Source organism: Oryza brachyantha, chromosome 2, assembly GCF_000231095.2.
Source record: "Oryza brachyantha chromosome 2, ObraRS2, whole genome shotgun sequence".
Classification (NCBI taxonomy): domain Eukaryota; kingdom Viridiplantae; phylum Streptophyta; class Magnoliopsida; order Poales; family Poaceae; genus Oryza; species Oryza brachyantha.
The window spans coordinates 5,907,121-5,978,476 of record NC_023164.2 but is presented as its reverse complement, the minus strand read 5'-3'; the positions used below and the strand labels follow the sequence as shown (position 1 = coordinate 5,978,476).

At 41.1% G+C, this 71,356-nt stretch overlaps 8 protein-coding genes across 9 annotated transcripts in view; 4 read left to right on the top strand and 4 right to left on the bottom strand.

Annotated features, from left to right (window-relative positions):
* Positions 1–993, bottom strand: part of LOC102718523 (hydroquinone glucosyltransferase-like) — a 1,657-nt gene extending 664 nt beyond the window's left edge. Inside the window, exon 1 of the mRNA XM_006648432.3 lies at positions 1–993. This exon is cut by the window's left edge and continues 664 nt beyond it. Within this exon, the coding sequence (XP_006648495.2) occupies positions 1–953 (953 nt within the window). The 5' untranslated portion in view covers positions 954–993.
* A 7,083-nt stretch (positions 994–8,076) lies between these two features.
* Positions 8,077–9,549, top strand: LOC102718243 (hydroquinone glucosyltransferase-like). Its single transcript, XM_040520390.1, has one exon. The coding sequence runs from the start codon at positions 8,077–8,079 to the stop codon at positions 9,547–9,549; it is 1,473 nt and encodes a 490-aa protein (XP_040376324.1).
* Positions 9,550–19,447: 9,898 nt separating this feature from the next.
* On the top strand, positions 19,448–20,905 carry LOC102717961 (hydroquinone glucosyltransferase-like). Its single transcript, XM_040520389.1, has one exon. It carries the CDS (start codon positions 19,448–19,450, stop codon positions 20,903–20,905), a length of 1,458 nt encoding a protein of 485 aa, XP_040376323.1.
* A 2,138-nt stretch (positions 20,906–23,043) lies between these two features.
* LOC102717684 (hydroquinone glucosyltransferase-like) lies at positions 23,044–24,802 on the top strand. Its single transcript, XM_040521127.1, has one exon. It carries the CDS (start codon positions 23,120–23,122, stop codon positions 24,581–24,583), a length of 1,464 nt encoding a protein of 487 aa, XP_040377061.1. The 5' UTR covers positions 23,044–23,119; the 3' UTR covers positions 24,584–24,802.
* Positions 24,803–25,162: 360 nt separating this feature from the next.
* On the bottom strand, positions 25,163–39,189 carry LOC102706911 (serine/threonine-protein kinase EDR1-like). Of its 2 annotated transcripts, XM_040520478.1 has the most exons (17): positions 38,984–39,188; positions 35,049–35,350; positions 34,753–34,956; positions 34,216–34,407; positions 33,871–34,109; positions 32,516–32,602; positions 32,308–32,400; positions 30,576–30,656; positions 29,638–29,724; positions 29,128–29,224; positions 28,623–28,917; positions 28,266–28,389; positions 28,172–28,191; positions 27,860–28,016; positions 27,446–27,734; positions 27,294–27,366; positions 25,163–25,426 (listed from the first exon to the last, which is right to left on the bottom strand). In XM_040520478.1, the coding sequence occupies exons 2-17, from the start codon at positions 35,292–35,294 to the stop codon at positions 25,344–25,346; spliced, it is 2,367 nt and encodes a 788-aa protein (XP_040376412.1). In that variant the 5' UTR covers positions 35,295–35,350; positions 38,984–39,188; the 3' UTR covers positions 25,163–25,343. The 2 variants fall into 2 exon arrangements, with proteins under 2 accessions (XP_040376412.1, XP_040376413.1); XM_040520479.1 differs by lacking the exons at positions 25,163–25,426; positions 27,294–27,366 and having other exon boundaries at positions 27,627–27,734; positions 27,864–28,016; positions 38,984–39,189.
* Positions 39,190–44,690: 5,501 nt separating this feature from the next.
* Positions 44,691–47,874, bottom strand: LOC102717409. The gene is made up of 6 exons (XM_006648429.3): positions 47,047–47,874; positions 46,747–46,823; positions 46,484–46,544; positions 46,142–46,394; positions 45,602–46,052; positions 44,691–45,413 (listed from the first exon to the last, which is right to left on the bottom strand). Exons 1-6 carry the CDS (start codon positions 47,498–47,500, stop codon positions 45,000–45,002), a joined length of 1,710 nt encoding a protein of 569 aa, XP_006648492.2. The 5' UTR covers positions 47,501–47,874; the 3' UTR covers positions 44,691–44,999.
* Positions 47,875–57,006: 9,132 nt separating this feature from the next.
* Positions 57,007–59,750, top strand: LOC102717132 (calmodulin-binding receptor kinase CaMRLK-like). The gene is made up of 2 exons (XM_015833517.2): positions 57,007–58,467; positions 58,892–59,750. The coding sequence occupies exons 1-2, from the start codon at positions 57,018–57,020 to the stop codon at positions 59,593–59,595; spliced, it is 2,154 nt and encodes a 717-aa protein (XP_015689003.2). The 5' UTR covers positions 57,007–57,017; the 3' UTR covers positions 59,596–59,750.
* Positions 59,751–69,909: 10,159 nt separating this feature from the next.
* LOC102706629 (peroxidase P7-like) overlaps positions 69,910–71,356 on the bottom strand; it is a 2,046-nt gene continuing 599 nt past the window's right edge. Inside the window, exons 2-3 of the mRNA XM_040520689.1 lie at positions 70,915–71,112; positions 69,910–70,805 (exon numbers count right to left, since the gene is read on the bottom strand). Coding sequence (XP_040376623.1) covers positions 70,251–70,805; positions 70,915–71,112 — 753 coding nt within the window. The 3' untranslated portion in view covers positions 69,910–70,250. The remainder of the gene's footprint in view (positions 70,806–70,914; positions 71,113–71,356) is intronic.

Genomic DNA, 71,356 nt, shown 5'->3' with positions numbered 1-71,356 from the left:
CCGTTGAGGCTTGGCATGCGCACGATCCAGAGGAATCTGTGCCCGCTCATCTCCAGCCCGGCGGCGAGCTCGCGAGTCTGTTCCACTGACAGCATGCCAGCGCTCCCGAAGGAGACGTACACCACCGACAATGGCGGCTGGAGATCCAGCCACTCCAAGCATGCCGACTCGCTGGCCTCGTCGGAGCTTGACCGGACGAACGGCCCCACAGGGTAAGCCGGTGGGAACGATCCCTTCTCTGCCACCTTCTTGGAGTCCTCCGCGGCGGCCGGCTCCAGCTCGGTGAAGGTGTTCACCAAGATGCCAGCAGCACGGCGGTACTGCCGACCGGTCTCGACGAGGTGCCCGTACACCGGCAAAGTGCTGTCCCTGAAGGCGTCGGGCACCTCCGCGTTGCGCAGGGACACGCCGCCGGGGAGCTCGAGAGGGTCCGGGAGGGCGCGGTACTCGCCGGTGGCAGCACCGTCGTGCAGCTCCACGGTGCGGCTCATGACGGACATCGCGGCGAGGCTGCTAGGGAAGAAGATGTACCCCGGGACTCCCAGCTCGTCGGCGACGGACAGCGCCGCCGAGCAGAAGAAGTCCGGGACCAGCGCGGCGAGCAGGCGGATGGATCGGAGCATCTCGCGGAGGTGCGGGAGGCAGCGGTGGACGAGCTCGATCAGCAACGTCTCCAGGGGCGTGTCGGCGGGGAGGTCGTCGAGGGGCAACGCCGGCAGCACGGCGGTCGCCACGGAGGCCGGGAGCGAGGACAGCACGGCGGAGCGCGCGTCCGGGGCGTCGAGATCGGCAAAGGTGACGAGCGTGGCCGCGACGCCGTGGTGCTTGACGAGCCGCCGCGCCAGCTCGGCCAGCGGGATGAGGTGGCCGGCGCCAGGGCTAGCCAGCAGCACGACGTGCGGCCGCGGCGCCGGCGCGTCCGGCCGCGCTGGGGTGGGGGCGAATGGCTCCATCGATCGTGGCGTGGTGATGCCGCAGGCGCCGTGGCGTCGTTTTTCTATTCCACGGTAGGTAGACGAGATGTGTTACGCCATTAATACGAACGAACAGTATTAGGAGGAGGACTGATCAGTCAGCGAGAAGATTTGATCAAACGTTTAAACACTGACATGAGCAACATCTCAAATTGCAGGTTTGCTAGTATTGCCAATCGCTCGAAAATTCTTTATCTATTAGATTCACTCGGAGATTCGTGCCTGCTGTTCATATGCTATGCTAATTTGTTTGGTTCTTTTCTTACCATTCGATTTTAATCCAACGGCCTTACGAAATCAATTGATCAATTCAATTGTTTTTAACTGATTGACTAATAGGTGACCTCCTCAAATTGACTGTTTTAAAAAGTTGGTATATATAAATAAATCAATTTCTACGGTTCATTTTATTTTTAAAATAAATCAACGCGTACACTCTTACCATCAATCCATAAATTTACAATTTTGTTGAATATATTTATCTCCAGTACCAATACTACTCCATCCGTTTTATAATATAAAATGTTTGATTTTTTTTCTTACGTTATTTAACTCTTTGTTTTATTAAAAAAATATGAAAATATCATTTATTTTGCTTGTGACTTACTTTATTATCAAAAAACTTATTATTTTTTATATTTGTATTAATTTTTGAATAAGACGAATGGTCAAATGTTAAAGAAAAATAAAGTTAAACATATTATATTATGAACGGAGATAGTACTTTACATTTATTAACGAATGATACTATGATCTTTTATGGTCTTCACTAATATTGCACTAAATTTTTTTTTACAGATAGAGTATCTGCCTTGAACTTAGAAGTATATTTGTTTAAAATTAATATATACAATCAAGTTTAAATGCTCTAGTGCATTGAGAATATTTGCCCTAGAATTAGGCCTTGTTTAGTTCCCAAATTTTTTTTAAAAAAACATCCCATTGAATTTTTGGACACCTAAATAAAGCATTAAATATAGATGAACCAAAAAACTAATTGCACAGTTACGGAAGAAATCTTGAGACGAATCTTTTGAGCATAATTAGTCCATGATTAGCTATAAGTGCTATAGTAACCAATATGTGCTAATGACGGATTAATTAGGCTCAAAAGATTCGTCTCGCGGTTTCCAATCTAGCCGTGAAATTCGTTTTTACATTCGTGTATGAAAATCTCTTCCAACATCCGATCAAATATTTGACATGATACTTCTATCAAAAGTTTTATCAATCTAAACACCCCTAAACTAAATTCTAGGGTTATATATAACACATCATTTCGGCAACAACGCCGACCAGCGGGACGTTGTCCTGGCGGATGTACTGCCGCGGGGCCGGTTTCTTGCTGAACACATTCTGTAGTACGAACTGGAGCCGACGAACTTTTTCTTAAGTACGTCGTATCAGATGTTTAAACACTAATTAAAAATATTAAATAAAAATGGTTAATAAAACTTATCTCATACTCTACAATATTTCATGAGACGAATCTATTGAGCCTAATTAGTTCATAATTATCGAATGTAATGCTACAGTAAATATTTGCTAATTGTAAATTAATTAGGCTTAAAAAATTGTCTAATCAAATAGTTTTTATTGATGCAATTAGTTTTGTTATCACTTTATATTTAATACTCCTAATTAACGACCAAACATCCGATATGATAAAAGATTAAAAAAAAGTCTTTGGAAACAAACAACCACTTAGGGCACTTTCACCCCTACCCGTTAGTTAACTTGTCGCTCTCGTTTTTCGTACGCACGCTTTTCGAACTACTGAACAAAGTATTTCTTGCAAAAAATTTCTACAGGAAAGTTGTTTTAAAAATATCATATTAATCTATTTATATTTTTTTAATAATTAATAATTAATTAATCATGTACTAATCTATTGTTACGTTTTTCACGCTGGATAAACTAACTTACCGACCCCCTCACCGAACGCGTCCTTAGGCCCAGTTCCTTTTCTTCGTAACCCAGATTCCCTTATTTTTCACGCACACGTATCTGAATTGTTAAACGGTGTGTTTTTACGAAAATTTTCTATATAAAATTGCTTTAAAATTTTGGATTAATATATTTTTCTTTTATATTGAATAATTAATTAATCATGTACTAATCTATCGCCCATGTTTTCCGGCTGGTTAACAACCAAGTTACATTCTGCAGGTTGATTGTTAACCCCGCAGAGAAAATACGGTAAGATTAACTAATTATTAGCTAAAAATAGAAAAATAGCTTAATATAAATTTTAAAACAACTTTGGGATATAACTTTTTTAGAAAAAAATATACAATTTAGTAGTTTGGAAAATGTGCACGGTGCACAAGGAAAAAGGGGGCATATGGGTTAGCAGTAAACTACTACCCCTGGCTGAACGCGGCGGCGTTAGACGAGTCCAAGAAGACGACGGAGAAAGGGACGTCTCTAGTGAAAATGAGCATATTTCGCCCTGCGTGGTGATCATGAGCGTCGTGAGCTACGTGGTACATGGAGAAAAATAAAAATTAATTACACAGCTATGGGAGAAATTGTGAGACGAATCTTTTGAGCCTAACTAGCTATGATTAGCCATAAGTGCTACAGTAACCTGCATATGCTAATGTCGGATTGATTAGGCTCAAAAAATTCGTCCCACAATTTTCTGATGGAATTTGTAATTTGTTTTATAATTAAACTACGTTTAATACTTTAAATATGTGTCTGTAAATCTGATGTGATGTTTTTGCAAAACAATTTTAGAACTAAACAATGCCTAAGCCGAAGTGTTCGCAGCAATAGACGCACAAACTTTACGATGTACCTCACATTGATGGTACACTGAAACCAACGAAGATACGCCACGGTGGACGAACATCGAGCAATCAGTCGTAGCGTTTTTCAAAAATCTTATTTACTCTCTCGGCACAGGATGTCAAAGGTGATGATTTCGGAGACCTACTCTATTAATCTGCCAGTGCACAACAACGAGCGGGACAGAGCTATAGAGGAGATGGTAAATACTAGTTTTCATATCTGTTGTGTGGAGCCGAAAAGGACACGTGCGTTATCTCCACAACACGTAACTAAGACCCTGTTTGTTTCCCTTAAATTTTTCTAGTCCCTGTCACATTGAATATTTGGACAATAATTAAAGTATTAAATATAGACTATTAATAAAATTCACTCCATACTTTGAACTATTTAGCGAGACCAATCTATTGAGCCTAATTAGTCCATGATTAGCGAATATGATGCTACAGTAAATATTTGCTAATCGTGAATTAATTAGGCTTTAAAATTTTGTCTAATGAAACAGTCTTTATTTATGCAATTAGTTTTATTATCGGTCTATATTTAATACTTCTAACTAACGTCCACACATCCGATGTGACAAAGACTAATAAAAAAAATATCCAAACAGCTAAAGTCACGCGTGGAGCAAACTTGGGCGGAGCTAAGGGGTTTTGATGGTGTCAAATGATACCAATGGAATCTTAGAAATATCATTATAAATTAAGATATCATATTATTTTTATATACATTATTTCTAACCAGCAATAGAGATGACACCAATGACTTTTTAGTCTAGCTCCGCCCCTGGGAGCAGAAGATGAACGCTGTCGTCTTGGAAGAGTCTGCTAGGGCAGCACCGTGGCCGCATTCACGGGAGGTGGAGGTCCTAGAGGACGACGTTGGCGGGGACATAGCGGTGACTGACATGTGGTACGCACGCGGGCTCTTTCTCACGCCGCCACCGCCGCTGCCTACGGGTATGTGCGTGCAGTTCCTGTTATCTCTGGGACGGCTTCCGCGCCTCCCGCTGCGGCCTGGAATGGGATCCTCTTACTTTAAGTCAGAGGACTGACATGTAGGCCCGTGGACGGTGGCGCCCACATGCCAGGGACCCGCGTCCCTGCGGCGTCGCCTCGTCCTCTTCGTCCAGAACGCCGCGCTGCAGGTGCTCGGCGTCCAGCACTTCGACCTGCCCCTGCCCGACAACGTGTACATGAAGCCTGCGCGCGCGTGTAATACGGAGTACAGTATATGTTCTTTTGTAGAGTATACGCTCGATTGATCGATCGACGTGTTGTGTTGTTGATGATTTGTTTCGTTGAAGAGGCTAGAGAGTGATGATGGGTTGGAGAGGCATCACATATGGGGGTGTTGCAGATGTTGTAGTGTTTTCTCTCTCTCTTCTTTCATGATGGATATGAACGCTCTGTATGCGTAGTTGTTGTTGGGAGCGGAGCTGAGGCTGCTCGGTTCCTCAGGTTTTAATTACTACTTTGCCGTTGATCCATTGTTCGTTTCTCTCTAGGGGGAGGGGGCCCTGAGGTTTTACTACTCTGCCGTTGATCCACTGTTCGTTTTTCTGTGGAGCCGGCGGCGCGCAAGGAGAGTGGCACAGGCGGCAGAGTGTTCGACTGTTCTGCCACGCGCATGAGGGAAGATTTATCCAACGTTTTATTTTGACAGTTGAATTATCCCAAACCATTAGAGATTAAAAATTTTTTTGCCATAATATTTGGAGAGTTGCCAAATTTTGGAAAACAAAAAAAAAATCACAAACTATTGTTGGTCTTACATGTCGATCCAACTACTCTACTGAGGCAATGTTCAGAAAGTTCTTGAAACTTCTACGTTATATTAGACTAAAATTGATCCCTAAAACAAAAATTTAAGAATTGAGAAAATAATATATCTTCAACAGGTTTCAAAAACATTCCTAATATTTACGCTTGCCTAAAATTAACTTACATGTGTCCTAAATTTACGACAAGAATAGTTATTTCTAATACAAATTATTTATTTTTGGATTTATGTTACAGAAGGGCATAATTTTTATGCCTAATATTTTTTGATGAACCCAATAAATTTTTTCGAAATCAAAATATTAGCATTCTCTTATAGATACTCTTAGAATAAGTATCAAATCTACTAATAGAACTATTATCGCTAGTCAACTGTATTTATTGTATAATTGCACAATAAAGTACTCCCTTCTTCCCATCCCAATGTAACTTTCAGGATCATCTTCTAACAACATATTTACAAACAAAAAATAATTTGTTAATAAAAAAGTTATATATATGTTTTAGAAATTTAGAAGCAAAGACTAAAAACAAATTATGACACTCAAAATCAATAAAATTTTAAATTTCAGGCTATAAGTATAATAAAAATGGAAAATCGAGGCCCTTTATTTTTCCACCTATTTCAGGCACACCAGTACAACACAAAAAAATTACAATATTCTCTAGTCTATCAAATCTCAATGCAGTTATTATACACTTCATCTATTTTCAATATATATATGACCCATACTTTCGTAAACTCCGATGCACTAATTGCTTAAAGACAAAATTAATCAAGAAAACAAAATAAAAATGGTATTATTTTAGAACGGAGAAAGTATATTTAATTACGTTGTGGTTTCTTATATACTTGTACATAACCACCAAAAATGTGTGAATTTTTTTAGTTTATATTTGCACAAATCTTAGTCGAACTGACCGTACGAAGACTAAACGTTATTAGTATATATAGTTATAGTATAATTACACTGATTTAATTGTAGCTACTTTCGACTTTTTTAGCGTAGGTACTTTTCAAAGCCTAGATAACATTTTTTATTTCTATAGTTATTAACACTTAAAGCATTAGAGCAATACAGTAGCTGACAATAAACCAACTATAAACATATTTTATAAACATATTTTAAGAAGATAAAAAAGGATACAGAAGAGCAGTGAGTTATAGATTTGTAGCCAGTTACAGCACGGACTGTAAGACACAGTGTATATGACATATGAGACATGGTAATATATATTTTGTAGATAGCTATGGTATAAATTAGTTATTAGATTGACTATAGATCAACTGAAGCTAGTAGTTGTCTATACTATTCAACTTGCTCTATTTATAACGGAAATCCAAAACTGATAGTAGTTTGACGGAAATCCAAAACTAATATTTATAACCAGATATACTCTATTCATTTCATATGGCAAGATATTTTATCGTTGTCGATCAATGTGTATATATTTATTACTGTACGTATAAATGTTGCCACCATTAAAAGATCTTAGTATCTCCGTTTTACGATATAAGACTTTCTAGTCTAGATGAATACTAATAAATCTAGATATATATATAAATTATATACATTCATTGATTGATTAATTTACACGAGACTAGAAAGTCTTAAAATAAAAAACGAAGATAGTACCCCCTAAAACAACCCTGATTAAAAAGTTTTACCTAGTAAAACAGAGTTAGTAAAGTTTTTATCCCCGTTTCTTGACTCATGGGCCCCTACGCTAGCTGCTGCGCTGTGCTTGCTCGTGAATCGTGATTAAAAGTCCCCCAAAAGAGTTGAGCTAGATATCAAGCTGGGATATTGATAAGATTAAATGATTGAAAAATTATCTAATTTTTAACGGTTCTTAGGGTATAAACGGTTGAACACTACTATCAAATTAAATCCTATTTTCAAAATATCATATAAGATACTTTCACATATTTATATGGAACAGGTCGTGTAGACAACTTGAAAAGCGTAATAAGGAAAATCCAAACTCCAAGATAAGATCAGAACGCAGCCATAGCCCAAGATCCAAATTAGAAACTACATCCGGTCCACAATTTAAGATTTTATAGTACTCCTACCATTTCATAATATAAGACTTTCTAAGCTTATCTAGATTCATATGAATGCTAATGAATCTAGAAATATATATATATAAATTATATACCTTCATCGATTGATGAATTTAGACAAGATTAGAAAGTCTTATAATATAAAATAGAGATAGTATTTATTATATTCACATAATATTATTGAATCTAAATATATATAATATAATACTATTAAATCTAAATATATATATATATAAACAATATGAATTGATTAATCGATGAATACAACCATGACCAAAACATCTTGCGGTTTAAAACTGTGGGAGTACGTCTTATCCTGGTGGCCTGGGGATGGCTCACAAATCTTCTCGCTGACGTAATCAGTGGAGACGTGGGGTTAAATATGAGCGTGCGTGGTCTATATAATGTCGTCTAGCTAGCGTCCAAACAGAAGCTGACACCACAGCACCGGGAATACAGGATGGAGCCGTTGACCGCCGCCGACGGCGCAGGAGCGGCGCCACACGTCGTCCTGCTTGCGAGCCCCGGCGCCGGCCACCTCATCCCGCTGGCCGAGCTGGCGAGGCGGCTCGTCGAGCACCACGGCGTCGCGGCCACGCTCGTCACCTTCGCCGACCTCGCCACCCCGGACGCGCGCTCCGCCGTGCTGTCCTCGCTCCCGGCCTCCGTGGCGACGGCCACGCTGCCGCCGGTGTCGCTCGACGACCTCCCCGCCGACGCCCGCGTGGAGACCGTGCTGTTCGAGGTGATGCGCCGCTCCCTCCCGAGCCTCCGCGTGCTGCTCCGGTCCACCGGCGCGCTCGCCGCGCTGGTTCCTGACTTCTTCTGCCCCGCGGCGCTGTGCGTCGCGGAGGAGATGGGGGTGCCGGGGTACGTCTTCTTTCCCACCAACGTCGCGGCGCTCTCCGTCATGAGCCGCACCGTGCAGCTGCACGATGGCGCTGCCGCCGGCGAGCAGCGCGCCCTCCCGGACCCTCTGGAGCTCCCCGGCGGCGTGTCGCTTAGCAACGCGGAGTTGCCGGACGGGTTCAGGAACAGCACTACGCCGGTGTACGGCCAGCTCATCGAGGCGGGCCGGCAGTACCGCCTTGCTGCTGGCTTCTTGGTGAACACCTTCTACGAGCTGGAGCCGGCCGCCTTGGAGGAGTCCAAGAAGGTGGCGGAGAAGGGAGCGTTCCCGCCGGCTTACCCTGTGGGGCCGTTCGTCCGATCAAGCTCCGACGAGGCCGGCGAGTCGGCATGCTTGGAGTGGCTGGATCTCCAGCCGGCAGGGTCGGTCGTGTTCGTGTCCTTCGCGAGCGCCGGCATGCTGTCCGTGGAACAGACGCACGAGCTCGCCGCCGGGCTGGAGATGAGCGGGCAGAGGTTCCTCTGGATCGTCCGCATGCCAGGCCTCAACGGCGAGTCCTTCGCCTTCCGCAACGGCGAAAACGATCGCCGCGGCTACGACGACCCACTGGCGTGGCTCCCCGACGGGTTCTTGGAGAGGACGAAGGACCGAGGCCTCGCCGTCGCGGCGTGGGCGCGGCAGGTGCGGGTGCTGTCACACCGGGCCACGGCGGCCTTCGTGTCGCACTGCGGGTGGAACTCGACGCTGGAGAGCGTGGCCGCCGGCGTGCCGATGGTCACGTGGCCGCTGCACGCGGAGCAGAAGATGAACGCCGTCGTCCTGGTGGAGTCCGTGGGGCTGGCCCTGCGGCCGCGCCCACGGGACGGCGACGCCGGCGGGGCCGCGGCGGTGTCACGCCAGGAGGTCGCGGCAGCATTGAACGAGCTGATGCAAGGGGAGAAGGGGCGCGGCGTGCGGCGCCGGGCGACGGAGCTCCAGCGGGCGGCCGCTCGGGTCTGGTCGCCGGAGGAGGGGTCGTCGCGCCGGGCGCTGGAGGAGCTCACCGCCAAATGGAAGGAGGCGGCGGCGGCGGCGCGCAAGTAAACAGACGTAGATGCAGGGGACTGTGTTGCCAGCGTCGGTCGTTTGCGTGACGTTTTCTGAGTATAAATAAGGTACTGTTTAATCAAAAACTTTTTTAAAAAACATAACATCAACATCGTATCTTTGGATATTTAAATAGTATTTATACAAAAACAAAAACTAAGGGGCTGTTTGGATCCAGAGAATTTTTTTATCCCTTATCACATCGGATGTTTGGACGTTAATTAGAAGTATTAAATATAGACTGATAACAAAACTAATTGCATAAATAAAGACTATTTCATTAGACAATTTTTTTAAGCCTAATTAAACCGCGATTAGCAAATGTTTACTGTAGCATCATATTCGCTAATCATGGACTAATTAGCCTTAATAGATTCGTCTCTAATTAAGCTGCGATTAGCAAATGTTTATTGTAGCATCACATTCGCTAATCATGGACTAATTAGCCTTAATAGATTCGTCTCGAAAAATAGTCCAGAGTATGAGGTGGGTTTTATTAATAGTCTATATTTAATATTTCTAATTAGTGTCCAAACATTCGATGTGACAGGGACTAAAAAAACCCTAGGTATCCAAACAGGGTCTAACAGTACAGTTATGGGGAAAATCGTGAGACAAATCTTTTGAACTAATTAGTGTATGATTAGTCATAAGTGTTACAGTAACTAACATGTGCTAATGATAGATTAATTAGTTTTAAAAGATTCGTCTCGCGGTTTCCAGACGAGCTATGAAATTTATTTTTTTATTCTTGTCTAAAACCTGTTTCGACATCTGATCAAACGTTCGACGTCACACTTTTACCAAAAATTTTCGCCAACTGAACAAAGACTAAAGCAAGCTTTGTTTCGTCGGTTTGCCAGCAGCGCGCAAGGCAGTAAAAACGATCGACTCGTGCACATACGTGAAGAATCCTCCGCGTGACCGTCGCAGCAAGCATCATGGGTCAACATGTGCCGGAATCGGTGAGATCAGAAATGGTTTTGATATAGTACTGCCGACTGCATCGTCGGATTAACCGGTTCGTAGGATTTGAGTAAAACAAAAGGCATACAAAATTTCCGTTTAAGTTTTGATTGCTGAAGAATTTCACAGGAAGATTTGCATTCACTTAGAGTTATTTCCCTATCAGATATCAAAACATAATTGCTAATCAAAATATAAGCATAAGCATTTCTAGATTGTTTAACGGAGATTATATTAAAATGCAAAGACTATAATGCTCTTTAATAATGAGAAATAGATGGATGCGATAAGGCAGGTGGGGATAAATTAGAGAGAATATTGATTTAGAAGTGATTAATGTGTCAAATAATATTGTTAATAATACTATAAATGTTTATATGTTAGGACAAACTTCAAATGCTAAAAATATTTATATATCGGATGAAAGGAGTAGTCTTTTGATGTGGTTTTCATTCAATTGTTTTGCACATGCATCCATATACTATTGTTGTGTTTTCCTGCTCCCGTGATAAATTCACCGAGCACAACCTTGATCCAATGATTTTTATACGTAAGTGATGAATTATATCCATAGAAGATACTCCCTCCACTTTTTATTATTTGATACCGTTGAATTTTGAATATATGTTTAACCATTTGTTCTATTAAAATATATATTTTAATTATCTTTTATGATTTGATGTATTACCCAAGAAATTTTAAAAATGACTTATAATTTGCATATTTGATGTAGCACCAAGATCCTGAGTTCAAATCTTGACAGGAGCATAAATTTTAGATTTAGCTATTTGAGGGACTAAATCCCCTACTTGGTTTGAGGGGCTAAGTTCATGAATTAAAAAAAATTGTTACATATATCCGACTGAATATATACACCGGGTAAAAATAGCATTCCCTAAATAAATAATGTCTGCGTGTCCTCAGCTTAAAATTTTGGGCATGCTTTGTAAGATTGTCAATCTGATGGCTGTCCCGATTTGTGCCACGTGTCTCTCTGTAATTGCTCAGTGCACGGGCTCTCGTGTCACTTTTCATACACATATTGGCGGCCTAGTCCCATGTTGCAGCCCAGGTCCATATCATATCTAATATGTAAGAGTATTCTCAATAGCTTATATAAATTTGGTCATCTATATCTTTATTTGGATGATCATCTAAAACACTTTCATCCTTCATATCTCTTTGTACTCTAGCAGATCATCTATATATGGCATCCTCTATATCTATTTAGAGCATTGGAGAAAGAATATCTGAATATATAGTTTCTCTCTCATAATATGGATGACATCTAAAAATAAATGATGAGATAGATGTTCTGCTGGAGCTTAACTTTTACTCTTTATTCTCTATTTCTAAGATAGAAGATGGGATAAATGAGCTGTTAGGAATGCTCACTTAACTCTAATCCTACTTTGCAGCCCAAGCCTGTCTAATACTCCTATCCTATTCAGTTCAGAATTCAGTTTAGAGCCCAGACAGAGATGGCCACAGGGTGACAGGGACAGATAATGCTACCTTGATGTCTTAAGAAAATTTCACAGGACTTCAGTTCTTTATTGGAAGGAAGGACTTCGTTTTTCATGCGACATGTGTCTTGTACCAATCTTAAAGCAAAATTCACTAATTCTCACTTAGGTCTCGTTTAGTTTGCAAAATCTTTTTACAAAATTATCACATCAAACTTTTGAATACACATTTGAAGTATTAAACATAGTCTAATTATAAAACAAATTTCAGATTTCGCCCAGAAACCGCGAGACGAATCTTTGAGTCTAATTAATCCATCATTAGCATATGTTGGTTATTGTAGCATTTATGGCTAATCACGTTCTAATCTGGCTTAAAAGATTCGTCTCACGATTTTCTCCATAACTGTGTAATTAGTTATAATGTTCATGTATATTTAATACTTCCTTTAGGTGTACAAAGATTTGATGTGATATTTTTGGAAAAAAATTTTAAAACTAAACATGGCCTTACCAGCAAACATTTACTCACAGGATGATACATGTCATTTGCAAAACGAAGTCCTTCCTTCTAGCGAAGGACCGAAGTCCTATGAAATTTTCTTCCCTTGATGTCCGCTCGATTTATCCATGAAGCCTTGAAGGAATCATCTAATGTTAATGACAACATCACTATAGTCTTGTCAAACAATGGTTCCAACTATTTCTGCTAGTAAAATACCATAGATAGGACACTAAGCGTCCTTAAATTTAGGGGTTGTTTAGATAGGGCTAAATTTTTTAGTCCCATGTCACATTAGATGTTTGGACACTAATTTAAAGTATTAAATATAGACTAATAAAAAAACTAATTTCATAAATGAGTGGTAATCCGCGAGACAAATTTTTTAAGCCTAATTAATCCATAATTAGAGCATGTTTACTGTAGCATCACATATGTTAATCATGGATTAATTAGGCTCAATAGATTCGTCTCGCGAATTAGTCCAAGATTATAGATATGTTTTATTAATAGTCTAAGTTTACTATTTATAATAAGCATTCAAACATTCGATAGGACAAGAGACTAAAAATAAGTCACTTGTCCCAAACACCACCTTATTATGGTTACAAACGGAATAAATTGTACAACATATGAGAGGATCCTAACAACATATTTATAAATAAAAAATATTTTGTGAATAAAAATTTTATATACATATTCTTAGTGATCTAAAAATTAAGGTTAGAAATAAACTTTGGTGAAAAAAATTTCAAAATCAACTTCAAATTTAACGTTAAAAATTCAAATTTTATTAAAACTAAATTCAAATTAGAGATGTGTAAGTATGGAGTAATTGTGTGCTGCTTCCCACCTACGTATGTCGATATCTCATTGTACCTAAAAACCTAAATTAAACACAAGGGTGAGTATACAATACTCGGTTAATATGGAACTAAAAAATGCATTTACTATTTGGAAGTATAGAGCAACGAGAATCAATTTCCTTCTTTCAAAAAGAGACTCTAAATCCAATTAACCCTAATAGACATAAATAAACACCGTATTCAATGAAATATTAGTTCCTATCCGGACAAACGTGGACATTCTATTAGTATTACCGGTAAACTGAGTAAGCAGGGCCTGTGCTTACTACAGGATCACGAATGAAAAATCAAATGAACAGTACTCCATGGTTTTGCACAGTACTTGATTGAGTTAACCAGAGAAGAACCAGAATCATAAAACTTAAAAACAACATTGGGAACTCAATTGCCGACTCAAAATATGAATAAATTTAATTTGAATAATAACATGAAATCATTTTCTGTAATATGCATGAGTAATTAAACAAATACATATGATAGAATAATGATAGCATAGTATTCCATCACATGTCAATCATTCAAGTTCGTCATGCAGTTGTCTTAGCATTAGCGATAACTTGGCTCAACACCTCCCACGTTTGAACCCTTCACACCTATGGAGCAAAACAAAAACCTTTATTCATGACTAACTAACAGTGCTTAGAATATTTAACGTATTTACGATGACAAAACACAAATTCTCTTTTTATTCCATCAATCTGTATTTAACTACCGATACATGTCTTCATTGTTTTACACATAAATCGCATGCCGTCTAATGAAAAGATGCAAATTATAGCACTTTGGATGGCCATAGAAAATTTTCTACAACTTTTACTTTGGGAAATAATCATATGAGGCCTGTATCAATCTCAGTTAAAGAAAAACTAACCGTTCCGTTGGTTCCTAAATAGTTGATCTGAATCAGGTGAATCCAATGCCATTAGAAAGACAACGATGGTGGCTACAAACTTTGTTTAGGACACCAACTCTGAATCTTGACGATCTAATCCCTGATTTTAAAATACGGGTTCAGCTTATTACCGAGAATTTTAATTCACGCAACCGGTGAACAAACGTTTTTATTTGAAACTTAAATTTTCATGGACTAAAGGAATTTTACCCTTGGAATAGAAAATCCTGGGTTGAAGCTAAATGCATTGAATTGGCAATACACTAAAAATTCCCCAAATCTCGATTCCTCATCTACTCGTTTTCTCTTCACCCTTACTGCCAGTAGCATATTAATTGCAGCATAATCAACAGCAGCAAGCATACATAGAAACGATGACAGAGAGCAAAGTAGATGACAGATTACTAAATTAGCATAGCAACCTTGTGATTTTGGGGATTATCGTAATTTATTGGTTAGCATTTGCTTTTAGATCATTAAAAACACGCATATAAAATTTTTATTTATAAAGTATTTTTTATTTATAAATATATCATCCAACACGAAGCCGAAGACGTGGAGCGTTGCAGCTGAGCTAGTATTACTTCGGAACAACGCCATAGTTCTCATCCTTCAAATGGGATTCTCTAACTTTCTATTGGAAAGTTAGAGATGAACGGTGTTATGATTTTGATGCATTTTTAGCCGTTTGTCTGCAACTAACGAGCCCGATTGATCGCTATAATACCGATAAACAGTATATATGCTACAGTAATTCTACTGTTTTTGTTAGGTCTACGGTATTTACCGTCAGAGTGCTATAGCGCAAGACTTATTTTACTATATGTTTTTTGACTTTTCTTATTCAAGTCAGAGAATCCGGATCGCCCATGTGTCACAAAACACAGGAAACCCACTAACCCAGCTCACTACGAAAAACTCGATCAGGGACGATAAAGATTTTTCACTCCGTGTACATGTATTTTATGTTGAATTTTCATGGGATTAATAAAGATATATTGCACCATACTATATAGTTTTGTGCTATAGAAATAAAATAAAGTCTTATAATTTTTTTCCTGGCTGTTCAGCCGTTTTGCAAACCTTAGAGATGAAGCAATGGTTGTGCATCTTTTCAGTTTTTTTTGCGGCTTATAAACCAAAATTAAAATTAAACTTAGAGTTAAGTTTTTGGGTTTTTTCATTATAGTTTATTTTTGAACATTGGCTTTTAGAGTGCTAACAACACGTATATAAAACTTTTATTTATAAATTATTTTTTATTTATAAATATGTCGTTTACTTTTTTCCCTTCAACAAGCGAAAAGATGACCCCCATAGTCTTAAATACTTCCACCCATCCAGATATGAGAGATTTGATTTTCTTGACATTCCTAAGATTGATGTTTGTTTTTTTTTTACATCTTGATTCACTAGTATTGACTTAGATAGTCATATATGTCGTACTTATAATAATTACCAGTGTCAACATAAATAATTTAATAACGATGAAAGTGCTAAATCATCATATTTATCTCCGAAGAGTCACCGGAAATTTTAAAAATTATTCACAACTCGTGTTGGGATGCCATTTATCATCTTTAAAAAACCTTAATTAAAGATACAAAGCGTATCTGGAAGAACAAATGCCATTACAGGTAAGGCGAGCTGGTTGCAGGCTTGCAGCAGTCCAGATATATAATTAAGCCAAAATATGATCTTGTTTTGAGAGCTTGGCATTATGTGAAATAGCTGATAAGAATCTAATTAAAAACTCTGGGATTGTATGCCTTTAAATTTTAGTTCAATTCCAGGATGTAAACTATCCTTCTAGTCGAAGTCGAGCGTATTCGTTACGCAAACATTTATAGGCCGCGTTCGTCCCTCTCCCTTAGTTAACTTATACCCCTCGTTTTCCGCGCGCACACTTTTCAAACTGTTAAACGATGTATTTTTTACAAAAAATTTTCTATAGAAAAGTTGTTTTAAAAAATCATATTAATCTATTTTATATTTTTTTAATAATTAATAATTAATTAATTATATACTAATCTCTTACTACGTTTTTCATGCCGGGGTAAGTTAACTTACCCACGCACCAACGAACGCGGCCATAGTATAAGAAGATAGAGTAAGCACCACACTCAGGCCGCGTTCGTTAGTGAGATGGATAAGATAACTTATTCGGCGCGGAAAACGTAGCAATAGATTAGTATATGATTAATTAATTATTAATTATTAAAAAATATGAAATAGACTAATATGATGTTTTAAAGTAACTTTTCTATAGAAAATTCTTATAAAAAATACATCGTTTAACCGTTCGGGAAACGTGCGCGTGGAAAACGAGAGGGATAAGAAAACTTATCCAGCTCCCGAACGCGGCCTCACTTAGCACTATAAGTTATATGATGAAAAGCAAACGACCGTATTTGCGCACTAAAGACTTTGTATCAGCAACAATAGAACCTTAGTGCAGTCTGGGTTGGTATGCCTTAGGCCAGTCTCAATAGAGATTTTACGGGGGTTCAATCTCACTATATTATATGTCATGTAGGTAAAATTGGTGATATGACATAAAAATTATGATGAGAGAAATGAGTTGAGTTTTATGGGAATGAAACTTGGTGTACACAATTACCTAGCCTATGAAATTGTATTGAAACCTCAACTCTGAGTAACTCATTTCATCTTAACACATTTAATCAAATCTATTAGTCACGTGAATACAATATTTAAGTGATATGTTAGTATATGAAACCCTGAATTGAATTTTGCATAAAGAGTACATGTTTTATTCATTCATTCAAATATATTTCGATGACATCACATTATTGAAAACAGCACGATAAAACCATGCACCAAGAATGACCTTACAAGCATTCGATACTGGGATTTGTGTCAAGTAATCTCTCAAACTAAAAGATTATAATCTTATCAAAACCTTCACTAAGGGTAGTAATCACAGCACATCGAAAAGATAGTGCCTTCTGCAACCTCCCTTATTAGTGATGTTTTGAAAAGATTGACAATTCCAGAACAAATTGTAGTTGCCAAAAGCTTTTTAAATATGGCTTGTATTGCAATTTTGGCTGAAATTATTCCACACCCCTAAACTATTTCACCCAGATATTTCAAATTTAAAGAAAAGAATGTTCCGACAAAGTTACAAACTGTAACTACTCCGGTAAAATAGTTTAGATGGTCATCTTTTGGCTGTTTGGATGAAAATATGATACGTAATATTTGTAAACAAAAATAATTTATACACATGTTCTTAGCGATCTAAAAAGCAAACGCTGAGAAATAAAATATGACAAAAAACCTTAAAATCGTCTCAAAGTTTAATCTTAAAAATTTAAATTTAAACTTATAAACATAAACATAAATAAAAAAAAGGACATCAAAGTAGTACTACCAAATACCAATGACCTGTGAGAGAGTTTCAAAAAAAGAAAGACCTGAGAGAAGTTGACTACCAATGGTCACAACGTCTTTGGTTTGAATCTCCGATGCCAACGGTACAACAAGGAGAAATTAAATAGCATACTCCTCACACTGACGTTGCCAATACAAAATTTCACTTCGAGAAGAAACCAAAAGTGGTATCAGCCCAAAGTTTCAGAAATAAATTAACTTATGTGGTTGAATCTGGACGTACACTAGATTCAAAACCAAGTAGTTAGTTTAACTAGATGATACCCGCACGTTGCGGCGCGTCACTGTATGGGTAAAACCATACTTATAGTAAAATAGAAGTGGTGTAGAATTCTGTATGATGAAAAGGAGTAAATAGAATTTGAGACAAAAAAATGTTGGAGATCTTATATTTGATAGTGTTGAAGGCATAATAATGCATGGCAACTTTAGAATTCTATAGTTTATGTGTGGCCCAGGAAACATAAATTGTATTTGCCTGTAGTTTTAGCATGTATTTTACCTATATCATTCTCTGAATATATAACAAATAACAATATTACGTATCAGTATATATTTTTCTAAAATGAAGCAGTTTGATGATTTAGCTACCTAGTACCATAAAACATGCCAAAAGACCAAACAAAGTTCAGCATTATATGTACATATATGAAATATTGAGCTATCAATAGAAATTGCAGCAACTCCAAACACTATCAATGGAAACATAAAGTGAGTGATCATATATTATCCATCAATACGACGGCAATTTCAAACACGATCTGCGTGGTGGGATAACAGTGGGTTTTTTGGGCTGAGGGATGGTGGCCTTTTGGACTGAAGAGAAAATCTATGCACACATGACAAAAATCTAGAGCTCACCAGATTTGATCGGACGACTGTGATTTAATGATGGCGTGGCTTCCTAAAAATAAAGCTTTGTGGTTGAACTATATAAGAAGAGGAGATTTGGAACAGAGAGGACAGTAGCTTACTCAATATAAGTATTTTCAAGGATTTAAATTTTCATAAAAAACTGTGACACTATTTGCATTACTATTTACTAGCAAAATACTAATGCTTCTCAATGAAAACACAAAATGTCATAGAATTTGTTTATCAACTATAGTAACATCACATGTTTGAATCAAATATGGACTATTCCATAATATCAGAAAATGTCAGGGACCAATTTATAAAGAACAGTAGAAAATAATAGGGTGACGGATTCACTGTAATCACCACTAAAGACATTTAAAATAGTATAGATCATATCAATATCTTTTTATTTAAATTTTTCTTGTTTTATCTTTGCTTGTGCTTTCGCCCTATACATTCCTCGTTCTACTAAATAATAATTTGCGCTTGAGAAGCACTTTGATGCTATCAGTAGAATAGATCTGGACCGTTGATTTATAAGGATATATCGGTAATTTACTAACTTAGTGATTAGGGGTAATGTTAATATTTACCCATCTATCATATCCTATCGCTTATTAGCAAATACTTGACAACATGTCCTTTCACAAAGAGGGAAATATAATATTTTATCCTTCACCCCATATTTTTATTAATAATATGTCCTTTCTTATTTCTACCACCATCAAGATGAAAGTAAACATAGATCTAAGTCATCTAATAAAATTAGATCAATGATTCAGATTTATTTCTACAGGCTGCAGGAGCACCGTATCTGGCCACTTCGTGCTTAATAGGATATAAATACCAGCAATGCCCCATCCCTTCCATTGGTCACACAGACACAAAGCAGCAAGCACGAACCAACGCGAGCTTCCGATTGAGCTCCATGGATCCGTCGTCGCCTCGGCCGCGTCCGCACGTCGTGCTCGTCGTGAGCCCCTTCGCCGGCCACGTCACGCCCATGGCCGAGCTGGCGCGGTTCCTTGTCGCGCACCACGGCTGCGCCGTCACGCTCGTCCCGCTCTCCTTGGACGCGCGCTCGGCCGCGGTGGTCGCGTCCCTTCAAGCGTCCTCGGCCTCCGTTGCCGTCGTCACGCTCCCGGAGGTCCAGCTCGATGACCTCGCCGGCGCCGACGTCGGTCTCCGGATCTTCGAGCACGCCCGCCGCTCGCTGCCGCACCTCCGGGACGTGCTGCGGTCCATCGACGGCGTCGCGGCTCTCGTGCCGGACTTCTTCTGCGGCGCGGTGCTGGACCTCGCCGTGGAGCTCGGCATCCCGGGCTACGTCTTTGTCCCGTCGAATATGGCGTGGCTGGCAGTCATGCGCTGCTTGGTCGAGATCCACGACGGCGCCGTCTCCGGCGAGTACCGTGACCTTCCTGACCCACTCCATCTTGCTAGGGATTTGACGATCAGCGCCTCCGACATTCCAGACGGGATTGCCGACAAGTCCGATCCAGTGTTTCGGAGGCAGATCGACGAGGTGCGGCGGCACCGGCGAGCAGCAGATGGATTCTTGGTGAACAGTTTCGCCGACATGGAGCTCGCCACCGTGGAAGACTTAAAACTGGCGGCGGAACAGGGCGCGTTCCCTCCGGTTTACCCTGTGGGGCCACTCCTCCGGTCAAGCTCCGACGAGCCCGGCGAAGCGGCCTGCTTGGAGTGGCTGGATCGCCAGCCGTCAGGGTCGGTGGTGTACGTCTCCTTCGGGAGCGCCGGCATGCTGAGCGTGGAACAGACGCGCGAGCTCGCCGCCGGGTTGGAGATGAGCGGGCACAGGTTCCTCTGGGTCGTGCGCATGCCAAACCTCCACGGCATGTCCTACGACTTCGCGACCGACCACCGCAGCAGGGACGGCGACGAGGGTCCACTGTCGTGGCTCCCCGGCGGGTTCTTGGAGAGAACGAGAGGCCGTGGCCTCGCCGTCATGTCGTGGACGCCGCAGGTGCGCGTGCTGTCGCACCCGGCGACGGCGGCCTTCGTGTCGCACTGCGGGTGGAACTCGACGATGGAGAGCGTGTCCTCCGGCGTGCCGATGATCGCCTGGCCGCTGTACGCGGAGCAGAAGATGAACGCGACCATCCTGACAAAGGCGGTCGGGATGGCGCTTCGCCCAGCGGCGGCGACGGCGGCGCGCGGCGGCGACGGGGTGGTGACGCGAGAGGCGGTCGCGACGGCAGTGAAGGAGCTCATGGATCATGGCGAGGAGGGGAGCGCGGTGGCCCGCCGGGCCAGGGAACTGCAGGCGGCGGCGGCGCGGGCGCGGTCGCCGGACGGGGCGTCGCGCCGCGCGCTCGACGAGGTGGCCGGAAAGTGGAAGAGAGCCGCGCGGGAGAAATGTTGAGCGCGTCACTTTCCCCTAGCTAAATGTCTAGAGAAACCATTTGAATAATGCTGCTTAATTTCGCAAATGTCGCTGTTGGTAACGAATTTGGTTCAAATTTGGATGGTGATCGCTAATTACTTTTGATGTTATTTAATTTCGACGGTCACTTTCGGAAGGAAACCTCAGTTGATCAATTTTTTTTGGGTGCGGAACACAGATTAAAGAATTGGATGCATGTTTGTCGTGGCAGTTAATATTATTCTTGATTATGCTCAAGCTATTTTACCAACTTGCAAAATATACAAATATGGTTGCTGTTGTTGTTCTTAATTTTGTAACTGCAACTTTCTTTGTCCTTTCCTTATGGGCTTGTACATGGATTCATATACTCTGCTTCATGTTCTAGCTTACTCTTCTATCTCCATAATTTTTATCGTTTTGCATAAGAGTATGGTTAAACTTTTAAAGTTTGAGTATTAATAGCTTGTAAAATAGTTAGTTTAAAAACACTAGGACAGCAGGCATATATGCGTAATAAATAGTACTTTAATAAAAAATAAACACTTATTTATTTATTTATTTATTTTGATTTGTGATGAGCCCCATGTTTGGTTGATGTTGTCGGATGGGGGGATTGTGGCTTATCCTTAGTTACCCTATTCAGAAAGAGTAGAAATTGTTGGCTGATGTCTTTTGGTGCCATTTGCTCAGCTACGAAATTTTATGTAAAATGGTTGTCTGTTTTGTGCTAAATTCTCGTTTCGTTGATCTCATTCTCGTCTCGTTACGATCTCATAACCATGTCATTAATTGTGTCTGAGCCTTTCCAAGGAATTGCTTGTGGCTTTTGATTTATGGGATGTTCATGTTGTCTGATGTCTGCATTACAGGATATTGTTCGGATGAAATTAATTGCTGATGGAGCACCAATAGCTATGTGATGGGGTCGGATTGCTTGTTGTTGACAAAGCTAAATGTCTAGATGACTGGATCATAGATTTAATATGTCGAATTGTGAATTTTGTTAATTTATAGGTTTTGGATTAAATTTTGGAAGTAAAATATCACAATGGAAGCAGTTTTGTATGCAACTTTTTCTGTGCTCCAATGGCCAGTCTGGCCATTGGAGCAAACCCACAAAGGAACGTATTTTGGTGTTGTTTTTGCATCTTTTATTCTCTTCTCGATTTGGTAAACAACCAAAAATAGCAGCAAATAGACAAGGCCAACCACGCTCATTTTTTTTTCTGGGCAACCAGCTTAATCACAAAAGCTCATGTAACAGAGAACACGTTACGGGTCATTAACTTAAAACCCTAGAACATAGGCCTAATACCCCTATCAAGCAGTCCACAGGCAAGCCTTTCTTTTTGTCATGTTTCCGTTGGATGTAAGTCCAACGTCCCAAAGAATTGATTGATAAAGGGTGATTATTGATAAAGGGGTTGTTTGGCTTTTTCATGAAAAACGACATATTTATAAACTACAAATAATTTGTCAATAAAATTTTTATATATACGTACTCTTGAGAATCTAAAAATCAAGGCTGCAAAATAAATTTCGGTAAAAAGCCTTAAAATTAAATCCAAATTTAAGATTCAAGATTTAAATTTTGATTTACAATGAAGCGAAAAGATGGGCGGACAGTTTGTAAAATTTCAAGCGCGTCCCTAGTAAAAAAGCTGCGTTCACTGCAATAGATGTAGCAAACTAAATTTACCGTTCTTCTCTTAAAAGGCAATGGCAATTGGTAAAGTCGAAAAATCTTGCACAAGCGCACCATTAAGGCCTTGTTTAGTTCCTAAATTTTTTTTAAAGAAATCACATCGAATCTTTAGACATCTAAATAGAGTGTTAAACATAGATGAAATAAAAAAACTATTTGCACAGTTATAGGATAAATCGAATCTTTTGAGCCTAATTAGTTCATAATTAGCTATAAATGCTACAATAATCTACATGAGCTAATAACGCCTTAATTAGGCTTAAAAGATTCTATTCGCAGTTTATAGGCTAGCCATAAAATTTGTTTTTCATTCGTGTCTGAAAACCCAATCCGATATTCGGTCTAATGTTTAACGTGATTTCCAAAAATTTTGTATCGCCGACTAAATACCCTTTAACCATAGAACAACGGATCGGCTTAGAGAGCTGAAAAAAATATTTGTTCCATTTTTCTTTACGCTTCAAATCATCTGTCCACGTTGCGTAATACCCACGCTGCACTCAACCATGGCGGAGGCGCTCACCGGTGCAACTGACACGTCACTGCCGGTCCCGGAGCCGCCGCCGCACGTCGTCCTGCTGGCCAGTCCTGGCGCGGGCCACCTGATCCCTCTGGCCGAGCTCGCGCGGAGGCTCGTGGCTGACCACGGCTTCGCGGTCACCGTCGTCACGCTCACCGGCCTCTCCGACCCGGCCACTGACGCCGCCGTGCTGTCGTCGCTGCCGGCCTCCGTGGCCACCGCCGTGCTCCCCGCCGTCGCCCTTGATGACCTCCCGGTGGACATCGGCTTCGGCTCCGTGATGTTTGAGCTCGTCCGCCGCTCCATCCCTCACCTCCGCGCGCTCGTCGCGGGCTCCGCCGCCGCGGCCGTCGTGTGCGACTTCTTCGGCACACCGGCTCTGGCCCTCGCCGCCGAGCTCGGGGTGCCGGGATACGTCTTCTTCCCCACCAGCATCAGCTTCATCTCCGTCGTGCGCCACGTCGTGGCGCTCCACGACGGCGCCGCCCCAGGTGAGTACCATGACCTCCCGGACCCGCTCGCGCTTCCCGGGTGCGCGCCCCTCCGCCACGGCGACATCCCCGACGGGTTCCGGGATTGCACAGATCCGGTCTACGCCTACGTCGTCGAGGAGGGGAGGCGGTACGGCGGCGCCGACGGCTTCTTGGTGAACAGCTTCCCGGAGCTGGAGCCGGACGCCGCGGAAGCGTTCAGACTAGACGCAGCGAACGGTTTGTTCCCTCCGGTGTATCTCGTCGGGCCGTTCGTCCGGCCAAGCTCGGACGAAGACTCCGACGAGTCGGCGTGCATGGAGTGGTTGGACCGCCAGCCCGCTGGGTCGGTGGTGTACGTCTCCTTCGGCACCGGCGGCGCGCTGTCCGTGGAACAGACGGCGGAGCTCGCCGCCGGGCTGGAGATGAGCGGCCACAGCTTCCTCTGGGTGGTGCGCATGCCGAGCACGGACGGGCTCCCTTTCTCCATGGGCGCCACCCATGGGAACCCCTTGGACTTCCTCCCCGAGGGGTTCTTGGAGAGGACGAGCGGCCGGGGCCTCGCCGTCGCGTCGTGGGCGCCGCAGGCGCGCGTGCTGGCGCATCCGGCGACGGCGGCGTTCGTGTCACACTGCGGGTGGAACTCGACGCTCGAGAGCGTGACCTCCGGCGTGCCGATGATCGCGTGGCCGCTGTACGCGGAGCAGAAGATGAACGCCGCCATCCTGACGGAGGTGGCCGGGGCAGCGGTACGCCCGGAGTCGGGCGGCGGCAGGGCGAGCGCGGTGGTGCCGCGGGAGGAGGTCGCGGCGGCGGTGAAGGGGCTCATGGGAGGGGACAAGGGGAGCGCCGTTCACCGACGGGCGAGGGAGCTGAAGGAGGGGGCGGCGCGGGCGTGGTCACCGCCGGACGGGGCGTCGCGCCGCGCGCTCGAGGAGGTGGCCGGCAAGTGGAAGAACGCCGTGCCTGAGAAGCGTTGACCGAAGCGTTGACAGTTACTTTCGTTCGGTGAAATTTGGTCAAAATTTGTAAGGTGATCACTCTCTTTCCGGAGCTCTAGTGTCAGCTCAACTGCTCTATCGGAAATAACTTCATTTCTTTTGGAGGAAGATTGAACCGCTGGTGTGAAAAACGAAATAAAGAATTTGAAGCTATTGTCATGCGACAAGTGATTCTCGATTATAATCCTAAAAACTATGAACCAACTTGAAGCATACGCATGATCAATCCTGCTATCCGTGCGAGTTTTTAATCACGGCGTGTAGACATGTATTGGACTTTTTTATGCGTAGCCAAGACTTTCCCATTGATGATCCATGAAATGCCTAGTAATGGCGTCTCATCCATGCATATAATCAAAATCCCTTGAGTTGAATATTGGAGGTTAACATCCAAATTGATGAGGAAATCACAAAGGAACGCATTGGCCAGTACGACTTGAAGGTGTAATAAACGTGTGTGAGTAGTGTCAAGTCTTAGTTTCGTAAAGATGATACCTTAAAAGCAGTGATCTTGCAAGAAGTTCCCTTCGTAATTAGGTAAACGGGTGGCTGCATCCAGGTAAAAATGGTTAAACAGACGAATGGTGTAAACATTGAAGCTTGCTTATTAAGTACAGGTTGCCCAATTTACATCTCAACGATGTCAAAATGATGGGAAATGGGAAAAAGAAACGGTGTATAAGCCGAGCCAATTCGCCGCTGCCTCTAAAACCGCTATACAGACCAGAGGCAGAATATCTCAACATAAGGTGTATTCGCAATCAAGCAAACGGGTGAGAATCTCCTGGCAACCTGGACGCTTCTCCGGTTCCGCCCAGCAATCTATAAAACAAAATTGCAACAGGTATCAGGTCTCAGAAAGTATAAAACAAAGTTGCGTCATGTCTCAGAAAGGGCTGCTATCCCCAACAGTTCATCTAAATTTGGTCATCCATATATTTATTTGAATGATCATTTAAAACAGTTTTATCATTTATATCTCTCTGTACAACAGCAGATCATTTATATATGACATCCTTTATATCTCTTTAGAGGATGAAGAGAGAACATCTAAATATAGAGTTTCTCTCCTGATATAAATGATATCAAAAACAAAGGATATAATAAATGTTCTATTGGAGCTCTACTTTTATCCTTATCCTCTATTTTTATGATAGAGAATAGAATAGAAGAGCTGTTGGGGATGCTCTGGGTTAAATTTTCCAAATTTCATGTTTAATACAGATTACAGACTCCAGATCTTGTATTTTCTAGCAATCTGATTGGAATCTCCACAACTTTGAACTACAAACTATACATACTCTTCAACTCTTCTAGAATAATGCAAAAACAGACGATTACATTAAAAACTTTTAGTTTACTATCCACCAAAAGAACCAAGCAGTTACTACAGGTTTGTCTCACCCTTTGTCAAATCAAACTATTAAATTGTAGGAATATCAGTGATCTTTTTTATGTTTTATATCAGTGATCTTTTTTATGTTTTCATAAAATAATAGAGGCATTTTGCAAATAGATTTATGCAGATTGCGAATTCATACCTTTCTGGTAGAAGTAGAACACGTTCATACTCCCTCCATCATATAATATAATAGATTTTTCTATTCAACTTTGCCCCAAAATATAATGGATTTTGTAATCCAAAGACAGTGATTTATTTCCATTCTACTCCCTCCGTCCAAAAATAAAACTTACTTTGTAACCTACCTCACATATATCTATACAAAATTACAAAGACTAGAATACCTTTCTTTTTTTTTTCAAACCCCAATGTGTTTCCCCTTCCTTTTTAAATCACAATACATTTATCTCCTATCTCCTACATTAACAAACTCCAATACAATAATTACTCCAAAAATAAAGTTTTTGTGAAATAAACTTGATGAGCCAAAGATCAAGATTTTTTGGGACAAATGTAGTATCAACTTTTGTGCTAGTCTATTCCCCACCAAACAATTATTGTACTACTTTGTTACTCCAGCTACCACACTTGGTGGTATGGCTTGTACTTTTTTTTGCTACCTCCTTAATTTTCCCAAAAAAAAAGCAAAATCCCTTGTATTACAAAAGAAACCAATACAAATCTAGGAAACGGCAGCAGTACCAATTGATGCATCCAACCAACCGTGCACTACAGTTCTTTACTAAGTGTTCCCTGAAGCTTTCAATATTATACTCCCTCAGGTTTTTAATAGATGATGACATGACGTCATTGACTTTTAGGCATACATTTGACCATTTATTTTATTACAAAAACATGTGCAATTATCATTTATTTTGTTGTAATTTGATATATTAATAAACATATTTTAAGCATAACTTATCTTTTTGTATAGTTACATAAAATTTTTGAATAAGAAAAAGTCAAACAAGTACCAAAAAGTCAATGATGTTATCTATTGAATATCGGAGATAGTGCCGTAGTCCTTCCACCAACTATTACTTGTTATTTGATTTCTACAACACATTTATCATGGAAAGGTCAACTGTGGCAAAAAAAAAAGTCATATATGTAGTATCAAAGCTAATTTTACTATTAAAATTATCTAAAAACTGTTAAGTTGCTAATGTTCAATGAAGAAAATAAACTGAAGGTTATTCATTCTAAAAAATATTATCACATATATGATTCAAGTTTACCCATAGCAAATGCATGAGAATTTAGCAAGAGAAATAACACAAATCATACCAGCTATCAAGCTTCCAAGAGGTCCATCTGGTATTTCCAACCGGGCCCCTTCATTCGCAACAGAATAAACAACCTTGAACCAGCACACAGCATTTCCTGTTAGTTGTTTACTTCACATGAAAAAATACCAAGGGATGAATAACGGCGGTTACCTGAACTGACGGTATTCCTTCCCAAGGCCTACTCAGAGTGCAAAGTTCCCACATGATAACTCCAAGGCTGAAGATATCACACTTCTCTGTAAATGGTTCATTACGAATAAGCTCAGGAGCCATCCACTCTGGAGTTCCTGCAGATGAATTGTCATTCATTGCAGAATTTGACATAACTCGAGAGAGCCCAAAATCACATAATTTGACTGTCCAGTGCTTGTTAACAAGGCAATTTGCACTCTTCAAATCACGGTGAACTATCTTCAAACGGTGCATGCACATAAGACCCCTTGAGAGAAAAATCAGATCAAAGGTGTTACGCATGACAACAATAATTCAGAGAAATATATAGGAGCTAAACACTCTACTAGAATTACCAATAAATATCAGAAAAAGTAGGTGTCATCTGCTCACCTACATATGTCACGAAGCATTTTTAGCCTCCTTCGCCAACTGAGCTTACCCTTCTGGCCACTTGCATGAATTAAATAGTACAAAGAACCCATTTCCATATATTCGGTGACTAGCGATAAGTGAGGAGGCTTCATGCATGCACCAAGGAACAATATAACTGAAATGCAAAGCCAAATAACCATTGTTAGGTAACATCTCTAATATTGGATTTCAAACATTAAGAACAATCAAATCATCGAAGAAAATGGAATCAAAACCCAAAAAAAAAAAGAAAAATGAAACTACAGTAATGAGAATTGTATGAGGCAATACCATTGGGGTGTCGAAGACGGCTGGGAAAAAATAAAATAACATTAGAATAGAAATTGTAGGTAATGAAAGTTATTGCAGAAGCTATATGTAAAACCTAAGTATGGAGATCTCGTTGCAGAAATCTTCCATGTTCTCTGTTGTTAAATCTTGCTCCAAGAATACTTTTATAGCTACATCTGTTCCATTCCAGATGCCACGGAAAACTTCTCCAAAGAACCCTGAAAAAATTCAGATGAGTTAGCACTTAGCAATTTTAAAAGGACTTAATACAAAGAAAAGAGATGTTTCATGACTAAAATTTCAACTTAAAACATCTCATATTACATGGAGATAATTGATCATTATGATTTTCTAAAAAGTTCAATAAAAGATAACAAACTAACAAAGAGACATTTTCTAATGCAGGTCTTCCTAAATATTGCAGAAAACAGATTGACAAACATGTACTTGCCTATCCCAACACGAGTGCCAACAGTAATCTCCGAGAACTCAATATGCCATTCCTCAAAAGGCAATAAAGGCTTGTTCAGAAATGGTGAGGATCGCAAAACCTTATTCCAAGTGGACATCAGTTCTGCTGTGAGAAAGTCAGCTGGCCCTCTGAGGTCAGAACCATCACTGCGCAATCGATGGGGCGATGAAGGTAATGACACAGCCTTCTGGTTACTAACTTGCCTTCTTGAGCCCTCCTGCTCACCTGGTCCTCCTACATGTACTTCATTGTCGTTCAAATCATCTACTGATTCCTGTGTATCATATGGAATCAATCACAAAATGTGAAATACCAAACTAATAATCAAAAACGCTTCCAACAAAATGATACATTGGATAAAGAACATACAAATATCCCTTCAACAAACTAAAAGTTCAAAAACATGTCAAGAAGTAGGTCATGAAAAGATTAGTGAAAATTGAATAGCAAAACATGTCAACAAACTAAAAGTTCAAAAACATACATTCTTTTTTGAATCACTCAAGTGTCCTGGACTGCCATCATTTTGCCCCCTTGAAAGGCGGTTTTCTCTCATCCTTTCACTCATGGCTCGAACAGCACTACAAACAACGGAAAAAAAACATTTATCAGCCCTGACAGACGAGCAAAGAAACACAAACTGTTCAATGCACAAATACAGGACGTAAGTTTAGAAGAGAAAACCAGAACCACATAATTAGTCAGCACAAAAAACAGGTTACATGCATGGAACTTTGCTAAACAGAAGAGAACTCAGAAAGATTTGTGAACTGGGCTGCATGCTATGGAGAAATTGTGCCAGGATTGACAAAATAACCACTTTTTATTGTTATATTATTTCCTTAAAAATAAAAATTCTTCCATCAACTATTTAGAGGCAAGCAAGGATTTCACTATTCTGGTTAAGTTGTACTATTGTGCAAAAATATGAATGAACAATTCCATTGACTTCTTATAGTTTGTGTTCAGAGATTTAAAAGTCAGGTTTACCAACCTCGCAATATCGTCACCAATTTCAGGGGTAATACTTATGCTTCTTCTCCGTCCTCTACGCATATTGGATGTTGATGCGCCATCTGACCTATCATCAAGTAATACATACATAATTAGGTGAAGAACTCAAGAAGATAGCAGTTCTACTGGATTGGCAACTGTATTGACCGCACTTTGCTAAAATCCTTCAAAGCTTCCAAAAGTAAGTTAGGTTCCAAAATAGAGCACAGATTATATCTTCCATGGAGTTTTTCATGACAGCAATGGATATGGTGGCATTACCTTTAAGTGTGACTTCAAGGGGAACCCAGCTTATATTTCAAATTCGAATTTCAAAACCCTATATGTGAGAGCTACCACGTATACTACAAATAAGGGAAGCATGAATGTAAAATGATCTTTTATTCCCTCAAATCTAAAGAGCAGTTCAATTCAGATGGGTCTAAATTAATTTCATGCAGATTCTTCTGAATGGAATTGAAGGTCAGTACAAGTTCTGATTGAGAACCCAAAAAGACAAGGGAATCTACCAATTAGAACTCACAATAGTTGAATCAATTAGAAATTGGAACCATTTCCTTTTGAAATAACCAGGCAATATTCTGTGGTTTACAATGGTTTCACAATTTCCACCTGAGGTAATTTTGAACTTGAACACATATAAACTGATCTTTTTTTCCCCTTAGGCACTTGTAATTGTACCCAAGAGTATTAATCAGAATGTCAATTGATTCAGAATTGTTCATACACTATATGTAGAAAAATTGATTCTTTGATACTCAGTACTCTATTAATGTATTTCGCATTACTTGAAATATTTGGACCATCATAGATGTCACAGCTTCAAATTCAAATCAGAGGGGGGATAAACAGATCAGAATATGCTTTTTTTTTCATGACTTCAAACATATTTGAACAAAAGAGAAACTTACTGGGTACCTTGAGACAGCTACACCATCCCCATACTGTCTATCACCAAGCATAGAGCGTCCACGTGTTCTGGACAATGGGTGCTCTGGACTACAAAAAAAAATGCAATTCAGACTATATCAATATGAATCTTCAAAGGAGATAAAATTATAGAGCTTACTACAAGTTTGAATTCGATCTCAAAATTTTACATGATTGTATGATAGCATCTCCCATAAATATGGTATGGTGTTAATGTTTAGGTTAAAAAATTCTATACAAAATTAGTATACCGGTTTCCACAATTTTATTGAATTGATGGTTTCCCCAATATAATTCCCAATTTTCATGTAGATAATTATAGGTACATTTATTAATTATCCAAATTCACATAAGCTGATTATGCATATTAAGGGCCAGAGGGTGGAGTAATGGCTATGGAAAACAAGAAATCAGAATACAAGCAAAAGAAACACAATAAAACCCTCTATTTGCCAATTATGCACCAGATAGTGAGCAAATAGAAGATGGGAAACATAAGGACTCATGCTGTGAATCTTCACTAATTAGCAAACTATTGATCACTTACTAATAACTGGAAATGCCAAAAAAGGGAAAAGTCAAGCATGCCTCCTCCTGAACTGGTTTGGTGAGGATAGGGTTAGGGTTAGGGTTTCGGCCTTTCAGGAGAGGGTGGGGGTGAGTGGCGGCAAGTAGGGGATTAGAGGCTGAGGATGGCTGGGGTAGTGGTGGTGCCACTGCTGCCCACTATTGTTTGAGAGAGGGTGGTGAGCGAGGTTGGCATCGGGGATGAGGGGGCTGAAAAATTACGGTGAACAAACTGGAGGGCACTGGCAGCTGATTGTGGGAAGCAGGGTTGAGGCATAAAAGGAGGGATGCAGAGGTTACCTTCAGTGAGCTTGAAGAAGAGGCAACGATGATGTGAAGAAGCAGATCTCGCTGGAGCACACAGTTTGTCCACTGCCAGAGTTGAAGATGGAATGGAGGATGGCGGCAGCAAATACAGATCTCGATTGGTGGAAGACCAAATCAGCACGGGGAGAAGGCGGAAGGGGGCTGGGATCTGGCTGGAGCTAAAAGGAGAGGATGCCCACTGTAGGGGAAGGGGATCGAGCACTCTAGGCCTCTAGGGTGATATTGAGTTGGGGCAGAGGAGGAAAGCGATGGACTTGAAGATAAGGATGGTGAAGGCACTATGGGGTCTGGGTGTTAACCGGTTACGTAACAGATGAAACGTTGTAATTTAAGAATGTGTGGTATTATGGTAATGTCTTGGGATTTTTGTAGGACTTCTATACATAACTAATAGAGTGGCGTCCACAATATACTGAGTTAATGTTTCCACCGGATGCTTCCCCAATTATATGTAGGAGTAGTAATGGGCCAAGGCCCTTGGGTTCTTTCACAACCCTATTTAATTCTTAAAAATTTTTAGTTCAAAACTCTATACAATTTTATTTTCAACCCGTTTTGAACCCGGCCCTTAAATTTTATAAGCAAAATGGTTGGGCCCATTACCACCCCTAATTATATGTAACCATTTATAGATATGTTTATTAAGGGTTAAAATTTGCATAACTTGAATACCCTTATTACGAACCACGTGGAGTAATGGCCATGGCAAACAAGAAATTTGAATAAAAAATGATAGAGACACAAGTGGACCCCCTTCTTTTATTTCCTTTTTTTGGTCAAATATGCAGCAGATATCGTGCAAATAGAAAAGGGTGAAAATAGGAACCTTGAGCTAGCAGTTCTTTGATGTTCCTCCACAACCTTCCTGCGGCTGCGACCACAGAAGGCATTGGCCACATTTGGATCACTTTGTGATGAACTAGTAAAAGCATGAAATTAACCACTAGATCAGTACTTCACAGTAAAGTGAATAAAGCGTGAAAACACGATAAAATAAAATTACAGAGCACGGTGTGTTGTATCTTATGACTCACCATCTCAATTTACCCTCCATAGAGTTTGTCGATTTAAGCATGATATTTCTTAGAGACGGAACTTTGAAGGACCCATCTTGCTCTTGCCTGAAAAAAAGATGGTAATATGGCAGTATGGCCCACCTCAGAGAATATTAAAAGCTTGAAAGTTGTATTCCTAAAATTGAAGCGCACAAATGTCGTAAAAACTGGCATCAACAGAGAAGCGCACATGTACTGATTCAGTTTTGTAGGAAAAAGAAACTCAACATAAGGGGAGAGAGCAAGACACCCGAAGGCATTGCATTCAAGGTCGAAAAAGGCCCCGAAAACTGACTTGAGGACTCCATTGCCACAGGCCGTTTCTCAACCCCGGGAACGCACAGCGAGGGGCCTTTGAGAACCAAGGTTAGAGCCCTGGTTGATAGACTCAGGACTGGAGGAATTGCCACCGTGCAACAAGCATGTTCTCCCATTTTGGTAAACAAACTAATAGTGCTTGAAAAATTTTGTTCACCTGGATGGCCACCTAGGCAGCTACTAATCGCTAGTTGCCAGCAACACGCCCCGGTATAGTCGCCACCTACATGACTACGCCCGCCTAGTCGCTAGTCAGCAGGTACCCATCTTACTAGCAATTAGTGTCTATGTGAACACTTAAAAATAGTTGGAAGGCATAGCAAAGTTATTAACATATTGTCAAAATTCCGTAGCAATACAATTAAATTATATTAAATGAGTAGGAATGATGAATTGAAACTCATAAGGGGTACAATATTACTATGTTAGGACCTAAGGGAGGCCCCAAATGTCTCAAATGGTAGCCATGCTCAACAGGATGCACATCCAGAGCTCTCAGTTCCCTAGAGCCATGGTGGAACAGACGAACCAGAGAAGCAGAGGAGAAAGATTATATGTTAACTTCTGCTTGACTACTCAATCTTGTAACTCTTGTTGTTACTCATACACAGAGAAGCCAGCCAAATAAATTCCTAACAAACCAGCTAACCTTTAACAAGCAAATCTTTATATTAAACGAGGCCACAAAACATACAATACTTACAGTCCAATACACAACATTTTCAAGCAGTAGATGCTCCATGTGCTACTGTACACCAAAAAGGAAAACAAAATGGAGATAGACCTAAAGAAATTGAGAAACCCAGTAATATTTCTGCTCAACATGCTAATGCCTCATGAATGGAGATAGTATTTCCACATGTTTGAACTTTGGAAAGTACATTTAAGCACACGCTGCAATTAGGGATGACACGTAGGCTGTGGATCAGTAATACTAGACGTGTGTCAAGGGGCGAAATCATCGGAAGGAACCATCAAAAGACACATACATCATTAAAAGGAATACACAAGCATACCGTTGGGGACACAGAGGACTATTAGGTTCAAGAGGAGAATCACAAGAATCATAGTCCGCTGAGTCGCTCTCTCCAGCTGCAGATATATGTGATGTAATGATAGCCTTGGATGAGAATGGAACTAGTTGTCCAGGAAAACGCATAAGATCAACTAGAAACTCCACGGATTTCAGCATAACAACAACAGACATATGTTTGGATGAATCATCATATTCATGGTATTCTTCATTTGGAATGCCCTATACACATTAAAATACCACACTGATGTAATTATATGGAATTTTACAGGTACATGAACCCCATTATAAAGCTCAGACATACTAATGAGAAGGTAATAAAACTTACCACCAGCAGCTTACAGTCCATACCAACAGCATCTGCAAGAACTTTGAATAATATTGCTCTGGGTCTACAAGATCCATGTCTTATTTGCCCCAGCAATTGAACTCCACGGTTTTCCATGAAATGAGAAATTTCCTCAGAGGAAGTTCTTGCAGGACTGAGTTGCGGATTTGGCCGCTTGTAGAAGTCAGAAACCTACAATTACAATTGGAAATTTTTAAATGTATAAGAAACCAAATAGTTGGGGTGACAAGTGTACCTAATGCTGGAAGAAAGAAAAGTAACCTGGAGAATAATCAATGCAATCAAAAGCATCATTTTAATTTCTAATTTAATAAAGACATAGTCTGCTACATAACAGAGTTAAGTACTCAAAAGATTGTGGTACAATAAAACAGAATATGCTTCAAGTAAGAAGTTTTTGTAAAACATTTCCAAAGTAATTGATCATCAAGAGATTGTAACTTGCAGTATTCAAAAGGAAGCAGTGAAGATGTCACCACTGTCATCAATTGCATAGAGAATTTTAGCAGAACTTACCAACCCTGCCATCTTTTTTATCACTGCAGCAGGGTTCGATTTCAATCCTTTTACCAGCGCTGAACATAGCTGCTTTATAGCAGATAGTTTTTTATCCTTCTCTAAGTCCACAAGAATTATCTCAGCTTTGAATCCATCTATTCCAAGGGAATAAAGGTCATCAGGAGACGGGATAGTGTCAAAACGCTCCTTCAGTTTCTTATCCTATAAATTTTAGGTGAGGGTTAAAGATGTACAGATTAGTTACTTATATTTTCCTGTAAAAACTCAATGTCTCTTATAAGATTCACACTTACTGGAATGACTGAATAAAAACCATTGGGTATTGGACTTGATAAACACCCAGTACACCATAATGTCTGGGCAGCCCATAATGAATGGTTGCCTTCCCTACAATCAAGGGAAGATTCTGCCGAACCCAAATCTGCTCCCTGTTTAGTCAGAGAAATTGGTCTGAACTTGTTCTCCACATGTGAGGGCCACCAATTTGGATCTGAAGGGTGTGCATCGGATTGTCCTTGGTCATCTGGCAGATCATCCATCTCCAATATATGTTGAAATAAAGAATCATTTTATGGATTCATTCTATAAGGTCAACCTGGATAAATGAAGAGCAAAACAAACCAATTGAAGAAAGCATGAGGTATATACTATTAGGTGTGCAGAAGCTCAAAAGATCTCATACTCTAATGTCAATATAACATATAAAATAGCACCCACCTAAAACTATACCACGTACTAGAATAGAAAGAAGTTCTGCATGTTTATGCTAAACAGCCAAAGTGTAGTAGATCCTCTATATTCATGAGCAAGTAAAGTTTAGTCAAAAGCTAATGACATGTTAGGTCCTAAACGCTAGCTGTATTGAAGTGCCATAATGGTTAAAGGATCATGAACCCAGCAAAAGAATATATCCCAACACCGATTCACTAGAAAGTTATTCAATTTTTATTTCGAGTATTTTCCTGTGCATAGACTGTATAGATATATTTCTTGACCACAGAAGAATCCCTTTTTGTCTGTAACTTTGCAGCAGTTAACATGTGGGTTGACATGCTATCAATTACCATATAATGAACAGATCACACAAACATATTTAAACTAATCTAGTCTTATTATTACAGATGCAGTCTTTCAAATCACCATAACCATATGCATTCTCAAGGTGAAATAACTCACACCATTTAAATTTATATCAAAAAACTAGCCTGGTCGAAAGTTCTCCTCGTTATCATGGTTGAAGAGTAGACAGCCGCTTAGACGCTTATAGGTTATCACCATTTCCATTACTTTTTCATAGAAGCATCACATCAACAGCTATACTGTACGGATATATCCTTGTTCAATGTTCACCTGGGTGATTGCTAATCATGCTATGCAAGTATACATAAACTTCCTCTGTTTCAGAATGTAAGGTGTTTTGGTTTTGTCCTAACTCCTAAGTCAAACTTCTTTAAGTTTGGTCAAGTTTATAGAAAACCAGCAACATTTCCAACACAAAACAAATGCATTTTAGAAGCATATTCAACAGTGGATTTAACTAAATTAATTTGGTTTTGTATATGTTTATACATTTTCGATAAACATGGCCAAACTTGAAGAAGTTTGCCTGAGGACAAAACTAAAACACCTTACATTCTGAAACAGCCTTATTCAAATTTGTGTCAAAACAAGTTAATGGAAATCTTCTCTTGGTTCTTGATATACACAGGGGCAAGCTAAGGGATACCATGCGGGTGGGTAGCAGCATACCAAAAAAGAATTGGCAATTTTCCAATGATCAGCTTGCATCAGTGGTTGCAACTTCCATTTTCTTCACAAAATATATGGTGATGATGGATCATTTGTTTAAAAACAATAATGATAACTTGCCATGTATAATTTGATGTTAGTGTCACATTTTATTAAAGCCATGCTCTTCATGGGAACTTGTCTGCACATGCAACAAAATTTTCTTGTCGCCACCATTGGTTATGGATTATCATTCTTTTTTTTCTTTTGACTTGGACAATATGAACAAGAGATTTGTTTCCTTTCTTTTGTAATGAAAGAATTGGATACCAACACTTTGGTTCCAAAAGGACAAAACAGCTAATACTGTAGTCGGCATTAGTTTAAATTGTTTGCCACAAAGGAGCGGAGCAATAAACAAGCTGTTTCGAGCTTAAACTTCAAACTCTTACTTACACAAAATGTTAAACATCATTGAGAACAGTCTTTCACTAATAACAGCCTAGTATATGCAGCGTGATATGATGACAATGGTGAACTGTGGCAACAAACTACACATTATTACAACCATTTCAACAATTAATGTTATCACTTAAAAAAATATTATACGAATGTCATATATGTAAAGCAGTTCCATGCCCACCATTAACAGAGCAGATTCAGCGGTCTGAATTTCTATGTTTGTCGTGTCCCTTCAATCAAAAATTTTCAGGGCAGTCACTATCTAATACAATACTCCAGTCGCTGTCAAACACAACACTAACTTCCATTTCAAAGAAAAGGACAAAAGGAGAGATAGAAGGTGATGATCTGATCACATCAACTCCACACTTCAATGGTTGACTAACTTGTGCACTCATCCAAGGTTCAAAAACTGGTATTGAAGCCGTTTGACGCCTCTATAACCCAGTTCCAGCAGATAATCATAGTACCCAGCATACGTGTAATACCCAGCACACGCGGCAACACTGGATAGGGCCATATAACAAAGGTTAAAGTGCAACCACTGACTCATTCACGAGCATGTGGAAACTCAAAAGTAACCAGTTTCAAATGGACCGGTTAGGTTGCAACCACAAACATACACTAAGCACTATATCTACTATATTAAAAGGAGCTGGGATTTGGCCCTCCTCAGAATTTTGGCCTGGCGTGGCCACTAGGAGATGCCGACGCGTCACCCATGTGGGAGCCAGAGCCAATTTCACAATTTTGCATAAAAGCACTTATGTTTTTTCGTATTTCGTTATAGGTCCCTCACGGAACTTTTTCTGGTTTTGTGCTCTTGTGTTTAGGCCCCCGACTTCCTACAATATCCTATGTGAAGAAGAGAAAATTCGCAAAATATGACTATGCTCTAAATGATGGAAAGCTAGGGTCCTTTTCAAAAATAGAGACTCCTGCTTTGCCGCTCTGTGCCTTCTTGCCTGCCCTGTGCTTTGCCACTAGCGTGGCCTGCTATGTGCCTTTTTGCGTTTATGTTTAAGTGCTATATTCCTAGATTCACTCTCTCATGATTTCAGTCTTTTACTGTCCATATTTACTCATGTTAATCAATTTTGATTAATTTGTGTATCATAAATATATCATAAATGTCAATAGTTTCATATACAAATATTTCGGTAAAAAAAACTCATAATGCATCAAAATCTAATAAAATAACATTTTAAAATCTAATAAAATTGATCTTTTGTTATCAAATGTTCTTTATTTTTCTTTGCCAAGTCCGAAACAATTATGACGATGCATCAATCTAATAAATCTTTCATACAACAAACTACTATGTTCAAATTAGTGCCTTAATTATAGGATAGTTAGGCCTAGGAACTTGAAATTTTTATCGCAGCTTACAACGTTTTTATTTTTCATACTACTTAATTTCATGGTGTAAATTAGTCCTCATATCTTGCACAACTATTAACTTATAGATCATAACAGAATACTTCTTTCTTCACCACATTAAAAAAATAATTACGATGGCAAATTCTCCCAAAGATATACATGCTAAAACTAATCACGGACTGGTATTTTTTTTATGCCACGGGTGTGCACGAAGCGCGCTTTCCCCGCTAGTACAAAACACAGCGATAACCAATGAAATCCATCAAATACCTAGAGTCACCCACTCGCCTTCCAGCCGCCGCAACCTAAAACCCCAGACTCGATCAGGGGGTTGACCAAGGAGCATTGACACCCTCGCAAGCATCCCCCGCCCTAATCCAGCAAACCACCCATCGACGCAAGCAAAGTCAAACCCTCGCCGCGTTGACCAACTCCACGGACGCAGCGTCGCCGCGCCATTTCCCCCATCCCCCAACCAGAACCGATACCACCACCGCGGCGGCGCCCCTCGCGTCACCCCAACGGATCGACCCCCGCCACGAGCGCGCGCGACGAGGGGCCACGGCATTCCACGGGACGGGAACATAGCTACCGAGAGAGTCACAGAGATAGAGAGAGAGAGAGAAAGAGAGAGAGAGAGGTGGGGCGGCGCGCTGACCTTGTGGCGCGGCGACGGGAGGGGAGGGGAGGGGGAGCCTTGCCGCTCCCGCAGAACTCCGGCGGGCGAGCGCGCGCGAGTCCCGCCCTTACCACCGCGCGCGGCGGCGGAGGGAGGCGGCGGAGGCGGAGGCCGGAGGTGGAGGAGAAGGGGATCTCGTGACGTGATTAATTAGCGCAGGTGGGGGGTGGAGAGTGAGGAGGAGGAGGAGGAGGGGGAGAGGATTAAATTGGATTTGCAGTTTTAATTTAGGGATTTTCATTCGCTGAGTCACGAGAGGCGGCACCACCCGGCCGGGCAAACGGATTGGAACGGACGAATCGGTGGGCACGGCGGAGAGGCTGGCATGTGGGGCCCGCCCGTCGGGGGGCGCGGGGGTTTTGAGAGCGTGCGTGGGCTTGGGCTTTCAGCGGTTGAGGAGGACATCTCCTTTGTACGAGGCTGGCGGTTTGGACTTCGGCCTACCTGGGCCTGAATGTGTTTTTCGTGAGTTTGGCGAATTTCAGGATAAATTTCGGGTGCCCCTTGGAAAGAAAGGATTTGTGGGGGAAATGATGTAGGATTTAAATAGATTTAAAATAGTTTATTGGAGCTTTTCAAATCATATAAAATCCGTAAATAATGGTTCAATGCATGTGAATTTTGGAAGAGTGTTGGCAAGAGCTCTCTAGCCTTTTGGGGGAAAATTGGAGTAGATACGTTTTATTATTGCATTTTTATGTGATCTATTTAAACGACTATTTTTATATTTTTTACAAAACTCTAGATATCATGTCTTGTGCTTGCATTCTTATAAAGACTCTTTTTCTTCTAGTCCTCTGTTTTTCTTAATTCTGTATTTCAAAGGACCATTTGATGGAAATAGCCTAGTGGAAAAAAAGAGAAAATCTAATAAATGGTATTACCAAATGTCTGAGCCTAAGAAATGTTATCGACGATTTTAAGTTCTATGAAATGATACCGTACAAATTACTCGGTCTAAAAATATCATCATCGTTAGGGCTCTATTCATCCCATAAGTGGAATGTTCATCTTATATCACTTAATAGAGGACTGCTAATGGAACCTAAACGACGATGACATTTCTTAGATAAAATATATTTATATGATGGCATTTTGTACAACTTGCAATCGTTGATGATATCTCTTAGAATTAGACATTTGTCAATCGTATCTCTTAGATTCTCTCCTGAATAAAATTAGACTTAACATCGGTCATTCCTTCTTGCTTTCTACGGTAAGCAATCAACTCTCGTTCAACAAAAAGGTTATGGGTTATTGCATAACTAGCCATATTTTGAGAGCTAGATTTGACCATCTTTTTTCATCGGTTTTAAAATATGAAGTAGGCAAGCAGTTGTCTGCCCCTAATGTCAAGGTACCGTGAGAAATCAGAATAAAAAATATATAAAAAAAAGAAAAGGACACATGAAAAGACAAAACTACCCCCCTCATCTAACCTTATCACCTTCCTTCAATTCCCTGTACACTCTTTCCCGCACGAGAGGGTTGGAGGCTCAGACTAGGGTTTGCGCATGGTGGCGGCGAGCGTCGGACTAGTGCAGCCTCAGCAACAACAGCAACGGCGATGGTGGAGAAGGATGCAGTGGCAGCTACCACCGGCATGGCCGCGTGAGGTGGGATGCCAGCCCAATCGATAGGTGTAGAAGGATATGTGGTGCAGCCACTACGGCACGTCGAAAACATCGTAGTGCCATATGGGGCCTGAGGGCCCCAACACACTCTGCAACATGTGTGGCATTTAGAGCAAGATGGACGGGCTATTGCCGGAGTACCGGCCATCGACAAGCCCGAGCTTCAATGGCGACGAGCACTCCAACCGCCACAGGAATGTGTTGAAGCTTAGGGAGAAGAAGGTGCCCATCTAGCCGAAAGCGACGAAGCATTGCATTTGTGTACATATGTACATTATATCTAGATAGTTAATTAGCTTAGCTAATTATATATGCCATAGCAGTGTCATGATATGATTAATTTAAGTGCAAGCCACTAGCCACCAGATAATTTTGGTTTCTGGGTTTAGCTTAGAGGTGATCGAATCGGTCATGCATGAATTATTATTTTGTGTTCTCGGGATGTTCAATTTGATTTATTCATTAGCCTCCTGGATTAATGAAAGTGCTCAAAGTGGTCGTGTAATACAGGTTTGATTAGTCCACATTGTTTGAATTGCCACAAATTTGTTTCTACTAGAACAATTTTGTGTCAACTTTTCTCTTGGAATTTGAGTGAATTTGGTTCGTTTTGATTATATTTTATTTTTGTTATTCCCTCCGTTCCACAAGGGACATATGTGGAATAAGCATTTACAAAATAGGGTCAAATATGCAAGGATAAAACATCCATTTATGTCTCATTTAACACCGTTATGCTCACTTAACATATTAGGGTATGTCAACCGGCTGCTTCAAATTTGAAAACTGAGGTCAAATCTGCAGTTAGCTCTTAAAATAGGGCCAGTTATGCAATAGCTCCAAAAGGTTATGCTTATGTGAGACACTTAAGGCTCGAATTAAGCCAAATAGCAATATTGTAATATCATGCAAATTCTATTAGACATGAATAATTTGGGCAGTAAATAGACAATAAGTAGAAGTTGGGAAACCTTGCAAACGAACATGTCCTAAGTGTCAACCGGAAATTTTGAGGAATCGATGGCCTACATCACTATTCCTCGACCAAATGATATAGTCCCCCCATTTTCAAATATTTGTCATTGTCTATTTATCTTCAACTTTGACCACTTATGTTTTTCTACAAAAAGTTAAAGAGAGTTTTGTCCATTGTCTAAAGCATCTATGTTTGCTATGACATGACCACACTGGTTTCTTGTGCCTATTATGGAGGGTTTGATATCTCAGAAATGATATGATTCATGCATGGTAAAGGATTGGGAACTATATGGTTCAGCTAGCTTTCTAATCAATATGAAAGTAAAATTTTGCTTGTCCGACAAGAAGTATGTAGATGATGTCAAGGGAAAAGGTGCTATGTTTGATGAATCAAGAGAAAGTATAATGAGCTAGCATTATTTTCAGGAAGAGAAATGTCAAGAACCACCCGAAGATTATACAAAAGTGAACATCTGTACACGGTTCGGAGATGAAAGTAGAGAAGTAAGTGCAAGAATTGTTGTTGGAGATTGAGAGGCCTTTGTATTGCTAGCAACACATAAATCTCTACACCCGTGTGGTGTTGCACTGTTGCAGTTCAGGCCAAAGCCATGGGTTGTGATAGAATGGATATTCATGCACATGTCGATAATCCTAGAGATGGATAACTTTGATATCATCCCAGGCATGACAACATATTGCCTATTTATATAATCATGGGTAGCAATGATAACTAAAGCAAAAGGTGTAGTGCAATGTCTTCAAATTGTGCAAGTAGACACAATAAAGATCAAAAAGTGGATTGTACAACTCAGGGTGGTTTGAGGGGCCATGTTGTTTGTTCAAGTGACTTGAGAGGCGACGATTCTTAGCCATCGAGCCCCATCTATGCCCACCTCACTGCCACCGTCTACGGCCTCTATGTAGGAAATTTAACTTTGAGCCACTCTTATGAGTAAGCGGTAACAATTTTGTCACTCTCCTGTCACAAGTGTTGTTCGAGAGATTAAACTTTCCTTGTAAAGAGTGACAAAAGGTTAAAAGTCCCCTTCCTTGACCTCCCACAGTCGCCTCCTCCCTCGTTCCTCTCTCTCCTCTATCACTTCCCACAAGACACATGAAACCAAAGGGTGAGTTCAGCGTGGGGTACTTCGTTGGCAAACCATTAGTATCCAGGCTTCCATTCCCCCTTTATCTTCCGCATCTCCAATCAATGTCACCACCTCCATTCTATTCAGATATGGAAACCCCTGTTTTAGATCTAGCGGCTCCCTTGCTTGGGTCGGCCTTAGCCCTGATCAGAACAAGGTAGGAAAAGACATCCCACATGAACTCCAAACGGGGTGGTGCCCGTGATGGCCTACCTTTGCTGACATCTCAAACCTCCAGCCAATGTCTCCTTTCTCAGGAGATGAACTCATTGCACGGTTTTGCACAGGTGGTTTGCAACATTGTGTGGCTACTCAAAGCTCCCAGTAAGGTATGCACGCTTGTGTCAGAGAATGAACCCCTTTAGTAGGAGATCATGGGACCCCTTTGAATTTGGGCCAGGGAACATGAGAGATCGCTACCTCGAATGTTTAAAGAGAAAATGCATGAAGAAAGCGCACTGACCACCACAAGTATACAAGCTTGGGTCGTAGAATCGTAATACCCTACTCCTCTGGTGCTTGACTCGAACTCAATCCTTAGTGTGTTTTAGACTGTTGAGCTTGGATCTCTCGGATCATTCTCTCTTGGATCGATCTTTCTTCCTATTGGGCTAGGTACTCCATTTATAGTATCAAAGGGATAATACAACGATCGACTCTTGAGAAGAGTGTGGCTACTAGATCCTATTAAGTGTGTCTCTTATCTTTTGGGAAATCCATCAATGAGCATATCCCATCACTGTCGATAGGACGAGTGATGCTACTGTCAGGGTTCCTATTGGGAGGGATGGGCCATACTTAACCCTTTCATGAGGAGCAAGCGGGTCCCCTCTGGACCTGGCTGTGCCCCCTTTGAGACCAGTCAAGCTGACCTGATCCCCTCCCCTAAAGAGCAAGCCAGTGTCAGGGTAGTCTAATGCCCATTAGCATGGCACACACCTAAGTTCTAGTAGTGGGGCCTCCAACATGCCTCACTTACTATGTTTAATGTTGTGCATGCATTGTGTCAGGCATGTATGGTGTGTAACATGCTCTGCCTCAAGCAACTACATTAAAAGCGATGGGAGGATGCCTTGAGCAGGCGTGCAAAATAGGGAATGCGCCCTATCCAGTGACATCAATCTCATCAACATCATCGCCCTTACTTATGATGAACCGCAAATGGAGCAATGGGCAACATGAGCTACTGGTATGGAAACCCTGATTCTCATAACACTTATAGTCGCCACCGGCCTTTTCGTTGAGCCTTCACCACCTGGTGAATGTCGGTGAAGGCCCAATAATGTTGGTGAAGTGACACTCAAGGGTCACCACGATCCAAGGGCTTTACTAAGGAATAGGCCGACCTTTGCTAGGGGCCAATCTAATTGCAACCTCTAGGGCCTATGCCGGAACATGGGGGAGGCATGCTTTCCAGCACATGAAAGAGTGTCAAGCTTGCTCAAAGCACAAAGGCCTTGGGTACATGCTTGACGAGACGGGCTAGACGGACGTCATCACTACCGCCACCGGGGGCTAAGCTACCTGACCGTTGCTCGCAGCAACATGCCATCCTTTGATTTGCAGTTTTACATAATATGATGTGAAAATTAACCCAAACCTACCTGTTTTCCTCGCCTCCCAGAGGGACCCTCACACTGCATTCTGTTACCAGTTAGGTAGGCTCATGGTGCAAAAAACATAGGTACACGCTCAACCATAAAATATACTCCATCCACTAAAAAAACAATTTAATCCCACACAAGTGCTTGTCTAGCTAGGTTCATATTTAGCCATAAATGGAGTTCTTTTTGGGGGTGGGGGATGAGGAAAGTAAATGTCATGTGAGTTTAGGTGATAAATGAGAAAATCATGTGGTTTATAAATAGAAAAATAGACAGATTAATGCATGGAATGACACATTAGATTAATTAGAACTTCTGCACACTGATACTTAATTATCTGGATGGTTTTAGTTTCCCAAAGATGTTGTCACAGAAGAACAGTGATTGATCATGCATGCATGCATATGGCCATATATAGCTCGATAGCAAAGAGTACCCCCTAGAAACAATAACCAAGCAAACATGCATGCATGACCATACCATACACATATATATCTATGTACTGGACTAGTGGTAGATGAGAGATAGACAAAGGTTAAAAAATTAACAATTAATCTTATTGCTGTCATGCATGGTGCAGTGTGCAGTTCTTGGAAGGCCTTGGGGGGTGCAAAGTACTTGAAAGATCTCACTCCAATGCTCTGATCGACATGGTCAGATCCAAAGTACTCTGCCCCAGATCATCATCAGAGGCCTCCTCGCTGCTTTCTATTGTTGTCTTTTCTTGCTTCTGCTGCTGCTGCTGCTGCTGCGCCATGGACGAATCCATGGAAGAGTTAGCTGCTGCTGCTGCCGCTGCCGGCGGCGAGAGCGAGAGCGAGATGGACAGCTTGTTGCTGCGGCGATCCATCTGTGCTTCTTGCTCTGACACTGTCGTGCTCGTCGTCGGCGGCGTCGTCTTGCTCCTCTTGGCTGCGCCGGCGGCCATCGTAGTCGGGGACAGGCTGAGCTGCAGATCCGGCGCCGCCCACTCCGGCGGCCTCTTGCCGGACGGTGTGGTGGCCGGGGTCATCGTCGTCGTTGGTTCTGCATGCTTCTGCTGCTGAGCCGCACATGCAATGTCGCGACAGAAAAATTAGTTAGTTTACACTGTCCAATACATGGGCGTACGTGTCAGAGATTGAGAAATGAACTCGATGCGTTTGTTTCTTTGTAGAGTGTACTGCAATCGTAGTCGTAGAGAATGACGGTGTATGATGCATGGCGCCATGGATACGAATGGGCACGGACCTCGAGGCGCCGGGAATCTAGGGCTTCGTCGATCACCACGGGATCCGACGACGATCTGTTCCTGCCGCCGCCGCCGGCCACCGTGCTGGCTGCAGGGTCGTAGCAACCGCCCCCGCCGCCTCCGCCGCCGCTGTGCCATCCAAACGGGAAACGGTGATCGCGTCCTGCGGTGACCGCGGCCGCCGCCAACATCGTCGCCGGTGGCGCCATGGCCGCCGACCTCGCTATCAGCTGCGGCCGAGTCGACGACGCGCCGTTCCCGGCGTAGTACCCGAATCTTCCGTCTACCATTTGCCGATGATCTCCGGCGTCGGCACCGGCCGCGGCGGTTGACGGCGGCCACCGCCTGGTCGCGGACGAGGACGCGAACAAGTGCGCCGCCGCCGTGGTCGACGACGACGACGGCTTGATCACTTCCCGCTGGTTGAAGCTGAACGACCACTCTTGGTTCCTACGCAGATCCAGACTCGCAGAAATTAGGGTTTCGTCTGCACAAGATACACCATTAGCATGGTTAGCTAAGCTAGCCACGTCCCTTACCTGAAGCTGCTGTTCTTGAAATCGAACGTCTGCGACGACGCCGGAGACTGCCGGTGTTGGAGGAGCCCGTACAGCCGGCTGGCCTGTTCCGGCAAGGCTCCTCCTCCGCCGCCGCCGCCGCCGCCGCCGCTCCTCGACGCGAAGAAACCGCCGTGCTCCGGCGGCCTGGAGGAGAGCGCGGCGGCTCTCTGGAGGAGCATGTCGTGGAAGCGTCTGTCGCCTCTCGTCAGGTGGAAATCCATCGGAGAAAACACTGCTGATGCACGTACGTATACACCCAAGAAAATCTTTTTAACTTCTTGAAATGAAAATATTTCACAGATCGATGAATGCAAAGCAAACCTGAGGCGATGGATCCCCTGATCTGGCGACCTTCGTGGTCTAATTTCTTGCTCCTGTACATCTGTAACAAAATTGGATCGATCGATCAAAATGTTAATTAATTAGTTGCCAATCTCAATCATGTTTCTACAGTAGTTAAGAATAATTGTGGAGTGATCGGTGATAATGAAATTATGGAATTGATCAGAAGCTACAAGCTGGACAGGTCGACCATGAATTGAGAGTGCATAAATACAACAACAAATTTAGAGCAACGAATTTACCTGCAAGTGGCTTTTCACATGAGCAATGCTGAGCCCCCTAACATTCATCATCTGAAGCACCAGCTTAGGAGTTGCTCCTACACACCAACATGCAAATTAAGGGTGAGAAAAAAATAATTAATACACAACAATCAAGAAATTGGAGATGAAAATTTGAATCACAAAATCTAAAAAGAATCCATAATAGAGATACAATTGCAACACATCGATGCAGGCAGCTTGCTCATATATGCATACATACATATCGTGCATGCCATGCGATAATTAACCAAACTTCAGTTAAATTGGTGAATCACTTACTCTCTTGGCCGCCGAGCCTCTCGACGGCGTGGACGAAGGCCATGTGGAGGTCCGGCGTCCACCGGAGCCGAGGCATCTTGGACCGGTTGTACTGCCGCACCGACGGCACCCTCTGCTCGCCGCCGTTCCCCTCCGACTTGCCGCCGCCGCCGCCGCCGTGATCCTTGTCGCCTTTCAGCTTGCTCTCGGAGACGTGATTGTTGGTGCTGCTGTTGTTGCTGGAGCTCCTGCTTCCCGCAACGTCGGTGGTGCTACCGCCATCATCGTCGTCGTCATCCCCCTCGTCCTCCTCGTCCTCCCCATCGTCGTCTTCGTCATCGTCGCCGACTTCTCCCTCCTCGCTCTCCACATCCATGACGACCTCGTTGAGGTCCAACCGATTCTTCTCAACCGGCCTCTTCGTCTCCTCATCATCATCCTCAACAATCTCAGCAACCACTTCCTTATCCTTCATCTCACTCAGGCTGATGCTGATGCTGATGCTGATGGATTAGCCTCTCCTGTGTATCACCTATCTTCCTCTCAAGCATCTTGCCATGGCTGGTGGATCATCGGAGTCGCATGGGCATGCAGGTGGAATGGCTAGGAAAGGGGGAGGAAGAAGGAGATGGGTGTGATGAGGGAAGCAATGATATGATGGGAATTAGTAGTAGTACTGTGAGAGATGGGAAGAAGCATAAGCAAGCTAGCTAGCTACTGGCTAATGATGTGCGAATAAAATAAGAGGGAATTGGACAAGCATTCTCCTCCTACATTGACTGGTTTTGAAACACTGTTGCAAGCTAGAAATTTGTTATTTGATCTGATCTCCAATATAATCCTGACCCTGTCCTTGTGTTTGGTATGCACACATACGCAATGGACACACACATATATATACACAGAGAAGAGAAACTACAGCTATCTCAGGTTAAAGTAGATTACAACTAACAGAGAAAGAAAAAGGGGGCTAAAAATTGATTAGCTTAGTAGCTAAAGACAAGAGCTTTTGGTGAGGTTCATGGACTAAATGGCGGAAGCATACTTTACATGGCAGCAGTGAGATCCTTTTTCTTGGTTTTTATGCTTTCCTATTAGCTAGGTTTTGCATGAATCCATGCATGCACGAGTGAGCTGAGCTCTTTGTGAGCTCATGTGACCCCAATCTGCCAGCCAATCTGGCTGGATTCCAAAAGCATTTCCTTGCCCTAATAGTTTTCTCGCTGGGGACACTGACCGCCTTGTCGTGTGGATCTGAGCTGCGCTCCGTGACACAAAAACAAAGCGTTGGTGGTTGACCTCTGCCTCTCCCCTTTGACAGCCTTGTTTAAACAGCTAGCTATGGCTAGCTACTAGTAGCTAAAAGGAACAAATGTTTGACAGGTCCATGTATTTATTTCATTCCTGATGCAATGCACACATCTACCTAGCTAGCTAACCATGTATTCGTATACACTCTCCGTCTAATTAATCTCCTCTTGTACTCACTGTCGACGTACGTCAGTTAATGTCTCGTCACACACACACATGCATGTATATATGTACTAAAATGTCACTTTTTATTAAAAGAATTGTTAAGATATATTAGTATGTGATCTAGCACTTGCTTCACACAAGTAGAACCAAATTTTGTTTTTATATATGTAGGTAGAAGTTAAACTCGAATGTTCGTGGAGTGATATATCTATATTATCAATTTATTTTAACGAAGTCGATAACTTTTTGGGAAACCTGCATATATAAAACATGTGTACATCCACTCATGGAAAAACTGCTTCCAGCACAATATAGTTTATATAAATATTTTCTTTAAACAATTATAGATGTATAGGAAATTAGGTGCTAATTATGTTAGAATATAAGTGATTGTATGTTTTCTTCTTATCGATTTAAGTTTTTTTTTGTTAAACTGGTTAACGTATGTAACTCAATAGACAACCAATTAAATGTTTTCAAGTTCAAATCCAATTGATCAACACACAATTAATTAAATAAAAAAATGCATCCCCGTTCTAACCCTCGTGTGAAGAGGAGCATTGAAATATAAGAGAATTGTTTTATTTCTTATTATTAGCTTAAACTTTTTGGTTATGCTAGTTGGTCAATACAACTCGAATTTCATTTCTCACAGTAAATTATATTCAAAGTACCAAAAGAATATTTTAAGGAAAACAACTATTGAGACCTAAGAAAACTTATGCCTACGGAACCAGCCTGAATATAATTATTAATTCTGTAGGCCACACTCAACAACCAACCCATAGATTATGATCTGTAGATCCAACTTATCTATCATACATTCCAACCAGAGGTAAACTAATTGTAAGCACCAAATAAATACACATATATGTATATGTATGTGTATATATAATCATCATGGATGATTGATGCATGGTAGATATTGTTTGAGTAGATAAACGTGCGTTCATTATGTATTTCCGTATATATATATATATATATAAAAGAAAATATAAAATAACTAGAAATACTAAATTTTATACTAGAAAATATAGTCTAGTTACTTTCTTAAGAATTAATGATAAATAAATAAATATATATATATATATACCTTTTAATCAACTGAATTTGGTTGGTTGTTTATGGTTTGGGGACGTAGGAGGAGGCAAAAAGGAGGGCTCTCCCTCGTGCAGAAAAAAGGGGACGGACGATCACACGAATTCGCCGGCGGAATGTGGTTGCGTCGTCACGGAATTCATGGGATTGCTCTGCTCTCTCTCTCTCCCTCTCTGCTCCTCTCTCTCCCACATTGGTGGAAAAGCCATGAAAAAAAAGCTGCTGTTGATTCGTGTGACAACACGACGACGACGACATGCATATGCTTTTGGGATAGTACCTGCATGAACGGTAAGAGCAAGGCTAATAATATAATTAACAAGCTGTCTATAAGACTTTTTATAGTCTTCTCTTGGTTCATGCATATACTAGTTAGCTCTTTATCATTAATACATGACCCACATGTTACTCTCACAGAATTTCTTGGTTCCTGTGTCTAAGCTGGCCGGCTACAAACTTACAGGCTGCTTACACTCTCTCATCCCCTCTCTCCTCCACATAAGCATATAACAGTTTGCTATTATACTTGCTCTAAAGCCATCGTCAGCTCCCCTGATGATTGGGTTAGTCGATCGTTTCCTCCTGTCTTTTCTACACGATCTAACGCGGAGAAAACTGTTGGTAAGTGGACAAGCAAGCATGCATTGCCTTATTGATTAATTAAAGGTGTGTAGGAAAAGCTAGATAGCTAGCTATGATAAGCCAAAACTCTCACAAGAAATGGCCTCTTTTATTGTGAACAGGAGAGGAAGCTAAACGCACAAGATTGATTTAACATTGAATATAATATAGCATTAATCTATTATAGATATAATAGGAAAATGAGCCACCACTTTAGCAATCATACGCTAGAAAATCCCACATTAGTTGAAAAAAAATGATCCGATTAGAAAGAGAAATTTCGAATTAAAATAAAGAAAAATAAAAAGGTTCAGGTGTAAATACAATTTAGAAAATCCAGAATTCGGTTAAAAATAAAAATTATTAATATTAAGTGAAAGTCTATCTAGAAATACAATTTAAAAACATCTAGACTTTGGATTAATTTTTTTCTAAAAAAATAATATTGAGTTAAGAGTCCATCTAGAAATACAATTTAGAAACATCCAAAATTCTAGTTAAAAATAAGTAATATCGAGTATTATATATATGTAAAATAGAATCAGATTAGAAATTGAATGTGGGAATTAAAAAAATAAAGAAAAGTAAAAAAGAGTCCATGTGCAAATACTGTTTAGAAAAATACAAAAATAGATTAAAATTAGAAAATAATTAATACTGAGTGAAGAGTCCATCTACAAATATAACCTAGAAACATCTAAAATTCGGATTACAACTAAATTAAAGTAATTAATATTGAGTAAAGAGTCTATCTACCGATATAATTTTGAAACATCTAAAATTCTCCTTAAAACTAAGTACTAGTCGATGTATAAATACAATTTAGACATATTAAAAATATTTTGCGGAAAAGATATTATGTACGAGTACAATTTCGAATACAAGTAGTATAAATACAATTTTGGAATTAAAAATCAAAGAAAAGTATAATATGGTTCCATGTAGATAAGTTAGAAAATCTGAAATTCAAATTGAAGATTTAAAATAATCAATTTTAAGATAAGGAGCCATGTATAGCTAGAACTTATAATAATGATAGCCGGCAATATACGCGGGCCACCATGTGATACAATTTAACATCGTTTAGGTACAATGGTGCAGATATCAACAAATGAAACTATACATCGATAAAGCGTCTTACGTCGTAAACGAAGAGAGTATCATGTGTTTGCCAATGTATATAGCTAACCATCCCTTCAAATCAATTAGTTTTATTTTTCTTAATTAATTCGTTCGTGCGGCATATTCCGGAGCAGTTGATGGCACACGATGCCCTGCATGCCCGCAAGTGCTCCAGCACTGTAGTACCCAGGTTCATGCTATGTATACCTGCACAATATATATAATACGTGGACATATATAACTAATTATATATTTACATCATTGCATGAATACATACAATTGATTAATTAAAAAACTTCCTTGTATACATATACGTACGTTTATATTAGTTTCCCTAGATTTAATTTTATACGAGTTAGATTAGCCTCTCTCTCTAAAGTTTAGTCCAAGCTCAACGACTCTCCATCCCAACAGTTGATACTATATCTGTACATGAATTTGTAAATTAGTTATGGATCTCGATCTCTGAACAACCTTCAGAATAATAATCAAAACCATGCATGAGCATGTCTTGGTCATCGATCAAATCGCGAAAAATTAATCGCAGATGTTAGGTGAAACGATGCAATTACTTTAGAACACTTCATATATATACCGTTTAGTCCCAGCATGCAACTTGGAATGATTCCTTTGATAAGGATCTCACTGAGCGATCGAGCTCCGACTCATTCCAAATCAGATCGATTTATGTGTGTAGGCTGTAGCAGGTATGTATTTACGTTTGTCCGTGTCAATCCAGTTGTTGACCCAACGATCCACTGGGACTAATCAATTATATAAAAAAACCCATTTAATTAATTTCCATATACACGGAGCTTAATTAATAATTCACGTGCCAGTCTCCCCATCAGTGACTAGACATGAAAATGGCGACCCGCTCGCTCTCGTGTTAGGATGGCGAAATGAGACGCTAGGATAAGCTTGCGTTTTCGGCACTATATGGAGTCTCTCCCTCATGAGTGTAGTAACTATTGTTGGATTTGAACTAGCCCCCACACACATATATCTTACTATTAGGTCTAGTTACTTTTTTCACGTCTAAAGTGTAAAAACATCTTTATTTATAAATCATAGATTATATATATACATAGTTACATCATTAATATGGAATTTAATGGTGTATGTATTTTTTATTGGGGCGAGAGCAAAAATATGTATGTAGATGTTTCTACACCTTAGATATGAGTGAAGTTACTACTATCCCATGATAGTAAGATCTAATTTTTCTATCTATATATATTATATATATATATATATATGCGCGCGAGAGAGAAGAAAAGTTTTTTTAAAAAAAAAACTAGGTGCCTCTAACACAGGAGGCATGGAAACAGCTCGATGAAATGTCAAATGAGTTGCTCTAGAAAATCCATTTGTGGCCCCTCCTGTGGCTTGGCAACAGAAATGAGTTGCTCTAGAAGCTAAAATCCATGACCTAGCTAGCTTAGACCAGACAAGAACCCTAGATAGGCAAAAAAGTCTCCATTTCTCCCAAGGCCATCTCTTTCCCATCGTCCAAAAAATTACTTTCCCGGAATCTCTGATGAGGCGTAGCCAAAGACAATGAGAATTTGGGACGGCATGTCGTGGCATGTGACGAGAGCGAAACATTTCTACCCGGGGCACAAGTGTACCACACAAGCTTATTTTAATTATATTTTTTTTAAAAAAAGGAGAGAGAGATTAATTAATTAAGTAATTAGCCAATCCAATGTGATGCATATATGAATGATTCTGGCTAGCCTGTGAGCAACAATTAATTAGAGAGATTTACTCCGGTCCAATAAAAAATATCTCGAAGTATCCAATCATTTCCGATTGTTGGATTTAACAGTGCACGTCCTACTCGGCTAGATCTAATGGTGGGAAACAATTTGGTACCTCGAGATACCGGTATCTCGAGATACTTTTTATTAAACCGGAGCAAATCTCTTAATTAGGGCTGATTAATCTGGATTTGTTGAAGGATACGGGTGGGCCTAGGGAGGGGGGACAAGGTCAACTTTGATCAGGGGAATCATCCACAGGATGTCAGGATTAGGTAGTAGTGATGGGGTAGCTTATGTGCTTGTTGCTAATTCATATAATCTTTTAGTACTGTACTTGTGTGTACTGGCCTGGATGGATGCTCTCTTCTCTTCTCTTTGGGGACTTCATGTCTTCGTGTAGTCTTTTGTCGACATAAGTCGAGAAAATTCCAAGCTCGTGGACTGAGCCTGCTGGGCCTCTACTCCCTAGCACTGCTGTCAGAGTTAGCAAGTGATAGAAATGTGTAACTAAGGCCTGTTTAGTTGCCAATTTTTTTAGATGAGTCATATCGAACGTTTGACTGGATGTCGTTAAAAGGAGTTTTTGGACACGAATGGAAAAATAAATTTCACAGCTCGGCTGGAAACCGCGAGACAGATCTTTTGAGCATAATTAAGCCATCATTAGCACATATTGGTTACTGTAGCACTTATGGTTAATCATGGACTAATTAGGCTCAAAAGATTCATCTCAAGATTTCTCCCTTAACTGTGCAATTAGTTTTTCGTTTCATCTATATTTAATGCTTCATTTAAATGTTCAAAAATTTAATGTGATGTTTTTGGAAAATTTTTTAGGAACTAAACAGGGCCTACCTCAGGGAAAGATTAAGGACCTATTTTTGGTGTGCGTTGTTTCCTTGCAGCCTCATCTTTTTATTTTTACAGACATACACGAAACAAATTATTACCGATTAGAAAGTAATTTGTGGTCTTAAAGAAAGTAATTTGTGGGTGAAACATGCATATACAAGTTCTTTGTGATCTAAAAACAAAGACTGGAAAATAAAATACGATGAAAAACCCTTCTCAAAATCAACTCTACATTTAAGTTTTAAAATTTAAATGTTAGCTTATAAGTATAAGTATGAGTAAAAAGACATGTGCTTAGTCAAAAAAAATCTAAAAGTACTTGATAACATAGAGACTATAGGGCCATATGCACTTAAAAAAACATGCAAGACTATGTTTGATCTAATAGGGAGAAAAAGATCGAATTCGGTTGCGCCATTGTGTACTGTTATGAGCAGTTTTTTCCCTTAGTATGTAAATCAAATTTAGCATATTGCACATCCATTTGATTGAGTGAAGTATGAAACAAGACTATGCTTTCAATGTTGTTTTTTCTTTTTTTTTTGGGGGGGGGGGGGGGGGGGGGGTTGAAGTCCTAACTGCATCCCCTAACTTTTGTGTATAGTTAATTTTACCCCCCACGTAACTTCAATACCTGACATTCTACGCAGCTAGTCTCTTTAAACCTGACGAATTAGCCTCCTAACTGATTTTAAGGCAGTATTGGTCCTAAGTGACGTGTGTGGCAGCAATTTGGCCTCATGACAATCCGGTAATCAAATTGAGGCTTAACATGGTGTTTTTTTTTTTAAAAAAAGGTGACCCTTGCCATCCTCTACTCACCTTCTTCCTCACCATTCCCCCCTCCCCTCTCCTTTCTGCATGAAGTCTGTGCCAACTACTGAATCATTCAAAATCTTCATTGTTTTTGTTGAATGTACATATAGATGCCACGTAGGAGTAAAACCATATTGAAATCGGTTTGAAGAGTTTGGAGGCTAGTATTTAAGTTCGGGGGGGGGGGGGGGGGGGGGGTTAATCGTAATAGCAATTAAGTTAGGAGGTTATTTTGAACATTTTTTTTGGTTCCAAAATCTCCCATAACAATTTGAACGGCATTTATGAAGTGAAGGCACGTTCCCACTTGATGTGTGAAAATCCATATTAAAGAGAAGATACATATAAATATAACTCTAGACAATAACAAATTGACATTAAATAATTTCCTCAGATTAAAGAATGTCAATCTTGAGTAGAATGCTAGTAATTCTCTTATTCAAAATCAACAATTTCGAACTTTCCACCCCCTTCCCTGCACACACCTGCAAAGAGAGCAGCCTTCTTCCAATTTTGTAGCACAATATTGGGTTTTCTATGAACTGTGGCAATGCATGGTGTAGGCTTAACCAGCCACTCCAGATGATCAATGTCATGTAAAATTGATGCGTTTTGAAGGAGGCCTAAATCAAGCCCAAAATGCAATATTTTCCATTATTAAAAAAAATCAAGCCGTAATGTGTGGGAGCCGTTTAGAGCTACTCAGGACCCATTCATTTTTTATTATCTGCCGAGCTGATAAGCGCACACAAAACAAGGTTGATTACTATAGACACATTGATTAGTTTATTTATATAGTGCAGTTAAAATTAATTTATTTATTTATGAAATACATTGCTAAGGCTTTTTAAAATAAAATGAAACCGATTCAAAAGATTAGCCAGCCCAAGCTTCCCAGACTTAGCGCAAGGTCTGAATGGGCCCCTCAGGAATTCCCGGCCTGAGCCAAGTGGGCTGAATTTGGCCCAAAGCGGGTCGCAGAACCGTACTCTTCGAAGGCCTCCTCCATTCCATTAGCCAAAACGTGGGCTGAAATTTATCGCACATCTCTGCAGAATAGGACCATGTAATACGGAAAATAGCCCACTAGCCCGCCAAAATTAGACCTGGTTTAATAGTTAATTAATCTACACGTCTACGAACAAGTATAAAAAAGGTAAGTGTGCTAGCTATGAGTATGGTTGAGAAGTGAGGAGAGAAATTGAGCTATTACCTCCGTTTAATAACGTAAGATGTTTGATATTTTTGATTGCAACGTTTGACCATCTATATTATTCAAAAATTTAGTATAAATATAAAAAAGTGACAAGTCGTGTTTAAAGTTCTTTTGATAATAAATTAATTCATAAGCAAAATAAATGATATTTGTATAAATTTTTAAATAAGATGAATGATCAAACATGTAAATAAAAAAGTCAAACATCTTATATTATAAAACGGAGTGAGTATTAAATAGTAGCCAGCTCATGTGAGCTACCAGAAAAATAAGGTCCACCACTGATACATGTGATAGATCACTGTGTAAATAGGATGGTGTGGCTATAAATATATTAATAAAATATAACTATTGTATATTGTGTCAATAGCGAATAATTATATGCTTTACCATTATGGTTATTTTTGGATGGTGTGGCATATACATATAGCTGGCGGTCAGCTATACTATTCATCTTGCTGGCTTTAAGCTGAGTATAAGCTAACATAGAGTAGAGATAAAATAGAAAACGAATAGAGTTGGCCCTCATGCAAAAACTGGCTTTACACTTGCTCCAAACAAATACATTAAATATAAATAATATGTGAGAGAAAGAGATGGGATAAAAATATTATAATCAAACTTATAGCTAATCAGTTATAATCGGTATATGTTAGCTCTAATGTAGACTTCTATTAGTTAACCCTATTATTAACGCACGTTTAATGTTTTAACTGTTAAAGTGTCACGTTTATATATTTACAGTGTCAACTCCTATGTTTTCTCTTATGCTTATAGCTAAAATTTAAATTTCAACTTTAAATTTAAAATTGATTTTAAGGTATTTTTTATCAAAGTTTATTTCTCACATTTAACTTTTAGATCACTAAGAATACGTATATAAAAGTTTTATTTATAAATTATTTTTTATTTGCAAATATATCATTTGGTTTTTTACGAAAAAATCTAAAAGAACACCCCTAAATATCCCTGCTAAGGCTGCTATTAAACTACTAGTAAACACTAACCGCGTTGCCACAGTGTCCATGTTGCGATCAGGTCCTCGATTAAGCCGTCGTCTCCTTCGTCTCCGCCCACTGTTCCATCACACATCTCCCTCTCCGTTCCTCCATCTCCTCACTCCTCCACTCCTCCTAAACCCCACGGCGAGGCAGAGGCAACCGCGCGCGACGCTGCCGACGATGCAGCGGCACTGCATCCACGCCGCCCTTCTTCTCGCCGTGGTCGCCACCTCGGCGGTGGCGCCGACGCCGTCCGCGGCGCAAAACCGCACCGCGAACTGCAGCCTTGTGGCCCCGCCCGACGCCGGCGTCATCCGCGTCGCGTTCGAGGACGTCGCCAACTTCCCCCTGCCGCGCGCGCTCGGCGGCTGGCGGGCGTGCCGCCCCGTGCGGCGGCTCACGTACCCGTCGCGGAACCTCACCGGGGTTGTCCGCTGGGCCGCGCTGGGCAACCTGTCCGGGCTCCTCACCATCGACCTCTCCGGGAACTCCCTCGAGGGCGACGGCTTCGGGGGCGGTCTGTGGCGCGCGCCGTTGCTCAGGGCCGTCGACGTGTCGCGCAACCGGCTCGGCGGCGCGCTGCGGCTCGAACCGAGCGCGGCGATGGCGTCGTTCAACGTGTCCGGCAACGGGTTCACCTCCGTCGATGGCGTCGACGCGCTCGCTGGCCTGGAGGTTCTCGACGTGTCCCGGAACAGGGTCAGCGCCATGCTGGAGGGGTTGCGGCGGCTGACGAAGATTAAGCGGCTCGACCTGTCGAGGAACTCGATGGCCGGGAGGTTTCCCGACGACCTGCCACCGCTGGACGGCGTTGAGTTCTTGGATATATCGGACAACAACTTCTCTGGCGTCGTTAACTCCACCTGGCTCACCAAGTTCGGCCGCTCCGCTTTTCTCAGAGCTGGCAATGCGTCACTAGTGATCGAGGACAGTTCGCCGGCGCCGGCACCAGCGCCGGCCACGACGACGCCGTCCAGTGGCGGAAAGAAGCATAAGCGTGTGGTTCTCATCGTCGTCGTCGTCGTCGTCTGCGCAGTGGTGACCATGGGCGCGCTGGCGTTCTTGTTCGGGTGCGTGGCGTGTGGCTTCAACCGTCGGAGGAAGAGAGGGAAGAAGCCGGCAGTGTGGGAGGACGACGAGGTCGCCGTGGGCGCAGTGAAGGTGGCGGCCACGGCGCCGGTGGTGCTGTTCGAGCGGCCGCTGATGAAGCTGACGCTGGCCGACCTGGCCGCGGCGACATCGGGGTTCGGTCGCGAGTCGCAGCTCGCCGACGTCGGCGGCCGCAGCGGCGCCGTGTACCGCGCCGTGCTCCCGGGGGACCTGCACGTCGTCGTGCGTGTCGTCGACGGCGCCGTCGCCGGGGCCGGCGGCGAGGGTGATGACGACGACCCCGCCATGGCGGCGGCCGGGTTGCGGGAACTTGCACGGCTCAGGCACCCCAACATTCTTCCGCTCCTTGGCTATTGCATTGCAGGTCAGCCAATTTGCTTTAAAAAATTCTCATTTTTTCAGATAATGACTTGAGAAAACTCTTGTTTTCCACTAAATTTTGTCTTTTTTACTTGACTAGAATGTGTAGTCCAGACTCCAGAGACAAAATTCCAAAACCACACCTTTCAGTACTGTATGATGAGTGGCAAAAACAAATTTGATCATAGCTTCAAGTCGAAAACTGATAGCTGATCTAACTGCAATTCCTTTTCTTTTGCCAAAAACCATTCTCATTTTTTAACCCTGCATTACATAGAACCAAGATTACAATCAAATCCCTTCATTTTTACCAATGAAAATCCAAATTACGCAGATCAAAAACTACCAGTTTTAACATTGCATCATATAGAGATGTGAACTATTGAACTGAATTCTGAAACTTGAAAATTTCACATTCGTTTCATCAGGAAAGGAGAAGCTCCTCCTCTACGAGTACATGGAGAAGGGCGACCTGCACCGGTGGCTCCACGAGCTACCAACGAGCAGCATGGACATGGATGACACGGCCGGCGGCGACATGTGGGACACCACGGAGCAGGGCAGGAAGCTCGCCGGCGACTGGGCTACGCGGCACCGCATCATGCTCGGGATCGCCCGGGGGCTCGCGTTCCTGCACCAGGGATGGGCAGGAGGGTCGTCGTCGGGGCGGCCCATCGTGCACGGCCATCTGGTCCCGACCAACGTCCTCCTCACCGACGACCTGGAGCCGAGGATCTCCGACTACACGCACCCCGGCGGCGGCGCCGGCGGCGAGACGCCGGAGGGCGACGTGTACGGCTTCGGCGTGCTGGTGTTCGAGCTCGTGACGGGGCAGGTGAGGTGGGACGAGTCGACGGTGAGCTGGGCGCGAGGGGTGATCCGCAACCGGAAGGGCATCAACATCGTCGACGCGAGGCTAAGGGACGGGGAGGAGGAGGAGGAGGGCGGGATCAACGGCGGAGCGGCGGCGGAGCGGGAGATGGTGGAGTGCCTGCAGGTGGGGTTCCTCTGCACGGCGCACTCGCCGGAGAAGAGGCCGTCGATGCAGCAGGTGGTGGGGCTGCTCAAGGACATCAGGCCGGAGCCCCTTCCTCCTCCTCCTGCCGCCGCCGACGCCGACGAGACGCCATGATGGTGCACGCGAGCATTACATCAAAATCCACGATCATTCGGAGCCGCGAGGTGCGGTGATCTTTTAGGTCAGTAGATAAACAATGCTTTCTGAGCTCCTCTCGAAGATTAAAGGCTACGCCATATTACAAATAAAAAATAATTTATTAATAAAACTTTTTTATATATATGATCTGAACGGCATAATAATAAACTCTGATTAAAAAACTAAAATATACTTTAAATTTAAAGTTATAAATTTGAATTTTAACTTAAGAGCAAATTCAATAGTATAGTCAATTGTTGTCTCTAAATCGTCTATAGCCAACTTAATAGTCAATTTCTACAATAATTACGTATAAACATATACTACATAATTATATTTAGTTTCATATGTCATACACACATGTGTCTTGGAGTCCATGCTGCAACTGATTATAAATCTGTAGTCCGCTACTCTTCTTTCTCATCTCTTATCTTATTAAAATATGTTTATAGTTGGTTTGGTTTATAGTCTCTTTTTAAGTATAAGGCCCTATTTAGTTCCTAATTTTTTTTCCAAAAACATCACATCGAATCTTTAAACACCTAAATAAAGCATTAAATATACATAAACATTAAAACTAATTACACAGTTATGGAGAAAACCGTGAGATGAATCTTTTGAGTCTAATTAGTACATGATTAGCCATAAGTGCTACAGTAATTAACATGTGCTAATAACGGATTAATTAGACTCAAAAAATTCGTCTCGCGGTTTTATAATTAGACTACGTTTAATATTTCAAATGTACGTGTTGACGTGACGTCTCTTCCAAAAATTTTCTCTAACTAAACGCTGCCTAAGAGCATCTCCAACAACTCATCCATCTCATCCTCCATTCTAGAAATATAGGATAAAGAGTAAAAATTGAGCTCCAGCATAACATCTATCTCATTATCTATTTTTGGATGTCATCCATATTAGAAGAGAAAAATCTTTATTTAGATGTTCTCTTTCCAATCCTCCAAATAGATATAGAGGATACCATATATAGATGATTTGCTGGAGTATAAAAGGATATAAAAGATAAAAGTGTTTAGATAATCATCCAAATAAAAATATTAATAACCAAATTTAGATGAGACGCTGGGGAAGGGATCCTCTAAGCCAAAAACGAAAGACAGAGAGGCAAAACGCCACCGTTCATTGGGTGGAGTAAAAATTTTGTCTTGTGTTTCGAGGCTGCTGCTGGTAGGAGATCGATCGCTTTATTGGTTGGCACAACAACTTTTGTGAGTGATAGTAGTGTTTGTGTGTACAGTGTACTTGAGCACGAGAGAGAGAGAGAGAGAGAGAGAGAGAAGAGTTCATTTCGATTGCACGAAAGCATGCTCCAGCTCCACTCCTGACACATTCATGGCCCTGCCGTTTTGGCATCGACGAGATGGAAGTGGAGACAAAAGTTCAAAGTACAATACAATGCACGCAGCAACATCATTCGCCAACACGGAGGAGGAAATCATGATTAGGATCAGCGCGGTTGGCTGATCGATATCCTCGTGTGGTGGTGGTGGTTGCTTTGATGAGTAGCTGTTGAAACTAGAAACCGCTATGATGATTCATCACGCAGGCAAAGCACATCACACGGTCAAAGCTACTGTTCTTACGTTTGTTTTTGTTTTGTTTTGTTTTGATTTTTTAGCTAGGATTGAGACTCCATCATAGGTTGCGGTTTCCAGGGAGGAAAAGGATAGCTAGATATAGAAATGTGGTTTGAGAGGTTACACTATAGCTACACCTGGGAAGGAGGATGCCATTTGCAGCTTTCTTTTTCATTCCAGCAAATTGCCCAGCAAAAATGTTTGCCTTTACGGTCCTCAGTCCAATCAGTTGAAATGGAGAGGCAGTTAATTAGAGAACAGAGTAGTCTTTCTAGCCTAGTCAATGTTACGGTATCTTACAGTATTAGTGATAGCTTACAGTACTAGTGATAGGTATGATACTCCGTTTTACATCAATGCATGAATGTGCATATATATATATATATATATATATATATATTTATTTATTAACATTCATATAAATCTAGCCAATGTTAAGAAGTTTTACGTTGCGAAACGGATGGAGTAAAATTTAAATCTAACTGTATATTTCTATAAGTATATTAAACATTTTATTTGATACTTTGGTAGTATGTATTTACCAATTTATCTATTTTAATTAATATGATATATGACACATAAATTTTTTATGATATTATATATTTTAATTTTATACGTATAAAATTTCTACTACATATACTATCTGTGTAGGATAATAAAATCAAATTTATTCGATGCAAAGCAACGGATAACTCCTAATTATTCGATGATATCTTTTAAGAAAATCCTTTTTCTTGCCCTTCCGGTGTCCTGAATCCCGATGAGATGTAGTAGTCCAGTTTTTACTACCCCTAGATTCTCAATTATCATCATCAGCACTCAAACATTGTTTGACATTTACAAATATTTATAGTATGGTATATTGTTTAAGGAACAGTTAACATGTATTACTGGTCAATTGAATGTAGTATTGATCGTTACAATTAAAACAGTGTCAATCAATGCTATCAAATAATGGGAACGGAAGTAATTAGTTACACTTCAAAAGATTTGGACGGAATTGGAGATGAGAATAGAGCATTTGTACATGAAAAGAGCATTTTTCTCATCCTTCAGAATTCTATGTAAAATTTAGTACCAATTGATACGTTAGATATCAGTGGGTTTAAATTTTATATAGAAAACAGTGATACCTTTTTGTAACTATTTATCGGTAAAATTGCTTATGTGAAAAGCTTACTATTCGAGAAAAAAAAAATCTGAGTACACTTGCCTGTCAGAGATGGCACGGGCAGGAGCTGGACGTAAGTTACGACTTGTATGAACTTCTTTGCTCTACCATAATTTCGAAGAAGTATAAGTCAACCGTGTTTAGTCAACGGATCGAGATTTGTTGTGCTGCCATGAGTTGCATGGCAACTGCGATGACGATGATGCCGCTATGGAATGGAACAAAATTGATGAGACGTGAATCGGAATCGTGTTTGAACAGAAACTAAGGGGTGTTTAGATTGAGAAAATTTTTAGGAGAAGTGTCACGTCAAATGTTTGATCGGATATTGAAAGAGGTTTTTAGCCACAAATGAAAAAACGAATTTTACGGTTAGCCTAGAATCCGAGAGACGAATCTTTTGAGCCTAATTAATCCGCCATTAGCACATATTGGTTACTGTAGCACTTATGGCTAATCATGGATTAATTAGACTCAAAAGATTCGTCTTAAGATTTCTTTCATAACTATACAATTAGTTTTTTGGTTCATTTATATTTAATGTTTTATTTAGATATCCAAAAATTCGATATGATGTTTTTGAAAAAAAAATTTAGGAACTAAACAAGACCTAACCACACGCGCAAACCTGGATCTTCAAAGAAACGATAAACCACCAAAAAAATGTTTTCTCTTAAAAAGAAAGCATAAATATGTTTCCCAATAGTGTGTGTTTGCAGCACACAGCAACTTCACCTGACTTAGGTGGTGTTTGGGATAAGGGACTTATTAGTCCCTTGTCTTATCGAATGTTTGGACGTTTATTATAAATAGTAAACGTAGACTATTAATAAAACTCATCCATAATCTTGGACAGATTCGCGAGACGAATCTATTGAGCTTAATTAATCTATGATTAGACTATGTGGTGCTATAATAAACATTCTCTAATTATGGATTAATTAGGCTTAAAAAATTCGTCTCGCGGATTACCACTCATTTATGAAATTAATTTACGTCCTATTTTGATTTCTACATTTGTGTAGTGGCTTGTAACATCGTAATCTACCTTGTCAAAACTTATAAATTTCTTCCATAACCATTTAAGTCGTAGGGATGAGATGTAAAAAAAAAACGTTCCAAAAATATGATTCGTTTCCATATGTGCTCTAACTGCAGATCGTGTCCGTCGTACATTTTTCATATGTGTATATATACGCTACACTTGGTTTGAAATGCATAATATTGGATTCACCTCCTATAGGAACTAGAAATACGTGAGAAGCATTAGGGCTAGTTTAGTTTCAAAAAGTTTTTCTCAAAATATCATATCGAATCTTTGAATGATTAAATGGAACATTAAACATAGATAAAAAACTAATTACACAGGTAGAGGAAAAATCGTGAGACGAATCTTTTGAGTCTAATTAGTTTATAATTAGCCATAAGTGCTATAGTAATTTACATGTGCTAATAATGGATTAATTATGTTTAAAATATTGGTCTCACGGTTTTCAGATGAGCTATAAAAATCGTTTTTTCATTTGTATCTGTTTTGACATCCGATCAAACGTCGGACGTGACACCCTAATTTTTTTTTCATCGCGAACTAAACACGCCCTTAGTTCGAGGATTGTGAAGTGTGGACAATGATGAGCAAAACTATAAAAAAAAAAAAAAAACTACGATCCTATCACGTGTTCGTGGCTGAGCCAAGGCGGTCTCCATCCGTTCCCCTTAGGCCTGATTTGCCCCTTCAACAACATCGACTCACCGCCTTTTTCCGACCCTATGGCTCCGGTCCTTTCCACCATTGGTCCGCCATCTCTCGACTAACCTTCTAAGGCCATGTTCGGCAGCCCACATAAATTATCTTATCTCATTGTTTTTTCACGTGTGCGCTTTTCAAACTGCTAAAAGATATACATTTTGTGAAAATTTTCTCTATTATATATATATATTTAATAATTAATTAATTATATACTAATCTATTACTACGTTTTTTGCGTCGGATAACTAACCCACCCTTCTTGCTACCGAACGGGGCCTAAGTCCAGAACCTTGCTCTTCCGCTTTCTTAGCTCCTCCTTGTCTTTACCTAACACGGAGCACTACTTCACGCGTTTGGGTTGTGTCCTCTCCTCTGGGTGACACAACATAAAAAAAAATCTTATTTTTTCATAGTTATTTAATAACACAAATGGTAAAATAAACATCTTATTTAATTGTAGACACCATTGTATTCATTACATTGCGAATTAAGACCTCGTTTAGTTTGTAAAAACATCAAATCAAGTTTTTAGACATCTATTTGAAGTATTAAATGTACTCTGATTACAAAACAAATTTCAGATTTCGTCTGAAAACTGCAAGACGAATCTTTTAAGTCCAATTAATCCGTCATTAATACATGTTGGTTACTAATTAGGCTTAAAAGATTCGTCCCACGATTTCCCGCATAACTTTGTAATTAGTTTTGATATTTATGTATGTTTAATGTTTCATTTAGGTGTTTAAGAATTCGATGTGATGTTTTTGAAAAAAAAATTTGGGAACTAAACGTGGCCTAACTTCCACTTCCTCCAAGCTGTGTAAAAGAGCAGCCTCGGTACACTGACTGATCGCAATCCATCTCTGAAGGAGGACGCGCGTACACACGTGTCCCGGTCGCTGCTCCTGTGTGCCGCGTACGTCGTACGTTACGTGTGTCTCGTTGCGCCTTGTGCCCTTCCTCCTCAGGAATCCGGAGCGAGCATGCATGGATTCATCTGGATCCGTATAGTAGGCATTGTTATTGACTAGCACAGTGGTCATTCTCGCCTGCTGGATCTGCGTCTTTGAATTCTATCGTTCCAGAGTGCTGCGTTGCGTGCGAGCTACTTGGTGTACTATCTGCTCTGCCCAAGTTGCATCCGTGTTTGGAACATGTGATGTGAGTGACCGGCCAACTTGCATTGCTGCGGAAGCCGACGAGAGAAGATCCACGGTCCAGAGTCTCATCATTTGTCTTTTTTTCTTTTATTTTTTGCCAAACGACAAGTTTGGTATATCCGTGTTCTTGGGATATAAAAAAAAGACCGACAAATAAACTATGATGAAAAATTAACTCTTTAAAAATTTAATTTTAATTTAAAAGTACAAACAAAAGTCAGAGACTCGAGAGATGAGGCCCCATGACTAGAGGGAGAGCAAGAAATTTTGAGGAATGAGCAGCGAGAACCGTAGAATTTGGAGCGAAGTTATTTCTGGGAGAATAGGGGATCCCGAGATCAGCTCCTGGTATGATACTTTTGTATTCAACATTAAATTTAAGAGGAATAAAAAAAACATTAAATTTAAGGATGTCTAACACATACCAGGTACTATATTTAGCCTTGGCCTGCGAATAACGGAATAGGATTCACAGTTCCTTTGAATCTTTGAATTTTGTTGCTCAAAATCGGAACTCTCTCAAACCATTTAGGTTTTGTCTAATTCTGTGGAACTAGTACGGTGACCCGCAAATAGTAATCTCTATCTTTTATTTTTATCTCTTATCTTCCTTTTATCTCTTGGTTAATTATATAGAGAAATAAAGATAAGAATCGAGTAGATCGATCTTTCTCCCTTTCATCTCTTTAATCTTTTATATTTTTATTTATTAATGTCAGAATTTCTAAGCCAGTAAGAGACAAACGTGGAGAATTCTTTTTCTATTATTATTATTATTATTATTATATATATAAATATTTAATAGATTTGCAAAATTCACCATCTTGTGGGTACCAGCTTCAACCCCCCAAAACAAAATTGCAAACTCGCCCGCCGTTGTTTCATCCATTAGGGTGAAAAGTAAGACCCACTCATTACCCCTTTCTTCCTAGGCATCTGAATAGAAGATAGTATCAAAGAGATAATTTTCGTGATTCCGATGTTGATTGGATCAGCAAGACAAAACTTGCACTCTTTTTTCGAAAGATCAAGACGAAACTTGTCGCTGAAGTGATCAGCAATTTCTTCTTTTCTGGAAGACGCACCGCATCAAAGGTGCGACAATACGACAACGATACATGACAGCAGTAGACCACAGAGTAAAACACACACACTGACACACACGTCATGACGGAAAGGGAAACTATCGCCCACAGCTCTTTGTTTTTCACCTCATGTTTATAAGCCAAAATTTAAATTATTTTTTATTATAAATTTAGAGTTGATATAGAGTTTTTCGCTAAAGTTTAATTTTCTAGCCTCAACTTTTATAAATAGCTAAGAGTATATATATAAAAATTTAATTTATAAATTATTTTTTATTTGTAAATATATCGTTTGGCTTTTTCGGATCACCATAGTGAATATATTAAAGCACCGCAAGTCCACTACAACATCAGATTATTAAGTTATGCTAGTTTCACTACTTTTCCACGGCTAGAAAGTTCAGGAGGGCTTTGGTCTGGGTAAAATCTGTGATTTAATTAACAGGTAGTTACTGGGTCTTTGTGGTCAGGTCGTCAATTTGTCATTAAGCGATGCTTGCTACGGGCGGGCCTATGACATTATAGTGCAATCCTACTGGTTTTGCGTTAGCCGTAGAGGAGCTAGACTGCCGCTACTAAAGCCTACAATAAAAACAACGATAAGCAGAAGCGCATAGCTACTTGTTGAACTAGTTTTTTTTATTACCATCCTTAAAAACATATTTTAAAATACCATATTTTCTAGCGTAAAATCATATTTGCTACCTTCACGTATTAAGTACTTTAAGTTACCAAAATTTTATACTAAAAATTTAGTATCTCGAGGTATTGTCTCATAGATCGTAAAATTTCATTTTCAAGATATAGCAACTAATATAAGTTTAAAATTTAGCCAACATATGGTAAAATTTTCAAGTATTTTCTCATCTGAGCATAGTACTACAATATATCAAGTAATGGAGTTTAAAATTTATCCCATTGTTACTTCTTATCCGAAACAATTACGACCATGCCTCCATTTAATCACCACTCTCCTTCAAAAACTTAGGAGTGGTTAGTAGAGAGACTAAACATTAGCACAACCTGAGATTTATTTAGTCCCCTTTATTTTGGGCTTTCGGCATACATTTGAAGCTACCCTTTGAGCCTGCCTTGTTTATAAATCGGCGGTCTTTTGACGCAGCACACACTAATGGAATTGTAACTCAAATTTATACAAGTAGAGGAAAAAAAATGTAAAATCTATCTTTGAAAAAATTATAATGAAAACACGTCGGTTTGTTTGGGGTTATAACCTTTTAGCTTATACGAGCATCCCAAACATTTCCTAAAAAAACAAGTCTCCAAACAACTTTGCATGGAACACAAAGAAATTCAGCATCTTCAACATCTTAGGGACTTAATGGCAACATGCATTTCATACGTGACCAATAATATAAGTCTCGATGCCTATGCATTTGGAGCTCGCATTGCTATTGTTATTAGTATAACTTAAAGAAAATAAAAATAGAAAAATGACAGTATAATATAAAATCACTAAATATTTTTTCAGCAGAAAATACCTTTTCTCCTTTTCTTCTTAAAATTTTGACCCACCATATTCTTTTAGGGTATCGACCCACCATATCGAAGCGTAGTTTTGCTACTTAAATTTGATAGTATTAATCCAAATATACCATTGATGTTCCAAAAGTACTGGGAGATGAAAAATCAAATTGGATTAACTTATACAATGCATGAGGTGAAGTTACTGTATACATTTTAAAAGAAATTTACAGTACTTATATACTTGGGCTTACTTTAGATAGACATGACTGATGACCCATCAATGGCCTATGCTAGGATTTGGCCCATACCTGAAAATCCACTCCCATGGCCATAGCCCATAGAGCCCAATAGCGTGTTAGGATCTAGGCACGTGCCATCCTTGTTTTCTTATTTACTCTTTTCCGTGTTATAGACTTTTTGACATTTATATTTTTTATACGACGCCATTGATTTTTAGGTTCACGTTTGGTCATTCGTCTCATTCAAAAAATATAATTATTAATTATATTGTTATATGTCGGTGATATAGCCCGAGGATATCACTATGAGTGCGGCATGTGGCAGCTATAGGCCCGAGAGTCCTTGGGAAGGGCAGTCGGGCCCCAAGCAACGCCCCTCCCCCGCAACGAGCCCTAGCAGTAACTGGCCGGATCAAGGGGTCGGGGTCGGACCGCCCTGACCTTGGGCGCGTCTCTAAGAGCACTGCCGGTCCACACATCGAGAAAGGAGTATAGCCCTAGGACTCAAACCTCACATTTAATGTGATGGGAGAGAGCCTGGAGCACGCGTCACCCGCTTGAGAACGTGTGACTGACTCCCCATTTAATGCGGAGCCAGCTCTCGTGCGCCCCTGGCCGCCTTTCGCATAGAAAAAGGCAAAAGAGTGGGCAGGTACCTCTGACAGGGCAGCCACGCCTCTGCCATGTCAGGATACCAACTCCCACTCCGTCGCTGTCACATTTAACACGACTGGCAAACAACAGAAAAAAGGAGGGTGGCTACCTCATTGCTCGGAACGGTCGCCCACCCCTGAGATGGGACACTGAGACCAGCTGAAGGAATCGTGGCTGTCCCCTCCACCAACTCACTGACTGATGGGACCAAGCAAGGATAACACGGCTGACACACCCACCTACCCTCTGACGAACCAAGATTGACGAGACAGCAGCAGGTCACCGCGACGGCGACCTGGCAAGGCGGCAAGCCAGCTGCCATAGCATCATGATGACTTATCCGTCGATAGAAAGTAGGACAGAGGCGATAGGTTTCCATCTCCATGACTCAATGCATACACTATATGCGATAAAAGGATCAACCTTGTTATACCAATGGTTTCAACGGTTAGCATAATCCTTAACCTAATCATAAGCATTGTATAGACTAAAGTCTATACATTGTCATTGACAAACCAATGTAAAAACAAACCAAACACTAGACTAAATTGTAGAGAACACCCACCCTTCAGGGATTTCATGAGGAGCCATCATATCTTGAAATTTCAATAATTCAAATCACACATCTAACATACAGTGCACAGAAAAAAAACATAACCAACAAAGAATAAAGCAAACATCAAGTAATTCCAAACGATTCACTCACCGATCAAACACCACATGAACATGGAAATATAAACCCTACATGATGTGGCTTAGTGGCTTCATCACTGGAGTGATGGGAACATGCAAAGGCCTAAGAAGGATCTGATACCACGATGTTAGAAATAATCCTTAGATAATACTGAATTAGGCTATGCATGCTCACCTAGTCCTTATGCATAATCTTAGGCTATGCATGCATGCTCACCTAGTCCTTATGCAGAATTAAAGTGATACTGACCGGGGAAACTTGATGAAGTAATTACGTCGATCAAAAGATGTTATGTAATTCATGATTTTGAGTGAGGATGATTGGGGAATGGAATTCATCCTTTGTTACCCTCCAACGCGTCTTAGGTTCGGTAGATCTAGAATGACTTGCCTTTTCGTAAGTTAGTTACTCTTAATATCGTCATCGGGAACAAGGCCCCTTATATATTGCGTTGAGGGAATCGGGGCCAATTCCTCTCGAGGAAACCGCGTGTCCGATCATAGCTCCAGCAAAATAAACTTGGTACACTATAGACTCGCTCCTCGGTGTTATGAGCACATAGGCAGATGGGCCTAGCATGGACTGAGCCCATCGCTCTTTTTGGCTCGTGGGCTAGATATCGACCAACAATACTTGCACCGAAACAATCCAAGTTATAACATTTTATGGATTGTGTTAGCAATAATATTTGCAGCGTATAATTTGGAACATAGATAGATGATACCACATCACTACAAATCCACAAACCACAATTCTACATACATGCACCATGCATAACTCAAGAACTATCGATCAGCTGTCGTTGACGACCCTGCAGTCGCACCTGACCTCGCCGCCGGCTCCGCACAGGTTCCCCATCTTGACCATGGCCTTGGCGAAGTCGGCGGCGAAGAGCGACGGGTTGGAGCTGTACTGCTGCACCAGCGCGTCCTGCGAGCCGCCGTTGAAGAGCACCTGGTCGGAGTGGAGCAGGCCACGCCGGACGAGCAGGTTGTGGTAGTAGGCGTTGTCGAACGCGTTCTGCGTCTGCACGTCGAGCGGCGCCAGGTTGGAGTCGCCGTTGCCGGCGGCGGCGGGGCAGGTGCGGCGGCGCAGCGCCGCGAACGCCGGGTCGATGTCGGTGTCGTTGTAGATGTGGGCGCGGAAGTTGGTGCACTGCGAGAAGCCGACGGTGTGGGAGCCCGAGAGCGCCGTCATGTCGCGCGGGCTCAGGCCCTTGGCGCCGAACCGCGCGATGAGCGTGCCGAGGTCGCTATCCGGCCCCGGCAGGTCTCTGTTCGCCTCGGCGAGGCTCGCCGTCGTCGAGTCGAGGCGGCCGAGCGGCACCGCCCAGTTCGGTCCGCCGAGCTGCATGTATGGGACACCACACCACCGTCGGTGAGCACGCACTGCGAGCATGTCACCCACCCACTCACCAACCCGCCGGCCATGCATGTGATAATTAAGCACGTCGTACCAGGGCGGTGCTGTCTCGCGCGGCGAGGGCGACGATGTCGGCGCAGGAGACGACGCCGGGGCAGACGTCCTCGACGTTCGCCTTGATCCGGTCGATCACCTCGTAGCCGCGGACGGAGTTCACGTTCGGCCCGGCGGTCTTCTCGCCGACGAACCCGGTCTCCGGCACGTCGTCCAGAAGGATCGACGCGTCGCAAGCCTGCAGATCAACAGAGGCGCTACCATACTTACAACGGGAAACAGTTTTTAGCACACGGATGTGCTTGCATGCCATCTAAATAGTCATAAAAATATAAAAAAATTTAACAAGATAGATTAATATGAGTTATATCAGTTCACAAACATGCAAGTTTAAATTCAACTTCTACAATTTGTAGCAAAAAAAAACAAACAAAACTAAAATTAAGTATATGCATATTCATATTTGTTTTTGTTATTTTTAT

Bases quoted from the DNA above. Each gene is read 5' to 3' on its own strand.
- LOC102718243 (XM_040520390.1), top strand. From the start codon at position 8,077: ATGGAGCCGTTGACCGCCGCCGACGGCGCAGGAGCGGCGCCACACGTC.
- LOC102717409 (XM_006648429.3), bottom strand. From the start codon at position 47,500: ATGAAGGATAAGGAAGTGGTTGCTGAGATTGTTGAGGATGATGATGAG. The intron at 46,545-46,746 runs GTAAATTCGTTG...ATTTTGTTACAG, and splicing joins ATGTGAAAAGCCACTTGCAG to ATGTACAGGAGCAAGAAATT. The intron at 46,395-46,483 runs GTTTGCTTTGCA...GTGCATCAGCAG, and splicing joins CAGGGGATCCATCGCCTCAG to TGTTTTCTCCGATGGATTTC.
- LOC102717961 (XM_040520389.1), top strand. From the start codon at position 19,448: ATGGATCCGTCGTCGCCTCGGCCGCGTCCGCACGTCGTGCTCGTCGTG.
- LOC102717684 (XM_040521127.1), top strand. From the start codon at position 23,120: ATGGCGGAGGCGCTCACCGGTGCAACTGACACGTCACTGCCGGTCCCG.
- LOC102706911 (XM_040520478.1), bottom strand. From the start codon at position 35,294: ATGGATGATCTGCCAGATGACCAAGGACAATCCGATGCACACCCTTCA. The intron at 34,408-34,752 runs GTAAGTTCTGCT...TTGTAATTGTAG, and splicing joins TAAAAAAGATGGCAGGGTTG to GTTTCTGACTTCTACAAGCG. The intron at 32,401-32,515 runs GTGAGTCATAAG...TGCTTTTACTAG, and splicing joins ATGGAGGGTAAATTGAGATG to TTCATCACAAAGTGATCCAA.
- LOC102717132 (XM_015833517.2), top strand. From the start codon at position 57,018: ATGTTGCGATCAGGTCCTCGATTAAGCCGTCGTCTCCTTCGTCTCCGC. The intron at 58,468-58,891 runs GTCAGCCAATTT...TCGTTTCATCAG, and splicing joins CCTTGGCTATTGCATTGCAG to GAAAGGAGAAGCTCCTCCTC.